We start from the raw sequence: 72,089 nt of genomic DNA, 5'->3' as shown, positions 1-72,089 counted from the left end.
GAGTGATATAATTCTGATCCTTACTCAACTTTGAAAACATTAGAGAACCGCATTGCAATATCAACAAGCTATTAATATTTTTTTATCAACAAATGTTAATAATTATTGTGTTATGTTAGTCAGGAGAATTCGAACTCACTCCCTCTTTATCACTCTAACCTTGTGTCTCTCCCCTGAATCACCGGACCACTTTATAATTAACCAATAAAAATTTGCAATCTCTTCTCTGAAAGACAATAAATATATGCGCACGAAGTGGAATTAGTTGATTTGAAAATCAGACAACACTTCTTAGTTTCCTTTATTAATTTTTATTCTAACATTCTAAATTAAGTGCCAGTTAACCAATTGGTATCAGTAAAAAAATATTTGGAAGTTCAAAACCTTGTAAGATCAATTTACTGTGTTACACTAGCAATCCCTTTTCCCTCCATTTGATAGCAATCATTACCAAAGTGACTACTGAATAAAACTAATCTCACAGAAAACTTGCAGACAATATACCGAAGTCAATTTGTTAAACGAAAATAAATGAAAATAGCAGCCACATGGGTAACAAAAAAAAAGAGCGAAAAGCATGCCTCATGAAGATTTCTGTTTCTGTATATTTTGTGTTTTTATGTACAGGAATATGTAGCTATTGCTTTAGTATTACTTGTGACATTCAATAGCTATTGCTTTAGACTTTAGGATTGCAATCAGAGACATCTAGAGCCACACTAAACAATTATTCACTTTCCTTTAATCTGTCAATGTTAAATGAAAATAACAAGTTTGATACTGCCTTCATATATGCAAATTTGAGATGTCCACAAGTATTACAACTGTATGAACAAAATCTTATCTGATATGATAATTGTTTAAGTATCACAAGAAAAGGATGAATCATCATCAAAATATTCTTTTTATTGCATACATACTAAATTAAAAAATACATAGAAAATACTGAAAAAGTTTACTAACCAAGAAACTGAAATGGGGACATTGACATCAGTGCTTCAACTGATTGCTATTTTTCATTATAGTGAAGAAAATAAATATTTACACATTTTTGAAATCAACCATACTTCTAAGATTGATGAGTATGATAATGTTGATTTTAATGTAAATCATCATACTTTAACAATAACCAATCAGAAAATTTCAAAATATGAGATCTTAGATTGTAAGTTGACTAACTGAGATGAGAAGTCCAATTGAAAACAGCATAAAATTACGTTCTTCTCTTTGAAGATGATCAGTAAAGTAAATCTTAAAAAAAATGAATAACGCTGCAGCGTTGCAAAAGTACATGAAGAATATCTTAATTCTATAGTCTTCCATTTATATTTTTCAGAAAAATTCAAGTCACATCAAAGTCAGATAACTGAAATCAAGGAAAAATAGCTTTTCTGCAGAGGATGAATCTGATTACTACAAAACAAAATGCAGAACAATTCAAACAACTAGCACATCAAGAAAACAAACTTACAAAAGGGATTCTGTGTCATCATCAACACCATTCTCACAACAACCCCATAAAGAAAAAAGAGCGTTTCTTCCCCCCAACGATCAAACCAAACCAAACCAATTCTCCATCACATAGCACATAAAAGACCACAGTCAAAACAACAATGCGTCAGATCGAAGAAAACTGTCACAGACCCAGATCTTCAACGGGCTTTCAAAAGGCCCGAAATTAAAGAACCCATTGAAGCAGTGAAGAAAACCCAGAACACAAAATCTTATCTTGATCAACAAAAATGACAAAACACGGAACGAGAAAGAGGGAAGTAACAACCAACATTGACGACAAGGACAGTACAAACTCAGCAATTAACGAACATGATAAACAAGCCTTAAAATAAAAATAAAATAAAAATTCATAATTATAAGAAGAAGAAAAAAAGGTTTAAAGAAACATACACAATATAAACTTTGACAGCCATTGATCAAGGTCTCTGAGTGTCTTTCTCTGTAATAAGTTTTGTCACCTAAACACAGCTATGAAGTTGACGATAGAAAATGGAGAAGGAGCACTACATATATATAAATTATATATATATATATATATATATATATATATATATATATATATAATGATGTGTACTTGCACATTGGATTGATTAGCTTGGCTAGCATAATAATAATTTTTAATTAGTGGCTAATTTCTCGATTTGCTTTTGGGCTTTGCCTTTTTGTACGTTTGGTAGGTAAAACGACACCGTTGCCTACAACATGATTAATGATGATAGGATGGTGTCACGCACATCATCATCATCATGGTTTTCGCGAACTAATGCAGTTCCCTCTAGAAGCTGTCAATTTTTAAACTTTTATTACGTCATTTGTCATTAATTTAAAAATAATAATATTCGTACAATTATTTTATTTATTTAATCCCATTTTTTTAGTTTTTTATTTTTTTTCTTTTTATCTTTGGTATGTATATCACACGTATTTTTTTGTAAAACTGAATCCGCTCAAAATGGTAATTTTTCATATTAAGTATTCACTAATTTTACCAACAAATTGTTTCTTTGTTGCATCCAAACTAATCTAGTTCGTATGATTAAAAGGAATAAACAAGAAAAATAAATTTTAGTGTGTTTATTTAAATTAATTAGTTTTAAATATTCAGAATAGTTTATAGTTAAAGTTTTAAAGAACTTTAAAGTTATTTTTTTTCTTCTTAAAAATTAAGTAAACTCAAACCTGCACATAAATGTTATCAAATATAAACGTAAAGAAGGATGAATTAATGCGTATTTGGTTTACTTTATAAAGATAAATAATCACTTTTGGTTAACTTTTGAGAAGAATTTATGGAGAGAAAAAAATGTTTTCTGAGAGATAATCATTCGAAACATGTCTTAAGCATAGAGTTAATGATGAGATTTTTCAATGGTATTTGAATTAAGAAAAGGAATGAGTGAGGTGGGGCAAAGGAGAAAGGTGGGGTTGGTGAGATCAAAGCCGTTGAATTGGTTTGGTTGGTCATTTAACATAAGAGTATATGTAACGAGGTGTGCTTATAAGTAATTCTTTGTGTCATATCAAGCTACATCAGTTCTTTTTTACTTTATGTGTTATTTAAATTTTAACAAAATTATTTATAGAAGTTCTAGTACTAAAATTTAAGCAATTAATAAAATAAAAAATAGCTAATATGCCGGAGATGCTCTAAGGTTGTGAGTTGTATGTGATTGGGGTCCATCAAGAGTATGATTTGTCATAAAAATGATGGAAATTTAAGTCTTTACACAATTTGCAGCAATTGCTGAATAAGGTTCATGGCCTTTGACTTTTCTATAATTTGGTGTTTAGCATGGGCAAAAAGGAATTACATGACGTGTCACACTTTTTTTTCTTTTTCTTTTTCTCATAAGTGCCCTTTTTACGATTTAATATCATGTGTAAATATCTCGTATTAAGAGAATATGCTTTAAAATAAAATAAAATGCATTCATTATTGTTGATTGAAAAATTAATAATTGAAATTATGATAAAGTTAAATTCGTACAAAATAAGATATAAAATTATAATATTAATGTTGATTTTTAATTAATAGTTATTAAATTTCATTCTATAATTTTAAGAGAATCAAATCCAAATATCTTTGTTAACGAAAGTTCAAATCTTTATTTACTAAGTTGTAAGAGATGAGTCTCTTCTAATAAATTTAATTAATTTTGTTATTAAAGTATCACACATTTGTTTATGCTAAATTTATAGATAAATATTGTTGAACCTATGTTGAGTACATGTATATAGCCGCATGACTTATATATAACTAAAGGTGAGATATAGATTTTTTAATGGTGTGTTTGGATGAGAAATTTTATAAATTTAAGGAATTTTAAATTTTTGGTATTTGAATTATTTTGATTTCAATTTCTATCATTTTTAAAATATTTTATTTTGATAAGTTAATTCAAATTTTAAATTGTTGGGTTGGATATGATAATTTGATTCTACCATGGTAAAATTGATTTTAAAAATATATTTATATGTTAATATTTTTAAATTAAATTTTATAAAAATAAATATTAGCTAATTCTTAAATATTTAATAATTTTAAAAAATAATATTAGATAATATTTAATAATTTTAAAAATCTTTTTAAATATTCAATAATTAAAAACATGAAGAGATAAGAGATAAAATAAAATATATAAGTGAAATAAAAAGAAAAAAATATGAGAAATTTCAAATTCTTATTTTTTTGGAAAAATTTAAAATTCTACTATTTCAAGAAATTTCACAAATACTTAAATTTCAAATTCTTTATAAATTATTTATCTAAACAAGGTATTTTACCTCAAAAAATTTAAAATTCTTCAAATAAATGAATTACTTCATTTAAATTCTTCATCCAAACATACTATAAACTCACTTAACGTGGTTTTTACTTGTGATTTTATATAGCTGGTTTCGATTTTAAACATTTTTTAACTTTTTTTATTAAAAATTAAGAAAATTAAAGCTAATCAAGATTTACATCGTTAAACTTAGTACAGTCGCGAAATTTTGATTTTATCACGATCTTTTATTTTGCCATATTTAGAAGAAAAAACTCTATCTTTTTTAACATTTTCTATTTTTATTTTCACCTTTTTAGTAATTTTTTTATTTTGAATTGAGTCAATCACCGACCATCTTTTTAAAATAAGGTGAGTGGTTGTTTTCTAAAAGGAGATGATTTGTTTTTATATAGTTTAATAAATTTTATAAAGAAGTATAATTTATTTTCACTAGTTCAGCTTTTATAAGAATAAAATAGTTATTCTAATTCAGACTCAGAGACGTATCACTTAATATAATGAACGACTTTTGATTAAAAAGACGATTTTGACTATTTTTTTTTTTTTTTGCAAATGACTTATTTTATCATCTCCGTTCATTAAACCATGATCACAAGAGAGATATAGGAAAAAAAATATAAATGAGAAATATAATGATATTAATATATAAAAGTGGGAGAGGGATAATAAAAGAAGGTGTTAAATTTTGGATGCGAAAAAAATGTCACAAATTTATATGGTTATAAAAAAATACAAAATGTGCCATCAACACTAAAAATCTTGAAATCTACTTAGGGTGATCACTCCACTTAGGGATCCTCTGACGTAGAGAACCATGAATTAGCAAATTGGTTAAAATATTTTAAAAATATAATAAGCTTAAAATATAATATTAAAAAAATCAATCTTAAATTTTAATGACAACATAATAGAATGTTGATCGCATCAAAACTAGCATTTGTATAAGCATTCATGTATAAAACTTGATTGACGACAAAAAAAAAAAAACTCTAAATCAATTTGAACTAATTTATAATTTATTTGATTCATGCTAAAAATTTGATTTATTTTTAAAAAAAGTATGAATTAACTCATTTTCTAAAATTGGTTTGGTTATTCAATTTATTTTAACAAAGTGGATTGATTCAATTTAATTAATATTTTTTAAAGAAAGTGATGTATATATAAGTGTAAAGTAGATAATTATAATGTATCGAATCAATCTAATTTTAAAAAATTCAATTCATATTTAAAAAAATTAAATTGATTTACTTTATAAAATAAATAATACTCATTAATCAATCTAATTTTATAAAATGGATTGATTCATATTGAATTTTTCAAAACTTTTATTAACATTCCTAACTTAATTGCCAACTTTGTCAAATTACTTGATTGCCTGTTTTGTCTACAATAAACATTCTCCTTATTATTCATTAATCGAAGTAAGCTTTAAGTTTCGTTCATCATTATTTCATTAGATGATTGACTATATGTAAAGCATGGATTTCAAGTAGATTACTGTCGAACAAAGACATTCACTACACCAAAATTAGTTTTTTTTGGTAATTAATTTATTATTTAACGGCTATATAATGGCCATTATTTTTTTTACCGACATTTATATAAAATGCTGGTAAAGATCTACTAAATTGTCGAAAAAACTTATTTTTTTTAGTGGCAATTCTAGTAGCCATTTTAAAGGCTATTAAAAGTTTTTTTTCAATTGTCTCCTTTACTTTAAATAATTTATTCCTATAATTTCATTTTCTAAATTCATAACTTATATACTTTTTTATCTCTACTCGATGTGGGATTTGTAAGATGAGAGTTGTCTTTTTTTTATATATATATATATATATATATATATATATATATATATATATATATATATTTTTTTTTTTAAGAGATGTAGATTTATAAGGTGAAAGTTGCTCTCTAATTATTTTATAGCACTATTGAACTTAGTAACAATGAGTGATTTGATACCAATTTAGAATAGTGAATTATGAGTCGACCCTATAAAATGAACTTGTAAGGTGATAGTTATTACTCACTTATATACTATTTAATTATCTTATCTCTAATTGATGTGAGACTTAAGTTTTTTCTAATAAATAATTGTCGCTAATAGTAAACTTTAGTGTAATATAAATACATTTTTAGTGGTTATTATATATTAGCCATTAATATTTTTACATATGGCGGCAATTAAATTATTGCCATTAAATAATTGTTATTAATAACAAATTTTGTTGTAGTGATTGATGTGTTTTGTTCATTAAAAATGTTATATATATAGTCTTCTTACTTAAAAAGTAAGACTTTAAGCTTTTAAAGAAAATATTTTGTAGATTTGATAAGTAAATTTATTTAAAAATTAAATTATATATTAATTTATAATTATATATTATTAATATATTTAATACTTAATACTATAGACTCGTTGACTTATTTATAGACGTTGTAAGTCTACAAAATAACCACGGAAAGAGATTTTTATATTAGATCAGACCAAGTCAAATTTTTGAATATGTTTTACCTTACGAAAAAAAATTATTTTGTTTTTCCTTTATATTATTATCTCTTAAAAATACCTTTAGAGGAACTTATCTAAATAGGTATGTAGTCTTGATTGGTGAAAAAAATTGATACAAAATATTATGTGTATCTCTTTTTTCACATTACTCATTTATTTATATATATATATATATATATATATATATATATATATATATATATATATATATCAGGTGGTTATAATAATACTGGTGTAATTTTTACTAAGTATTACACCGTTCAATAACTTTATATTAATTGTCTTAGATTATATATACAAAATTTTATATTAATCCAACATGATTTGATACTTTATTTTTATAAATAAAATTGATGTAATATATTTATTTCAAAATATACTAAAATATGAACACTTTGATTACCTTCAAGTTGTTATTCAATTTTAACAAAATTTGATATACACATATAAAGTGATATGAACTTTCAATCTAACGGTTGAATTTACAAAATTCACAATATAAAGTTATTGAGCGGTGTAATACTTAGTAAAAGTTAAACCGGTGTAATTATAACCCATATATATATATATATATATATATATATATATATAATGAGTTAATTACCTATACGCTGCCAGTGTAAAAAAATTTTACACTGACAACCAATCATATCTTTTAATAGTGACATGTCAGTTGCTTATTTAATGAAATAATAATAAAATAAGTAACTTTAAAAGATATGATTGGTTTGTCAGCATAAAAAACTTTACACTCGATGATTAACTCTCTATATATATCTATATAAAGATTTTATACAAATTGTCGGCATCCATTAAACTTTAATTATCTTTTTGCTTTGTTTTACGCATTGATGTTGCTTTTCTTTTCAATGTTTTTAAAGGATTTTGAAGGTAATTGTGGTTACATCCTAACCATCCTTTAAAATAATTATTGGATCAATTATCATTCATCATTTGGAACATTCAAGAATTGGCTTCAAAGAATGTCTTTCGTGCTTCTTCACAAACTTTATATATACGAAGATGATGTTGGTGCGAAACTTTTGACTAATTTGGAAGTTAATAATATAATAGATTCAAATTTATTCATTTTACTCCTGGAAGACTTGGCCAGTAATGTCTTGCTAATGCGTTGACATTTGAGATTTTAAATTTTTTTTCTTCATTCTCTTTTCAAATGTTATCAAAAGATTTAAAATAAAATAAAATAAAAGTCATTGAGGAGAGAAAATTGGTATATGGTATTTTTTATCAATAATTTCCTTTTTACAAAAATAATAATAAAGTTTTAACTCAACATATATCTTGTACATGTTATTCTAACTTTTTAATAGGCCTATCATAATTGAATTAGTATCCAGTTAATAAAGAATGGCTCTTATTGACAATTTGGACCAATTTATGGTGGAATAGTTTCCATATTGGTTATGTTTACAAGTAGAATTTAATTATCATATTAACTCCAACTTTTGGGTGTCGGAAATAGGGTATTAGGTGTATCTGTTCGTTCTGCGTCAGTCTTTAATTAAAAGTAAAAACCTTACCTTATTCATGGACATCTCTTGATGATTGACCAAATACTCTTTACCTAACCATGTGACATAATAATGCTATCTTCATATCCTCTTTTCACAACAACTTCTTAGATAAGCGAGGAAAGAGACAAGATAAAGAGAGAAATATCGATAAAATGGTGAAGAGGGATAATATTATAATTAAAAAATGTTATGAAAAACTGAAAAAGTATTACAGAAATTAATATCATTATTTGGAAAAATATGAACGATCTCTCCTAGTTTTCAAATCGTCCTTGGTCAATGGTCATCTCCTTCATTTGATGAAGGCTTCATTCGCCAGTAATTTCACACTCACATGTCAGACAAAATAGTTGCAATATGATTTTGGTCGTAATAATTATGTATGAACGCTAATGTATAATGGTTTGAATTAAATTTGTTAAGTTTGTTAATTGAATGAGAGCTATTTTTAAACGATGACAAGAGAGAAAGTGAGATAATATGTGCGATAACTTGTCGAGTATCTAGACTTATTCCAAAAAAAAAAGAAAGAAGAAGATGATTTTTATCGAAAATTTTAAAAGAAGTTGAGAATTAGACTCTAATTTTATATGAAGTTAATTATATTTTGACCTAATTTAAATATTTTGTAAAAAAATTAATTTTATATTTGAATTGGAATATGATATCATTGATAATAATTTTATGTCAGTTAATCCACATATTCAGTATATCAATAGTAAAAAAAAATACAGTTAAAAACATTGGCTTCCTTAGGATGCATTGACAAAGTGGATGGTGAATAAAATTATGAAACATTTAGATATAACTTTATTAATTTTGTCTTCCAGATTATGTGCAAGGTCTAAAAATGGGTCCAGCGTCATGATATTGTTACCCTTACCCCAGTGCTAGTTAAAACTCTGAACTCACCTAACAACGCGTTATATGGATTTATTTTACATGAATGAACCTGATAAATCAAAATGTACTTGTGTAGCATGCATGATGAGTAACCCTTTTTGCGTTATATTAAAATGTGGAAGAGAAACATCTGGTATATATGTTGAAGTGAAAAGTAGGAGGCAACTTTTCCATCACAGTTCACAATTCCACATTGGCAGGACCATAAAAGAAAAGATGGCTTCAGTTACACAATCAGAAAGCGACCACGGTGCCATTATTGTTATGGTGTTGCACCATGATTCTTGGGAAGAGTATGATCTATACGCAAAAGGGGTTCAATGTATGCACCAATTATGTTCAAACTCAAAGTCATAGCTAGCTAGGGTTGCTTCTTTCTGAAGCTTACTATATATATATTTTGACCTTGCCTCGATCATCTCTTCAACCGTGTCATCTCACACACTATAGCCATGTACTTGTAGGGAGTTGAAAACAACTGTCAAATTTGCACCTATAGTAATTAATATGGTTCATGTGTGTGTATACATGTTGCGAGTTAATGCGTGCTTGAAGATACGTTTTTGTCCGAAAAGTCAAATCAAATTGGTGAAAAAACACATAAGCTACAACTAATCGGAGTCACGTCAAATTTATCTGTGAAAGGGTCTGGATCTCCATATATAAAACATTTTTATTCGGTGAAATTTCAGTATTTTATCAAAAATAAGAGAGAAAATTTAAATAATAGAAGAAGAAAACGTGAAATTTTAATGGTGGAAATTTTTATTTGAGAAAATCAAGTGAAATTTTAATTAAAAGAATCTATTCCCATCTCAAAAAAAATCATATACATATTGTAATTTTACACTGTGTTTTGTTTAAGGAAGAGTGGTATATATAGATATGAAACTTAAAATCCGTTTGGATATAGATTTAGAAACTGTTTTTGAAAACTTATTTTCTATTAAAAAACTTATTCTTAGTAAAAACAAATTAATAGTGTTTCTAACTTGTATCTAAATAAATTCTTAATAGTATTCCTGAACCTTAAACCTAGATCCTTCAAATACTACATTCCTTTCAAAACTCTCGACCTTATACTTTATTTTAGATTTTGACTAAGTCAAAGAATTTTCCTCTAACTTATGTCAGGATTTACCAATCTCACGTTTGACATTAGTGAGACAAAGAGCCTCTAACTTGTATCACACTCAGTGTCAACACGATGATAATTTTGCACTTGGTAGATTCATTAATTAGCTCGAACCACTTGAAACTTAGAAGATTTCTAACATGCAATGTACAACATTTCCGGACATCTCAAACAACTCAGTTTTAACCACAAAATCAACATGCAACTTCAATTTTATCAATAATGTCAAATTCACTCCAACATGCTTCATGAACTACCCAAAACCCAACACAACATTATCACTCCTAAACCATCAACACAACAACCATGTCAATGAACTTCATCAATATTCAACTAAAAAATCCCACAATAATTCAACACTACCTTCCATTACCTACAAATCAAAGAGAAACAAAGAAAAAGGAAGAAAAAGATGAACTCTAAGCTATCATCGAAAAGCCCTGAAACAACCCAATCACACTTATGATTCTTAGCTAGGAAGCTAGAATAATTACTCAACCACCAACTCTACTCTAAGAGGAAGGGAAGAAGAAGAAGGAAGAATCTTGACTCTAAAGTTCCTCTTTCTGGTTTCTTTCTAAACTTTCTAAAGAAATAAATTTTTGAAGTTCACTTTTAAAAAAAGATTTTATATACTTCACCTTACAGGTCAATTAGACCTCTGCTTAAAGGTATCTCTAAACAATTAAAAATTCATAAGAAATTTTCTAATTCTAGAATTTTTCAACATATAAATAACAAATCAACACAACATTACATATTTTAATAAAATTAACAATTAATAAAATGTACCATATAATATAACATACACATCCTTTACAAAATCTTAAATTTGATTGTTATTTAAAAAAAAAAAAAACTTTTTTTGGTCGTAGGAAAAATAGCACGCGTTTTGTATATATATTGATACGTACTTGTATTCAAAGCTTCATGCATTTTATTTATTCATATATACTACATATTTTTTTGGTCACAAGAAAAGTAGCATTTTATTAATACCAAACTAGGATTGTGAGCCGTGGCTAAGGCAAGACTATTAAGTTTATTGGCTTAGCCCCAGCCAAAGTGTTAATTTTTTTATATATTTTAAAATAATTAATTTTAATTTAAATATTTAAATATTTTATTATATTATTTATAATTAATTTTTTAGCATATAATATTATAAAATTATATATATATATATATACACATTAATATTATTATAAGATTATTAATTTTAAAAATAAAAAAACTATTTTATTAATATGCTTTAAATTTTGATAAAAATAATATTAAAATAAATATAAAGATTGAATTTCATAAAAATATTATGATTTATATAAAAATATTAACGAAAATGATTATAATAAGATCATAAAAAGTATGAAATTCGATTAGAAATTAATTCTTTTGATTCTTCTATAAAAATATTTTCTAATTTGACTATTTTATATAAATATTAAATTATTTTATTTTATTTTATTCACAACTTATTTAAAAAAAATTAAAATATGAAATCACTTCGAAAAATATATATTTAAATTTCAATAAATAAAATTTTGAAAAAAATATTATATTAATGATTATGACTTTTTTCTCTAATTTAAAGTTATTAAAAAATAATAACAAAATAAATTAGTGTTCCATTAAAAGTGTTAAACATATTAATTTTTAAAATGTGTGCAATATATGTTATAAAGTATTATAAATAATACTTATAATTATTACCATTTTTCAAAAACAATTTTTTTTTATATTTAATTTGAAACTATGTTGTAAAATAGTGAATCAATGATCAAATGAGTTATCATTGTACGTGATGCTAAAACTTCTTTATTATTAAATTTAATTAAAACCTTATTTTAAAAAAATAAAATTTAATTAATTATATAAAAATAAAACTTAAAAAAATTAGCCTTAAATCTAAGATCTGTCAAACACAAACATGCTAGAATGCTTTTGACCATGCTGGGTACAAAGTATACATACTACATATTTACACCAAACTCCTTGCATGCAATATTTTAATTTAGTGTTTTGCCATATGCAAACAATAGAGGAGTTTTCTTGTCTCTTAGGTTCCATATTCCACTAGTGCAAAATAAAACTGTAAATATATAATATATTGCTTTGGATGTAATGTAAATGTATAAGGTGTGGATAAATTAAATTACCTAAGATTCTGGGGAACTTGTTATATGATTGGAGCCGTGAAAGATGGATAACACCTAATTCTACACGATAAGGACAGAATCGTAGTGGAGACTTTTTGCCCCTCTCTACTACACGTTGTGGTCCATTCCCAACAAGTCTTGATTCTCTTCATCTTTTTCTTTATTTGCTCTAGCCAGCTAACTTAATTGATTTTATTTTATTTTTTTGGGGAGTGTGTGGACGTGGCGTTTAAATTTGGGTTTCAGCTTACAAGAAATTCAAAACGGATTAACTGTAAAGTGCATGAGAGAGTCGAACAAGTAATGGCGTCGTTGCCAAGCATCAAGTTTGAAAGCTGACAAGTGACTAGTGTTCACCTTTTACATTGCTTTTTCATAATGAAGGCTCTTCCATTTTTCAACATCATTTTGTTGATCAAGGAGGGAAAAATGTTAGAAGTCCTTGTCCATTCGCTCTTTTTGTAGGCCCAGTTCAAGAATTTGGAAGTTCTATGCAGATTAAGCAAAAATGATAAGAGAGTAGAGGATAACAACTTGTTTTATCATAGCATTTAATTGGATTTAGTTTTAGACAAAGATGTGATGGGAATGTGAATTTCTGGGCAGACAAAATGGGATAACATAGTGTTAGAATAGTGGATTAAGCCTAACTCAATCGGCTTGTAAGGTGAGGGTTGCTTTCCACTTATATACTATTCAATTGCCTAATCTCTAGTCGATGTGGGACTTGAGTTTTTCCCAATACACCCCCTCACGTCGGTACGTGGATAAATGGTGGGTGACCCTTTTTTAATGATCTAGGATAGGCGGGACTTGGGTTTTTCCCAATACACCCGCTCATACCTATGAGGCATGCATCAATGGTGGGTGACCCATTTTTAAAGTGGATCTAAATGAATCTGATACAATGTTAGAATAGTAGATTAAGCCTAACTCAACCCTACAAAACCGGCTTGTAAGGTGAGGGTTGCTTTCCACTTATATACTATTCAATTGCCTAATCTCTAGTCGATGTGGGACTTGGGTTTTTCCCAATACATAGTAATCAAAATTCGAATGAGATTAGTTTTTATTTAATGGTCAAGAAATACTTGTTTTAGGAAAAAAAATGGAATAATAAAGTAGAGTCTCACTCAAGTCTCAATTAATTTGCATATAATCTTATTAGGGTGATTTTTGTTTTTATTATTATTATTATTATTTATTTATTTATTTTACTTACAAAGGTTGCAAATAGTATTCCAAGTAAGAAGTAAGAACGCACTTATTAGAACTTCTCCACTAAGTGTCATTGATTCTTTGGCTCTTTTTCCGACTAAGTTTTTGTCAAATGTAGAACTAGGCCAACAAAACCTGTGATGTAATAGTTGAGAGGTTCGCTATAAGCTATAATGCTGAATAAAAAAAAACTCTGCCTCACGCAAAACAATTTCATTAGAGAGCATTCACAAAACCTAATAATGATGAATTTTGCATATAGCTTCATCTAGAGACATGTTTGGATTCTTTTGGAAAAACACTTATTTCAGGTGAATTAAATTTTTTTTTTCAAAACTCTTTCAAAATGTTATATGAGAAAAATGAATTCTAAAACTTAATTAATCCAAATTCCAAACACGCACTAAAAGTATCAAAATATCTAACTTTCTACTTAAGGATTGGTAAACTTGGTTTCAGACTTTTTCTAGCTTGTGCAGTTGTGTTATCTCGACCTAGCCAGATTTTCAATAATTTGTTCTTTCGACGGATAGAAAAGAAAGAAACATAAAAATTAAAAACTGATAAATGGGTGAACACATGATTTTAGCAAGTTGCTACATCTTCTCAAACAAGACTAGTAGTTACAGAAAATTCATGGTATTATTGACTCAGATGTAAGAGTCTGACCCAGCTTTAAGGTATGGAAAGTAAGAAACCACAAATTTGATTTCATGGTTACTTGTGTCACCCATTTATTTTTTTTTTTGTGATATCATTATTGCAACCCTTCACACGCTACCATGCTTCTAGTGTTCTCTTTCAATATTAGTATGTTTAATCACTACTTCACACAAAAGGAAGAAAGGGAGGGAAAGAGTGTTGAGAATCTGAATCAGCATCTATTATTTGAGTTTATTTCATATTAATGGAGTATTATTAGAATTCCTACGGTTATGATTTTTTAATTATAGGAATTATAGGTGCTGTTACACTTTTATGAGTATTTATATTTGTCATTTAATTTTATGTTTATGAGCAGAATTTGTATCAACTTTCAATTATGTATTTAAAAGGTTACAAGTATGAATAAAATATATGAGTTTAAGTCTTCTAATTCTTTTTGAATTCCATCAAGTGGTATCAAGAGCTTGCTTCTTACGGGCTGTGAGGAAAAGTTTATTGAGCGCTAAACACATTGAGGTTGAGTGCAAACACAAAATTGAGTGATTTATTGTTTAAACAATTTTTGGTGCAAGGATGTCTACTTCCACCAATTCACCTGCAATTCCAATGTTTAATGGTGAAAATTATCATATTTGGGCCGTCAAGATGAAATTTGTTTTAAGATCTCAAGGCTTATGGAATGTTGTAATTTCTGAAGCTGATCCACCACCATTGAGAGAAAATCCAACCATTGCACAAATCAAAGCTTATGAGGAGGAGAAGCTGAAGAAAGATAAAGCCATCACTTGTCTACATGCAGGACTTGCAGATCATATTTTTACTAAAATCATGGATTTGGAAACACCTAAACAGGTGTGGGACAAGATTCAAGATGAATTTGAAGGCAGTAGCAGAGTCAAATCTGTTAGACTTCTCACATTGAAGAAAGAATTTGAATTGATGAAGATGAAGGATAATGAATCTGTCAAAGATTATTCTGGCAGATTAATGGATGTTGTGAACCAAATGCGACTTCTTGGTGAAACATCATTTACAGATCAAAAGGTTGTCGAGAAAATCATGGTTTCGGTGCCTGAAAGATTTGAAGTCAAGATTTCTGTAATTGAAGAGTCTTGTGATTTGCAAACTCTCACAATTACTGAATTGACTAGCAAGCTTCACGCACAAGAGCAAAGAGTCTCCATTAGAAGTGATGAAGCTGTTGAAGGTGCCTTTCGAGCAAAGCACAATGGAAGGAATTTTGGAAAGTCACGAACTTTCAATAAGAACAAAGGAAAAGATGAAGGTTCTTCGAGAAAAGGAAATTTTTTGCCTTGTTTTCATTGTCAAAGAACCAACCATTCTAAAGAAGATTGTTGGTTTAAAGATAAACCACTTTTTCACTGTAATTTTTGCAATAAAAATGGTCATAGTGAAAAGTATTGCAGATTAAAGAAGAATCAGCCTGAACAACAACTAAAAAAAATAGGCAAATGTGGTTGAAGAAAAAAATGATGATGAAGATGAGTATTTATTTATGGCATCTCAAGAATTCAATTCACATGAATTGAATACTTGGCTCATTGACAGTGGTTGCACTAGTCACATGACTAAATATTTATCATTTTTTACCTCCATTGACAAATCAATTAAGCCAAAAGTCAAGATGGGAAATGGTGAAATTGTACAAGCCAATGGAAAAGGTACAATTTCTATTGCAACCAAGAAAGGTATGATAATTGTTAAAGATGTTCTCTACATTCCAAAATTGGATCAAAATGTTCTTAGTGTTCCACAAATGCTAAGGAATGGTTATGGAGTCTCTTTTAAAGAGAATTATTGTTTTATCATGGATGAACATGGTTTAGAGATTGTAAAGATTGAGATGACAAAAAATGATTTTTATTTGAAATTTGATTTGGTTGAAGATCATGATTTTATTACTAAAATTGATGAGAGTAATGTTTGGCATGGAAGATTTGGTCACACTTTTATGCAAGATGTATTTGATATGACAAATTCCAACAAATGGTATTCAAAGACAGGAGAAGGAGTTAGATTGAATGATAAAAGATCAATTGGTAAACATCTTTACAAAGGCACTTCCAAAAGGAAAGTTTGAGAACTTGAGAGGGAAATTTCGAGTTAATAGCTACTGATTCAAGGAGGAGTGTTGAGAATCTGAATCAGCATCTATTATTTGAGTTTATTTCATATTAATGGAGCATTATTAGAATTTTTACGGTTATGATTTTTTAATTATAGGAATTATAGGTGCTGTTACACTTTTATGAGTATTTATATTTGTCATTTAATTTTATGTTTATGAGCAGAATTTGTATCAACTTTCAATTATGTATTTAAAAGGTTACAAGTATGAATAAAATATATGAGTTTAAGCCTTCTAATTCTTCTTGAATTCCATCAAAGAGTGAGAGAGAATATAGTCCTAGACCTTGAGTTAATTTAATACAATATTATGCATATCTATGCAAGGTGGATGATGGATGTGACTGGCAAAGAATATCAACGGGCTTCTAATAAGGTAATGGTTATTTCATTTGTCGAACCTTGTTTCTGCTTACTTGTGGAGGAATCTGCTTCACCTGAATATTTTCCAAAGAATCCTGGCTCTTTTGGCTCAGGCAATTCAAGCTCACTCACTAACATTAGAAGCACACAAGACATTCCAGGTCTATCCTCTGGATGCTGTTGAACACACAAGAGACTCACATGAATGCAATGCAACATTTGTGATAGAAAACTAGAGTGTTCTATGCTTTTATCAATCAGTTCTAGTGTTCTTCCTTCTTTCCATAGTTTCCATGCCTGAAAGACATTAAAATTGCTTGTCATAAAGGATACACACTTGTTTGATACATGTGAATTTACAATTTGTCTCTCTATACTTACATAGCCTATGAGATTATGGATGTGGTTCTGATTATAATATCCTCTACTTCTCTTCCCAGATATAATCTCCATCAATAAAACTCCAAAGCTGAAAACATCAGATTTCACCGAAAATAGTCCATCAGTTGCATATTCAGGTGCCATGTAACCACTGCAGAACATATTTGGAAATGAAGCTCTTAAGACCTTAACTAGGAGGAAATTGAATTCAGCTTGATTGGAAAAAATATTATTCACTTACTAAGTCCCTACTATTCTCTTTGTGTTTCCTTCTTTCTGATCTCCACCAAAAATTCTAGCCAAGCCAAAATCTGAAATTTTGGGATTCAACTCACTATCAAGTAAAACATTACTTGCTTTGAGATCTCTATGAATGATCCTTAGTCTAGAATCCTGATGAAGATAAAGAAGGCCCTTGGCGATTCCACATATAATATTGTAGCGCTTTGACCAGTCTAGTGATTCTCTTCTTTGTTCATCTGCCACATTTCCATCACATAAGTTAATCGATTTGATTTTAAGGTATTAAAAGAATGTTCTAGTGTGGGAAGCAATTAAGGTATACTCAAATCATGAAACTAATCATGACCACTTGATAAAAATAAATTTCCTTTGTTGGATCCATACCAAAAATAAATGAGTCCAGGCTACCATTAAGCATGTATTCATAGACCAACATTTGTTCCTCTCCTTCAAGGCAACATCCAAGAAGCTTTACAAGATTACGGTGTTGAAGTTTTGCAATCAATTTTACTTCATTCTTGAATTCAGTCAATCCTTGTCCTGAGCTTGTTGAAAGCCTCTTCACAGCAATTTCCAGCCCATCTGCTAGAATTCCCAGAAAATTTAAATTATAGAACTATTCAATTTACTTTTCCTCCTTAATTCTAAATGTCATAACAATCTATAAACAAATTACCCTATATACAGGTCCAAAACCACCTTCTCCAATTTTGTTCTTGGTTGTAAAGTTGCTAGTGGCTTTAGCTATTGTTGACAAGTCAAAGACTGGTAGATCCATATCGTCCACTTGCATTCCACTGTTTTTATCTGCTTTGATACTGAAGTCTAATCTCTCTGACATAGTATAAGTGGGTGGTTTCAGATTGTGATAAGCATTACAATTTTTTTTTTTTAATTTTTGAAAGGACTAAAATTTCATCTCCTCATAAAATGGAAAATTCATAACACCTACTTTATGTTATTCCACTTAACCCCTTCTCTCCAAATGCAAACAAATAATGAAAGAAATGTGAAGGCTAGTACCTCCAACTGGATGCAAGGAATTAGCAAACTGAAAACAAGAAAAAAAAATGGAAACTATACACAGAAAAAAGAGTTTCAATTCTAACCAAATTACTTTTGAGACATTCAATTAAAAGTTCATGTTGATTTACCTATTCCAACACAATAGCCAGAAAAAAAAATTGAAAAATAAAATCCACGAATAATAGATGTGTCAATTGGTTGCAATCATAAATAGCGACCTAATCCTCCATTCAAGGAGGGATTCATAATAAGTGTCTCTCATGACTTTTCAAGGTCCATAAAACTTTTTGTCCTGTTATTTCGGTCTGAATTCCACAAACTTATTGCAATCCAAATTGGTTGTCAAATAATACACATACATCTAATACAATACTATGAACATTAATGAAGCAAAATAGACGTCAGTTTCCTTTCGAGAAGAGGAACAAAAATTGTAATGTTACCTTTTACAATAGTGCGTGATTTCTTTCTATAACACCAGCCAAGTAATATTAGTATGCCAGAAACCACTGCCACAGCCAAAGAAACCATCACTGCCACTATGATTCCCCCCTTCTTGTGACCCTCAATGGCATGTTCTAGTTATATTTGATCAAAAAATTCCAAAGGTAACATTAATATTCACATATGAAATTTATTCTAGCTAAGAAACTTTTTGAAGGAGGACTAGTAAGTAGCAAAGCTATGTTCCTACCTAACTCTGAAGCATCCATTCGAACATATAGGTCCTGCCCTCCTGCTGCAAACTGTCTAATATCAATTAGATCACCAAACCACATGGCACAGCCAATTCCTTCTCCACTGATATCAGAATTCGCATAAGCCATACAAGAACAGTTATCCAAGCACTTAGCTCTGCATTCCTCTAACCCAATTGTCTGATCCAGCCAAGTATGTGTAGTGTCAGGTGTTTTCAGCTCAGTTAATTTGATAAATCCATCTTTGTGCTTATCCTCACAGCTTAATTCCTTATTTCGGACACATCCATGAGACCAATCCATTGAGTTCCATGACTGAGGTGACTTGGGATTGAACCCTTTCAAGCATTGGCAAATTGGTGAATCTGAAATAACACAATTTGCATTAGCTCCACAAAGGGCATAGCTGTCACACAAGTCCAATGGCACTGATGTGTAGACCTCCCATCTTTTCTTTGATTCAATCCACACATAACGCCTACGAACGTAGCTTGTTCCATTCAACACCAGCCTTGAGATCATAGACGAGTTCTTAAGATTGTATGTGTAGTAAACTTCATCCTTGTTGAAAACAAACTTGAAGTCATAAATGGGGTTGGCCCTTACTTGTGGTGAACCACTTGAATGCAAGCCATTCCATGGTCCACTTCGGTAGAACTTTTGGTCCCCCTTCATCATATAGGCCTCAGGATAGTTATGCAACACCATACCAAAAGAGAAGTCACTAGGAGATGGATCATCAGGACTCTTCCATGCAGTTATGTTCCTATTTAAACCAGTTCTCAAGTTCCAACCAAACTTCATGTCAGGTAAGAAGGTGTCAGTTGGGTAGTCAAAACTCTGCCACAAGTAGGCCTCAGGGTTTGAATCTCTCTCATCTCTTACCACAAGATTGCCAGAATCTAATAGAATGGCCACTGGATTCTCTGGCTTTCTCAAAGAGGTTGTAGACCAAACAACAGTATTATTCTGTGTTAAGACAAGGCTCCCAGTGGTGGTGTTCATTCTCAAGATGCCAGATGAATCATTGATTGGATTGAGCCTGTTTGCAACCCAAACCACAGTCTGAATAGGGATTTTCCTGTACCAAATCCCCAGGTAACGTTTCTGGGAGTTTCCTGGGGTGAAGAATCCAAGTTCAAAGGTTCCATCTTTGGAGACTAAGGTGGTGTCATTGCCATCATCACTTAGGGACAGGTCTTGAGAAATGGACTCAACTGCCAAGGAAATTTTAGAAAGACAGACAAGTGTATGATAACAAAGGAAAATGATTCTCATAAAAGACATAACGTTCTTTAAGTTGTACCCCTTCAAGAACTATGCACTTCAGCTACATACATAGATGGTGATTGATAGATCAAAGGAAAAATCAACCTGGATTGTGTGAACACAGGAATGCTTTACAGCATCTGGGGGAACATGCTACTTGTTTATATGATTGGCATATAAAGAAACAAGTGAGAAGGATACATTTAGTGTAAAAAATGCAACCTGAGAGGTTGGTTGTGGAAAAGGATACATGTCACTTGCTACAAATCACACAGTGGTGGTGTGTTGGGGGAGGTTGTGAGTCTTGTGACAATTATAAAAGAAGTAAACAGGACAATTGGACTGACCAGTTTAGTTTCTCTCTGAAACAACGTTCAAGTTTAACACGTTATTTGAGAGAAGAAAAGTAGCAAGATCAGAAATACTTTAAGGTAGGCGTAGTGAGAGTACGAAACAACAGTTTGCAAAGTTGAAACATTGTTTAAACAAAGTCTACTGATTGGAAACTCGAGACTCCCAAGTCAATGTACTCAGTTGGTCTATAAGAAACGGTTGTCTGTATCATGCAGAGACGACTTTTCCTAAGGTCCAAAACTTGGGAAATTTTTATTTTTAAAAATATGTACTTTTTATATATTATTAATATAAACTATTCATTAATTTTATCAATGTTTAATCTTCTTTGGATAAATTGGCTGACTACCATCATAGTTTTAATTTTCTCTGTGAGTGTATTGTTCTAATTATAATATTTCATAAATTTAAACTTTATAATAGAATTTAAAGATTGAAAAAGAATTTAATTAGAATAATTATAGTATTTTCACTCTAAACTTAATTTTTTTGAGATTAAAAAATAATTAGAATACACCGAATACACCAACAATATAAATTATTTTTACACTGAGTATCATATATGGTAAGTAGAGGTGAAAATAGGTTGATTAATTCATTCAACATGGAGTCTCTGACCTATTTTACATCAAGTTTAGGCCAAACTTTATTTAAAAAGTAAACCACACCAAGGTTTTTTATTTAGTTAAAAGGATTGAACTTTTAAATCATTTAAAAAAATTATTAGGCCTATTAGGTAAACTTATTTAAATAAAATAAAAAATATTTATTATTATTATTACATCAAATATATTATAATGTATTAAAATCATACATTTATTTGTTTTTATAAATATTAGACATGTTGACTTATATTAAAAAAAAAAAAAAAGAGTTAGGATCTATTGGCACTATCTGCAAGCCTAAAAATTTACACAAAAAAAAAATATGATTTTGAGTATAATACTACACAATTCATCAATTATATTATCTTCTACTCTAGTATCGATGGATCATGTAGTTTATTTTCACCCTTAATAATAAGTTGACATGTATGATAATTATCCAAAAATTATGTTTAAAATATTTTTTATTAATTGATACTATGAAATTGACTTAAATATATTTTTAATCTATTAAATTTAAGATAAATTTATTTATAACCCCTCAAATTTAAAAATATTATTTTTAATCTCTATAATTTTTAAAATTCTTATTTTAATCTCTTAAGTCATTAATAACATATCTAAAAGTAACAGATTGAAAAGTAATGTAATATCTATTAGATTTAGTGTGATGTTTTTACTAACAGAGATATTAATAAGTATATTTTATGTAATAATATTGGACAGATTCTTTAATAAAATTTAAACATAAATACTAAAATAATGTATTATAATTAAAATCTAAAAAATGGGCAAAACAATATGTAAATTTTTATTAGATTAATTGTGTGGACGGACCAGCAAATCAGGCTATGATGAGAAGCTTAGACACCAAAAATAGAAGTAATTAAGGGCATCCTTGGAGAGAAATTGAGAAAAATAGAGAGCTGTTAAACTAAACAACCATTCCTCTAACCTAAAGCGTGTGGTTCAGTGGTAGGGGTTGATCCACGCTTAAGCAATGTCAGGGGTTCAAATCCTGTCTTGTGTATGCAGCTCCGTTAAATTTTGGGGCTAGCTGTCCCATTCTTTGAAGTGCCTCAAACTAAGAGATTAGTGCGAAAAAAAAAAAAAAAACAACCGTTCCTCTTAAAATTTTGTATCTGTAAAGTGTTTCTTTGATCAATAAAAATATTTTGAGTTATTTAAAAAATATAAAATATTACCCCATCCGTTTCACAATAATTACAATTTATAACTTATACATACAAATTAAAGATAACAATAAATATACTATTTTTAATACAATTTTATTAAAGTAATCTATCTTCTCAATAAATACATTATTTTAAAGCATAATAATTAAATAATTTATAAAAAATTTAAAAATAATAATCAATATTAAATTTTGAAAAATTAAAACATCATTTGTTTTAGAACATTATCATAATGTTAGAAAAGCATTTGGGAGTATAAAATATTAAATACTCTAAATTATGTGAGCCACTACAGTAGGTGGCTAAATGCCCTAGCCCCTAAGCCACAGTTTTTGCAAAAGTTGACCTTCCGGTGTACTTATTGTCAGTAATAAAGACATTTCTTAAATCTAGCTATTGACGGACCACACTAGTAAACCTCACAAGTAAACGAAATACATTACATTTTTTTTTATTATAAAAAAATAATTTCACATATATTAAGAAAATTAATTATTTATATTAAATTTTATACTTGCTCTAAAATATATATTTTTTAAAAAATTATCCTTATTATAAATGAAAAAAATAATATAATTGAAAGGACATATATTTATCCTATGTTCGAAAGAAATAACAATGGAAAGAAAGAAAATAAAATAAAAATGAAAGAAAAATTAAAAAAAAATCATTTTCTTTTATTTGGTTGAAGAGAAAGTGAATAGAAAATAGGGGGAAAAAAGTTGACTTTCGTGGACAAAAATTTAACTTTCATTTTCCTTCTACTTTTCCTTTAATTTGAAATTCAATTTTTTTTTCTTTTCTTTTATTTTCCATCCAACCAACCAAATATAGAATAAAAAAGGGGATATTTTAGAGTGAATATCACCAAATGAAACAAAAAATAGTTAAAATCTACTTATAATTAAGAACAAAAAAAAATGTGTGTATTTTGTTGTTTATAATAGAGAACAAAGGGAGTATGTCAAGATTGAAAGAATGTTTATATACTTCTTTGGATTATTATAAGAAATTTTTAATAGAATCACACAAACTAATATATGTGGTTATGTATGTTGATCTTTTTTGAATTTATAAAACAAAATCATGATGTATCGATTTTCATTTTTTACCTATCATTTTCATGAGAAAAGTAAAAATATTATTTTATATCAAAAATTATGTATCGATACAATAAAATTGATACAATATATGATAATAAGAGAGTTTAGAATGTGATAGAAAAAACATTTGTTTCTCTAATTCTCTTCTCATTACCCAACAACAAGAAACACATATTTTCACAATTTTTAATAAGAGTAAAAAATGAAAAATACAATTAATGTTTTGTGAAATTTGTAAATTGCCTTATAAAAAGAATCACTATTTCTTTCTAAATAGTGTTATATAATAAGGACGAGAGAGAATATAAAAACAATAATAATTTTTGTATTTTCTTATAATTTTACAAATTCTCTTATTTGTTAGTGGAGAAAAATATTAAATATTTTATGTTTTCGGATATTAAATATATTTAATTTTTTTATTTATATTGTAACATTATTCTTTTTGATGGGGTATTTTATGGTATTTGTCTGAGGGGATATTTTATGAAGGTTGTTTTTTTATAAGGTTATTTCACAAACATACTCCACAATTATGAGATATTGTCCGCTTTGGGCCTTAGCCCTCACGGTTTTGCTTTTGGTCATTACTTAAAAGGCCTCTCTATCATTGAAGTATGTTTATGTTATATAAGTTGTTATTTGTTATCTTATTTTATCGATGTGAGACTTGTTTGTATCCCAACAATCCTCCCCCCAAACAAGAGACCTAACCTTGCATGCAGCAGAAACATACTCCACAATGATGAAATATTGTCCGCTTTGGGCCTAAGCCCTAACGATTTTATTTTTGGTCATCACCCAAAAGGCCTCTCAATCATTGAAGTATGTCTATGTTATATAAGTTGTTATTTATTTTCTTATTTTATCGATGTGAGACTTGTTTGTATCCCAACACTTTTTAAGGTGTTTTAATTAATTGTATGAATTATATGATTGTTTCTAAGTTGTTGCTAGTGTTGTTGTTTGAGAACTTTGAAGTCAAGAGACTTTGAGAGTTAAGTTGTCTCTAAGGTAATTGAGTCAAAGTTAAGTTAGTTTAACTTAAGGAAGGGTATTTAAGATTTTTCTTAAGACATGAATCTCATAAGTTTAAGTTTTAAGAAAAGTTAAAGTGAAGTTCTCTAAGAGCAAAATCTATCTTCTCCCTTTTCTATTGAAAATCTTCCTTCTACCTTTCCTATAGCTGATTTAAAGTGACTAAGCCAAAGATTCAAGATTTGATGCTAAGAATCTAAGCTGGTGGAAGTCGTATGGTGACCCAAAGTTCTTCCTTTTCTTTGTCCTTCTCTTGTGCTGGGAGTTGGGGTAAGGAAAACTTTGTGTTTGATTTTGTTGGATTACATGTTGATGATTTGTTGTTTGATTCCATTATTGATGGTTGTTTTCGATTGAAAATTTGGATGAGATGATGAATATGTGGTGTTGGAGATTTTGGTTGTGTTTGGAAAGAGATGTGATCATTTATGATTTTATAGTGGTTGCATGTTATAAATGATGTTGTTTTCGAGTTGTTTGTGGTGCTTAGATGTTGTATGATATGTTGCATGTTAGTGTATTTATGAGTTTCAAGTAGATTGGGCAAATCAAGTTTCTACATAAGTGCAAAAATTGGTATCACGACAAGCACGTACACCTTCATGGCGCTAGGTGTGACTTGAAATCAAGGGTTTTCAACCACATCACGCCAGACAGGATTGGTGGCGTTGGATGTGGGGAGGTAGAATCACCTTTATCTTGGCCACATTGGGCATTAGCTTGAATGGTGTTGGATGTGAGAAGAGAGAATCGTTTTAATTGACATCGAGCACTAATGGAGTGATGTCGAACATGAGTCAGGCAAAGGCCCTCTACCTGATTAAGGTTTGGGCATGGGATTTTGCCACACTAGGCACGATAGAGTAGGAGACCCTTTGCCTCCCCATGTCGAGCGTGAGTAGTTTGGTGCTGAGCACAAGCAAGACAAAAAGCCCTTTACCTCGACGACACCGGACTTCCAAGGGATGGCATTGAGCACAAGTCACATGATTTTAATGTGATGTTTAAGTTGTTTTATGATTGAAAAATGATGACTAAGTTGTATGATGAATATGGTATAATGATAATTACTTTAAGTTGTCTTCTCTAAGTTTTATGTGAAATCCGTATGTGATAAGGTCGAGACATGCATGTATAAAGTGACCAATTGAGTAAAGTACAAGGTTAGAGACTTAGTCCCTTACTGAGTATTAGAAGGAGATAGTATTTGGAGGGTAGTCGGTGGATTAATCTCATAAGAAGATGATTAATGTTGCAAACTAATATCGTGGTAGGTTCATACTCAAGTTGTTCTACTATGACAATAGTACTATGCTTCTTAGTTTATGTGACAAAACCTAAGAAATCAAATTTAAGTTGTAAATCTAGTACTCTTTGAGGCTTAAGGTTGTCCATACTTTACTTGGTTGCGATAGGTTAAATGTAATGGTTTGATAAGATCTAGTCACTTAAATTGTTCACCTTTACTATAGAAGATCTCCGTAGTTGATATGCGTGACAACATATTAGTTTCTTATTGTAGTCTATGTTGATGATGTTATTTAAATGCTAATTAAAGTTGTTAAAGATGTGCTGTGTTGCTTATTGTTCTTTCACAAGCTTACCCTTTCTTTTTCTTGTGATTGAAACTACAATGATCATACTTAATATAAGAGTAAGACATAATTAGCAGGTTTGCAATTGCTTGGATGGGTTGTGGCAAGTCATGTTGGTGATGACTCTTTTGTGTTGTTGCTACTCCTGTAACATATTATATTTGGACGTTTGATCAATGAATAGGGTTTATTTTGTATACAGTCGTCAAGTATTTGATGTAGATTATATATGGGTATTATATAACCCCATAAGAAGATTTATGACTTTTAGTATTATGTTTTCTACCCTATATATATATATATATATATATAGATTGCATAAATAATCGTTATATATATAATAATAAACAATTAATAATAAAAAATACCATTATTTATAGTAAGACTCGAGACATGTTAGATCTTTATATATACAATAATAAACAATTAATAAAAAAATATACCATTACTTATAGTAAGACTCGAGACATCATGTTGGTGCCGGGAGATTGTGGGAGTTGGTAGTAATTCATGACCACGTTATTTTATTTTCACCACTTTAGGTGTGTTAATGATTAGTTGTGTGTTTTAAATCGGTGATAAGATAAATTTAATATGATTTTTGAAAACCACAAATAATTGATATAGTGATGAAATCACCATGATTTTATCTTGTTATCTTCTTGTTTCTAAAAAGTTATGGTGAAAAAATAGTCGTATATTTAATATATGGGTAAAGCTTGAAATTATTTGTCTTTGAATGTCAGCATCTAGTATCATTTACTGTAGAATAATTCTCTTTGAAAGAAAAGACAATTCTCGCTGCCAACTTTGGCCACTTCAATTCAGCTTTCATCCTCGCCACAAGTTCAATAATTTAGTCCAGGACATATTCCTTCCAATATAGGGAATTGAAACTGCAATTTCTTTTTAATCATTATATTGATAAAATTATATATCAATTTTGTCAAAAATTAGTTTTTTCAAAATTAATATGAATAAAAAAAATATATTTGAATTTTTTATTATGTAAATTTTAAAAACCAATAATACATTTTTTAAATTAGTATTTTATCATGTGTAATACACACACTAATAAATATTTATTATATATAACTAAAATTTATAATAAATTATATATAAATAAATATTATATTTAAATATATAAATTATATTTAAATTTGTATAAATAGATATTGTAACGTAGTTAGTAACTTAGAACGGGACGTTCCAAACTACTAAAACAAGGATGATTTAGTAGCTCAGAATGGACCGTTCCCAAACTGGAACAGGCCGTTCCAAACATGGTTGTTGTGAGTTAAACTCAACTCCAGAACAGACTGTTCTAGTTTTAGAACGGGCCATTCTGCATGTGAGTTTTACACATGATGAAGGGGTGCAGAACGGGCTGTTCCGGACTCGAAACGGGCCTTTCTGGCTACTCCAGACTTCTATAAATAGGCCATAAGCGTGCAATTAAGGAGAAGAGAAGAAAAAGGAAACTTAGAAAGAAGTTTAGAGAGAGGGACTCTGGACTAGGAAGCTTACTTTTGGAAGATTAAAGTTCCCGGGTTGAGCTTCGGAAGAAAATTCCGCTTCTTCTCAACTCTTGGCTATTCTGAGCCAATCTTCAGGTTAGGAAAGCTTCGTGCATTGTTTTCCTTAAAATGGTTGAGTTGTTGGGTGCAGATTGAGTTAAAAAGTTGGGTTTTGTTGTTTGAAAGAAAAAGAGATGATTGATTTAAATTAGTGGTTGCATGTAGTTGTTCTTGTGTTTTAGAAGTTATTTATAACGTGGTTAAGTTGCTAAGTTGCCTGATGAAGATGAGTTGAGTAGTTGCTTACTTAAGTTGTTTATATGTTGTGTGTTGATAATATGTAATATGTTGTTAAAGTTTCTATATGTTGTGTATTTGGTGAAACTAAGTTGTTTTTATGTTGTTTATTGTTGAATTATTAATAAGTTGAGATGTATAAGTTGAAGTAGTTCATTATTGTAAAGTTGATATTGTGTTGACTATAGTTGCTCTAGTTGTTTAATTAAGTAGTGTATAAAGATGTCTATTGCTGTAAATTTGAAAGTTGCCTTAACGTTGTTGAAGTTGAGATTGATGACTATAGTTGCTTATTATTGTAAAGATGGCTATTGTTGTAAAGTTGTTATGACGCCTATAGTTGTAAAGTGGTAAAGTTGTCAAAGTTGTATAGTTGTATAATTGAATAGAAAGTTGTCAAGTTGGTATGTGATGTCTATTGTTGAAAACTGCTTTTAAATTGTAAGTTGCCTTAAAGTTGTTCAGTTGCTCTAAAGTTGTTGAAGTTGATATTTTGATGACTAAAGTTGCCTATTGTTGTAAAGTTGTAAAGCTGTCTATTGTTGTAAAGTTGAAAAGTTGGGAACATATGGTGAAGATATATGTCCTATGTTAAGATACATAGTACTAAGGTGATAAGTTGAAAGTTGTTTTAAAGTTGAATCCCTTAGTATTGTGTGGGCAACATGGAAGTAGTCGATCCATGTCATGGTTGAATGACCAATTTGAGTAAGGTATCTAGTTAGAGATGTAGTCTTTGACTAGGTACCGGAGGGTGTGTGGTACTTGGAGGACAGTGGGTGGGCTAACTCCATATGTGGATTGGTGATGTTAGCCAAGGTCGTGGTAGGCTCATACCCAAACCCTTCTGTCCTGACAGTAGTACTGGACCTCCAAGTCTAAGTGGCACACCCGAGTAATCGCCTATTGTTGTCTATACCTGGTTCTCTTTGGAGTTCCTAATGATGCCCTATACTTGACCTGGTTGAGATAGGTCAAACGTTAGATTCCGTAGGATTTATGCCACCTAGACTGCTCAACCTCAATTGTTGGAGATCTCTGAGTTGTATATGCGTGACGACACATTAGTTGATGTTGCATGGGTTGTTGCATTCAAGTTGTATATAATGTTATATGAATGAGTTGATAGTGGAGCTATTGTGATAAATACTATGTGATTGTGTTGTGATGATGAGTTATTGATCACTAGGACTAGAGGAGAAATTTTCAAAGTTGTTCATCCCATTGTGCGGATTGAGATAGTCGTGGTGCTCTGAGAGCTCAATTTGTTTAAAAACCCTCCTTGGAAAGTTGTCCATAGGAGTGGATGATGTGTTGTTCTCCTCTAGGACTTAGTTGGTCCCGTGTGTGAGCAAGGGCGAGGCACACGTGTATGAAGCGACCACGGTATAGGGGCCAGACCGAGCTATACCGATTACAAGCGGCCAATTTGAGTAAAGTACGATGTGTTGAAAGTGTTGTTGATGTTGTATATCTATTGTTGTATGTGTTGTGTTGTTTTAAGTTGCAAGTTGAAAGTAGAATTCTATTGATGTTTATTATATGTTGATGCTATTTTTTTTATGATTATTGTTGTGAGCTTATCCTAGCATGTTTTCCCTTGTGGTTGGGACTGCGATGACCATACCTTGGTATGCGAGCAGATTAGGATTAGTTGTTCTACTGGACTGAGTGAGTTTTTTTTTTGTTGGGACTCAGGAAGAGGGCTGACGTTGTATTTAGTTGATTGGTAGCATTTGAATACCTAGTTGTTGTATAGGGTATTATTCCCTACTTTCAGTTATATATATTATGAGACTTTTTAGTTGTGTATTCTCATTATATATATAATTGTTTAGTAGTAAGATTTTATTTTATACTTGTATCTAGACGCTATATACAGTGTGAAACCTGACGGGTCGTTACAAATATTTTGAAATATATAAAATTATATTTTAAAATTTTGATAAATAGTTTATATTATAGTATAATATTATTTTTATTTATTGTTAATTTATTTTAAAATAATAAAATTTAAATCATATATGATAAGTAAAAATTGAATTTGATAAGAAATTAAAAATAAGTTTTAAAAAAAATTTCATTGAAGAAAAGTCCCTAAAAATATTTTCGCACTCGTGTAAAATAGAGGTTCATATTTAATATATATGGATTGATTATAAATATAAATAAATATTATATTTGAATATATAAATCATATTAAAAATTTTCATAAATAGATATTATTTTAAAAAATATTAAAATTTAATTTATAAATAATTATAAAATAAAAAATAAATTAAATAAAAGTTAAAAAAATTCCTTAAAGTCCTATTATCAAAGAATGGGCTTATCAAGAGCTTATTGTCAAGCTGATTCTTTAGTTGCAGTGAAGTGGATTCAAGGAGGGGTGCCTCATATGCATCATTATTCAAATTTGGTGCAAGAAATTTCCAAGCTATTGGATAGGGATTGGACAGTTTCTATATCTCATATCCTTAGAGAATGCAACAAGTGTGCGGATTATGTCGCAAATTGGACCTTTGGTGTCTTGACAAATTAACTAATTTCATGGAGCTTCCTTGTTAACAATTACTTCCAATATGGCAAGCGAACCAATCGCCCAAGTAATAAGTAGAAGTAATAGTCGTTCTTTCCAAAGGACTTGAGTAATACAATGGAAATATGTGAAAATAATGTAAACAAAGAATAAATGTAAAAAAATATTTTTCCTTTTAATTATAATAAACTAATAAACAAAACTTTTCATTGGATTTGATCCAAATGACATCATCATATTTCAAATTATGTATGACAGAAGCTATGAGTCTTAATACTTGATCCAAATCTTACAATGAGCACAGAAAATCAAAACAATGTGAGTGTGACCAATGTTGTACTAAACTTTGCTGGTTAGTGTGTGGTGAAGATGATGTGAGATTTTCAGTTATCAACATTCTTCTATTTATATTAAGAGCTAACTTTTCTCTCTTTATTTTCTTGAAAATTCTCATCCTTATTTATGTTAACATAATATAAAATTAATATAATTATAACTAAATTTAAAAATTAATAAATATAAGTTTAAAAATTTACACTAAATCTTACTTTCAATAGTTTTTGTATAATATAAATTTAATCAATTCAATTAATAAATTATGTGATATTATTATACTTAAAATTATATATATTTTGTATGTTTTTTGGAGAAATTTTTCAGAATTTTTTTTAACTTTTTATCTAATATTTACTTGTCATAATTACTTATAAATTAATTTTTAATGTTTTAAATAAATTATCACCAAATAAAAATAATTTTATGCTATAATATAAATTATTTATTATAAATTTAAAATATATTTTATTATCTATTTATACAAAATTTAAATATAATTTATATATTTAAATATGATATTGTTTCTATATATAATTTATTATATATTTTAGTTATATATTATATATAATAAACATTTAGGTTAAATATTACACAAACTAGCGTCCTACTTTTTAAATATAATGTAACATAATATAGAGTATACAAAAAGTAAGTTATGAACATTATGTAAAAAAATACTTTGTGACATGATTACATGGATTCTAAATGAATTTATAACTATAAGGATTAAATAACAAAAATATTAAAAACATTAAGGGTTTAATTATAATTTTTTTTAGTTTAAAAACTTAATTGAAAATTTTTAAAAAATTTGGAGACCAAATGATGTATTAAATCTTTAATTTATGTTTTTATTTTTCAAATTACTCTATTTTCTAATATAAGCAAAATCACACACTTTTTTTCTTCTTAAATATAAATAAATTTTAACTATTTTTATCTTATTTAATAATACTTTTCCAAAAATATTTATCTTTTAATGTATGATTTTTCAATTGTACTACTTTTGACATTTATAACAAGGACAATTTAAGAAAAATATTGTAAAACTAGTATTTTAACTTATACAACGCATGTTTATTATATATATAATATAATTAAAATTTATAATAATTTATATGTATAAATAAATATAATGTTTGAATATAGATATATATATTATACTTAAAATTAATATAAATAAATATTTTTATATATAAATTATATTTTAAATTTATTATAAATAATTTATATTATAACAAAAAAATTATTTATATTTATTGATAATTTATTTTAAAATATTAATATTTAATTTATAAATAATTATGATAAATAAAAATTGAATTTTTTAAGAATTTAAAAAAAAAATTTACAAACTCTTTTATTAAAGAAAAATCTCTAAAAACATTTTACAAGATAAAAGTTCATGTTTAATATATAAGAATTGATTTATTAAAAATTATAAGTGAAATGTGAGACTCACAACATTTTTATTTCTAATAAATTTTGGTTAATAAAAAAGTAAAACTAGCATTTCTTAATTTCATTTATGCTTTTAGTATACTAGTATAGTAATGTAAGAAATTAAAAAATTAGCATCAGAGACAGCATATTATAAAAGATTTTATAACGGCAAAAATGAATAATTTTTGTTATAGGAATTAAAAACATAAAACACGTATTTTTATAATTTAAGCCTACTTTTTTAATTAACCATTCCTTTCAAAATGGATAAGTAAGAGTTTTTTATTTATTGAAACAGTTGGTTTAGCAGAAAGAGTTTGAAGTAGTAAACATGGTTCTAAGCTGAAATACTATTGCCTTCAATGTAATCTTTACTGATAAAGTAAAACGCACTTATCATTATTGATAATACTCTACTGAAAAATCAGTCACAAATCATTACACACTCTTTTTTATTTCATGATCCCTAAAGTTTCTTGAGAAAAGCAAAAAATTTATACATATATAATAAAACTCTTTGAGTCAGAGTCTAATTAAGAATTCATAATCTCTATTTTGATTATTATTTTCAATTAGCCGGCAAAAGCAGGCTTGGCCGGCCATGTTATTGGAGTGAAACTGTACATCATGTGAAAGCTTCAAAGGAAACATCATGTTTCTCCCAAAAAACTATGGTATATATAACACTGAAACATGACACTGATGCCACAAGAAGTTAACTGAATAGAAGTAAAGTAGAGGAAATATGAGACAAGCTGGTGCATATTCAGGGTTACTGTGTGGTGGGATATCAGGAAGGACAGGGCCTCACTCTCTGCCCTTGGCAAGGATCAAGAAGATCATGAAGAAGTCTGGTGAAGATGTTAAAATGATATCAGGGGAGGCTCCCATTATTTTCTCCAAGGCTTGTGAGCTCTTCATTCAGGAGCTTACTACAAGGTCCTGGATCATGGCTATCCAAGGCAAAAGGAGAACTTTGCACAAAGAGGACTTGGCCTCCGCAGTTATAGCCACTGACATCTTTGACTTTTTGATCACTTTGGTTTCCAATTCTGAGAACAGCCATGCAATTGGTGCCACCACCAGTACTGTCATGGAAGTGGAAAGTATAGATTACTCCCAAGTCTTGAGCAACCATGATGAGTCTATTTTAATGCAAACTAAGAACTTTTGAGAATTTCAAAAATAAAGAGTTTTTTTTTCAACAGAGAAGCTTTCAGAACCACTTTTAGCTTGTATTAAAAAGACTCTAAGGTAACTACAAAATTTGAGTTCTATATATGTAATTATTGTAATATAAATATATGTAATATAGCTAAAGTAAGAACTTTATCTGTTGGTTATGCATCGTCATACTTGAATGAAATGTTGTGTTATGATCCTTACTTAATACACACATGAACTTTATGTTTATGGTTAATTAGACGGTTTTTGATACATCATAATACCAATAAAATAAAAAATAAAAAAAAGCCCCAACTGCTGTTTAAAGATAAAAGATTTAGCAATGGTGCCTGTGTGAGATTTCATGCTTGGCCTGTCATGTGGATGCTGCATTGCTGCTGCAGACACAGAAGACTGATATGGATGCAACTTGGTGCTTCAGAGAGATTCCATGAATCTGTGCAGCATTCACTAATCAAATATAAAGGCCTCCCTTCTGACCACAAATCCCATGACTAGAACACATCAAATAATATGTCATTTACGGTGATGTAAATCTGACTAACAATAAAGTAATAGTCGATTTACACTTACATGTCCAATAAGGATTATGCTTTTCTCTTACTGATTGCTTCCTACATTTTTCTTTCCGGATATTATCTCCAACAACAAAATGCCAAAGCTAAACATATCAGATTTCACTGAGAATGTTCACATCTATTGCATATTTTGGTGCCATATGTCCACTAATGAACAAATATAATAAGGAGCATTATTAACAACAAAGTTAAGATACCATGTAACAAAAAATTAAGGAATGTCAAGGATCCATACTAAGTTCCACCCACCCTATGTGTAGTTGCTGCATTCTGGCCTCCGCACAAAGTTCTAATCAAGTCAAAGTCTGATATCTTTGAAGTCATCTCACTATCAAGTAAGATATTACTAACTTTCAGATCTCTATGAATGATTTTGAGTCTAGAGTCTTGATGAAGATTGAGAAGGCCCCTCGCAATACCACAAATTATATTGAAGCACTAAGGCCAATCCAAAAACATTCTGTGTTTGATCTAGTGAACTTTTCGTATTAATACAAGTTAATATTTGTGACATTCAATTCAACAAGATAATTGTATAGACATAGACGGACTACAACTACTTTCAACAATTTTAACATGGACCCCGATTCCATACCAAATATAAAGAAATCCAAGCTTTCAACTTGTCTTCATTCAGAATGTACCATCCATGAAGCCTTACAAGATTTCGGTGTTGAAGTTTGACTATTAATTTAATTTTTAAATTCCTTGATCCCTTGTCCAGAACCACAAGAAAGTTTTTTAACAGCAATTTCTTGCCCATTCTCCAATGTTCCCTGCCATTTAGCAATTTCAGTGCTAAGTCACACAAAAGATTCCTTCGTTATGTGATGATTCTTAAATTTTAGCTCAACATGTGTATTACCTTGTAATCTTGTATACAGGTCCAAAACCACTTTCTCCAAACTTAGTTTTGCTTAAAAAGTTATCAGTGGCACTAGCTATGCTAGATAGGTCAAACAATGAAAGTTCAGGAGCTTCTTCTTGTTCTTCATTGTAAATTTGTAATGTTCCACTATTAACATTCTCTGGTATCACGCAAAACTCATTGTGCAATAGAAGAATAAGTGAACTACTTGTTTGGACCTTCACTAAGAAAAATATAAAACAAAAAATCTGATGAAAAAATAAGTTCAATTCCAAATGACTCGGCTAACAAGTTGGGGAGTCAGAGGACTAATTTTGTAAACTACAATGGTAATTGGGAAGGTAAAAAAGTATTACACGAACTTGTATGCCATTCAGCTTTTAACTTAGAAAGTCATTAATACTTATGTACCACAATGGACAACGTTGGTGAAACTATAGATTATACAGTGACTTTTTCTGATTTCTAACACTACTGAAGTACATGTTGCACTCGGCTAGTGGCCCAACAAAGGATTTGAAAGAGTAAGCAATCATTAATTGTGGTAATGTGGTCTACTGCAAGAATGCAATGACGGTTTTCTCGATGATGAATATTGTGTAATTTAGGATTTCTAGTCAAATAACATATCATTAAGAACAGTGTTGCTCTTTTTTTCTTTTCTTTTTCTTTTTAAAAGGAAAAGATAAAATTCATTTCATACACTAGTTAAATAAACACAGATCTCTCCACATTATCACATTTCGCACTGTTAATCTATCATATCTTCCTTATTTTTCATCAATTCCTCCTGTGATGTCAGTTTATCAACCAGTAGTCATAAAACATTGTTCTGTTAATTGACCATCCCCTATTGAAGAAAGGTCATTTATCTATCCAACAAATGATAAAAAATGGTTTCAGTCAATCAAAGTAAGAAGTCAATCTAATTTTCACTTTAAGTAACTAAACAGTTCTATCTTTATCTAACAAAATGTAAATGTTATCATACTGAGGATGGAGCAATCTACCTTCTAAATTTGTCCTCCATTTTTTGTGCATATAACAGAAAACAATGATCATCCCAGAAATTATAGCAACAATACTCCCAAATCCCAATTATTACTCCTACTATCTTTGGCACACCATGCCTGTGTTAAGTCTCAATTATACCTCTTTTTGGTTGAGACTTAGTGAACTAATCCACTCATCCTTTGCACCATTGCAAGACAATTGTCCCCTTTTTGATTCACTTTTTGTGCAGATATAGCTAACCCATATTTAGCTAACAATAACTTAATACACCTCATTTTTTGTGCAGGTATTGAGCTAATGAATTGAGGATGGAAGACCTTAGGATTGGAAATCTAAGGAGTAGGGAGCAGAGCAAAGTGGCTGCGCCGGGCGCAAGATGACCCGCGCCGGGCTTGATAAGAACAGAGTGTTCCACCTCTGAAAGTCACGCCTGCCCCGGGCCCGAGACTACCTCCGCCGGGCGCGATCGAGACAGAGAGTACCTTGAACTCTCTGGAAGACATTGCGCCGGGCGTAAAATGAAATTGCGCCGGGCTTACACTGAGGCAGAGAGTGCTCAAAAGATCCTGCGCCGGGCGCGAAGACTTATGCGCCGGGCGCGGAACCCTAATCTGATCTTCCCAAGCTCGTATTTGAAGCCATTTTCGAGGGTTTTCTCCCTCATTCACGCAGGGGCGCCTCCTTGGAGCTGTAGAAGGAATTCTCAGAGCTTGAGAACGTTCGTGTGTGAATCTTTCCTTCGGTTCTTCACTTCTCCTTTCATCTCTATTTTGTATTTACCCTCATTGTTGAGTGGTTCCACCCATTTTTGTGGGGTTAGATGTAATGTAACCAACGTACTCTATTGTAATCCTTACGTTTTTAATGATATATATATGTATTGTTTCATTCTTTGTTGTGTACGTTTCTACGCTTAATGCTTGCTTTGGATTGATCACCCTTTGCATGATTTAAGGTTCCATTGAGTATTGGGAAATACCATTGAAACTAGTTCTGGAACATATGCCTAGTGGAGATTGTATCTAGGGATAGAGCTTGACCCATTAGTAGTCTTAAACCCTAATCGGTAATGCGGGTGTAGGTATTGGGTACTCAAGGGATTGATATTCAATATCCGCACCTGGGCTCTTTCTCTAAGGGATTAGGTTTGAGTAAACTTATGGGTTGACTAAGCAATGTATGTAAGAGATTAAGGATTCATAGTGTAAATTTGGTGAAATCTCACAAAACCATTATACCGTTTCTATCCTTTTCCACTCACAAACCAATATTTATTTATAGCTTTCATTCCAATAGTCACAACTTTGAATTCACATGACAAACTATGAAATTGGAATTATTCTTTAGTCACGAATAGTCAATAAATGCTTATTTACCTTTTAATCCCTGTGGATACGATATTTTTACTACTTGAACGGCCGGTATACTTGCCGTGTTTGAGACTGTTAACAAAATAAAAGTAATTTAAAGTGATAACAAAAGTGGTTTTAACGGAAATCTCAACAAGTTTTTGGCGCCGTTGCCGGGGATTAGCAAGGCAATTTAGTATTTATAGCTATTTGTGACTTATGCTTTTGTTGTTGTTTTTATTTTTATGTTAGCAATGAATTGTTGGAGCTAACCTGTGTACTCTAGTCCTCTGTTTTCTCTTGTATGCAAGGTACTGTGAATTAGATTGACCAATCTTGAGCAGTTGTTGAGCAATCCTGAGATTGAGCACAGGGCAAGGAAGAACAATAGCAACAGGAGGAGAAGGAGAATCAGAGCAATTCAAGTTGGTCACTGTCAGGCTCGGGACAGTAAACAAGCGCTTCCTGGGAGGCAACCCAGAGATCTGAACTCTAGTGCATATGTTTTTCAGTTGCTTTAGTGTTTTAACTTTTATTGTGATTGTGTATAATTGTATGCTATACTTGTTTTTGGGACTTGTTTTGTGATTGTTTATGTTCTGTGATATGTATGTTATATTGTATTATATGTGTTTTGTGTTAGGTATTAATTGTGTGACTCTTGCTTGAGTGAGTTAATATAGATTAGAATATGTTAAGAGTGTGAGGAGTGGAAAATCTAGGTGAAAGCTTCACAGAGTTAACCATGCCGGGCGCGAAATAGCCACGCCCAGCACACCTAGAGTAAATTGGCCTCTGCCAAGACCCACGCCGGGCACAATTCCTATTGCGCCCGGCCCAGCCTTCATTAAAGCCCCTGGAACGACCAAGCCCGCCGCATTCATTGGGGCGCCGGGCGCATTAACTACTGGAAGGTCTGAGCCTTAAATACGCCAGGCACGTGTTTTCCCAAGCCTGGCGCATTGAATGTTTGAACGTTGAAACCCTAGTTAAGCCCGACACGAAACGGCAGCGCCCGGCGCCACACCAGATGAGGGCAACTCTTGGGCTCCTACTGATATGGCGCCCGGCGTGGAAAATGGCACGCCCGGCGCGCCCCTTCAGAGGCCTTAACCTCTCAACTTCTTCTCCCACGTTCCCACTCTCATCTCTCAAACTACCAACCTTCTCAACTCCTCTCCCACTCTCCACTCTACACTCTTAACTCTCTTCTCCCTCACGCGAAATCCCTTCCCCTTCTCCCTCACACTCTACTCACGTCTTCCATCTCAAGGGCGCACATTCGTTCTTCTTTTCCTCCTAGCACTCCGAACTCAAGTAGGTGTCCACACTCACTGTTTCTCTTTTCCGTTATACCTTGTTCTTGTTTTTCTTGATTTTGGGTCTCCTTGAGGGTTTCGTTAACCCACATTGGGGTTTAGGGCTCAAATGTTTTCACAAAAAGTGACCCCTGGGTGCAATCACGCCAGGTGCGAGAAATCATGCCTGGCACAACAAACATGATTTAAAATTTCTGGTTGAATCTAAGCCGGGCGCGATGAACTACGCCCGGCGTGCCTTCTGCTGAAGCTTCAAAACGGCCCGTTCAAATTCCAGAACGGCCCGTTTTGGACTTTGAAACGGCCTGTTCCATGACCAGAACGGCCCGTTGCGGAATTTGAAACGGACTGTTCCAATTCTAGAACGGCCCGTTTCGAACTTAAGAACGGCCCGTTCTGATCTTGGAACAGCCCGTTCTGTGGCAATTTTTAAAATCAGTTTACTTGTGCCCGGCGCAATTCTATTTTGCGCCCGGCGCGATAAGCTCCAGAGAGCTTTTTATGTGTCATACGCCCGGCGCAATTCTATTTTGTGCCCGACGCGAGTTACTCCAGAGAGTTCTCCATACTCTCTACGCTAGGCGCATGATTCATAAGCCCGGCGCGAATCACCTCTGAACCCTTTCTTTTTGTTGTGTTTATTTTTTTTTTTAGGCTTAAGGCTAGTTTTCATTTTGGGTTACCTGAATTGGTCATCCTGGTCTATCTTGTTATGCTCATTTTGCTGCCTGGTACTTCTTGTATTAAATTTTTGCAGATGGCCCAGTCAGCCCTATTCCAACCTCTTCCTCACCGAGCGGAATGAGACTCATTTTGAGTCTATCAGTAGCAGGAAGTTCATTTTGGAGCAGAGGGTTGAATTAGAAGACAATGAGGCCCCGGAGTTCCAGGCGGAGTTACGCAGGCGCAGGTGGGACAAGTTTGGTTCCTACCCACTCCCGGCCAACATAGCTGTGGTCAAGGAGTTCTACGCCAATTCTCTGAGACAGGAGGGCATTGAGCCATTTACCAGCTATGTTCGGGGGGTGCGAGTCCCCTATGATGCCCGGATGATTAATCAGTTTCTGGGGACTGCGTTGAGGGCTGACGAGGTGAATGAGTATGGCAACTACTCCATTAACACGATGGACCCTGCAGACGTAGAGGCTGCCATCTACATGCCGGGACTGGGGTTCCACAGGAACCGATCTCAGCAACCTCTACATGTGAAACGCCGAGATCTTCTGCCAGTGGTCAGGATTTGGTCAGCATTGGTGCATGCCAACATCCTCCCGTGCTCACACGTCTCCGACCTGCACTGGACCCGATTCATACTCATGTACTGCATTATGACACAGAGGACCATGGACCTGGGCGGCATCATTTGTATGGAGATCTCTAGCTGTGCCAACTCGGCTCCTTCCTCCACCCTTGGACATCCGTCACTCATCACTCAGCTATGTGTTGAGTGTCTTTTATGCATGATTTACACTCAACTTTTGGTACTCTTTTTGGTACTTGTAGATAGTTATATATGTTATTTTACCCCCTAAATTGGAAAAATCAAAGTATATTAAAAGGATAGAAGAGTAGTAGCAAAATCTTAATGTTTTCCCTCCATTTTTGTAGAAAAATTGAGAAGACAAAGTTCCACAGCCATAGCTGTGGTTCTGGAGCTATAGCTGTGGAAATCTGGGGAGAAATTTTGAAGGCCAGAAACTTGCAGCTATAGTTGTGGTTCTGCAGCTATAGTTGTGGAAATCTGGAATTCTCATTTTTGGTTCCAGAGACTTGAAGCTATAGCTGTGGATCTGGAGCTCGAGCTGTGGAAATCTGAAATATAATTTGAAGCTCCAGAGAGTTGAAGCTAAAGCTGTGAACTCAAAGCTAAAGCCATGGAGCACCCAGGACCCAACAAAAACTCCAGAGATCCACAGCCATAGTTGTGGTTTCACAGCTGCAGCGCTGGAGGTTCCTTAAGCTTGAAGGAGTTGTCACAGCTATAGCTGTAAAACCACAGCTGCAGCTTTGGAGGTTTCTTCACCCTGAAGGACTCTCCACAGCCATAGCTGTGGATCTACAGCTGCAGCCGTGGGAGGAAAAATCACTCTTTGCCCCTGTTTTAAAGCTCATATAAAAGGGAAAAAATCTGAAAAAAGGGGGCATCACGAACAGAGGAGAAAGAACAGAGTAAGGAGGACGTGAAGGGAGAAACGAAGCAAGAACGAAGACTTGGGCAGCTGGGTCATTTGGGAACGAAGCCCAACCCCTTGTTCTCATCTTCTACTTTGTAATCTCTTCTTTTACTTCTTAGATCTTGTAATGGCCATGTGTGGCTAAACTTATTGAGGATTGGTTGGATGTAACTACTAACTCTTCTTCTTCTTAAATATATGCATTTTGATCTCATTATTTGTGCATTGATTCTTCTCTTAATGCTTATATCGGCTTGATCACCCGTTGTATGATTTTTGGTTTTTGAATCCAGTTGGAAAACGTTTTCGAAAACCCGAACTGAATCTTGCACCTAATCACTTCTTGTTCTAGGAATAAACTTGATTTGGTTAGTCACATTGTTTAAGTCATTGTTCTTAATGCGAAGTGTTAAACTCAAAACATAGAGGAATCATGTTTTGAGCTTAATGACTTTAGGATTCAACCTTGAGGAATCTTGTTGGATTACTTAATGAACGTGGAAATAATGGAAATAAAATCCCATTTATTTTAAGAAGATCTACGAGTTAGCAAGTGCTTCTAAACCAATCCTTGTTTCTTAACTATTGTCTTTACTACTTTTAGTTTATTGTGTGGTTCTACCCTATCTTCACTCAGTTGCAATCATAACAACATTCTCATTTAAATCATTAGAGCAAGAATTACTAAACACTCAAATCCCTGAGGACGATATTTGAATACTACTTCGAAACTTGGTTCACTTGCCAAGTGGTGGGTTTGCAAAAGCCTTCATCAAGTTTCTGGTGCCGTTGCCGGGGATTTGGTGCTATTTAGTAATTCTTAATCTTGTGATTTTGTAATTGTGTAAATAATTCATTTTGTGAATAGTTATAATATATAGAGATATTTGTCTTGTTGTGTTTTGTGGACTCACCTTGCTGTGCAGACTTCTTAAAAGTGTATGCGAGGGAAAACTCCAACCGAAGAATTGCATTTTGATCCTGAAATTGAAAGAACGGCAAGGAGGAACAATAGTAGCACAAGAAGGCTTAGACAGTTAAAGAGAATCCAAAAACAACAGCAAGATCTTCTGAGTTCTTCTACTTCATCAAATCAACCACACCTTGAAACAGAAATGGCTGAAGAAGGAACAGGCACTCATAATGGTGGACATGGACCAACTAGGCCTCCTAGAAGGACCCTAGGTGATTATGCACAACAACATGGTCCTAGGCATTTCTCTAGCATTGCAGCTCCAAATACTTCTAGAGCCATGGAGATGAAACCTGCCTTCCTTACTTTGGTTAGCTCACAACAATTTGCTGGCCTTGATCATGAGGACCCATACTCACACCTTTCAAATTTCTATGAGTTATGTGGAACAATGGGAATCCCTGAAGGTGATGAAGAAGCTGTATATTTGAGGTTGTTTCCATTCTCTTTAACAGGAAAAGCTAAAGTTTGGTTACAATCTCACCCAAATCAAAGTTTGACAAGCTGGGGTGATGTGGAAAACAAGTTTGTGAATAGATTTTATCCGTCATCCAAGTATATTAAGGCCAAATCAGAAATCACTACTTTCAGGCAAGGTGCAGATGAACCATTTTGTGAAGCCTGGGAGAGATTTAAGTCATTGCTCAGAAAATGTCCTAACCATGGGTTTGAGGATATAGCTCAACTCAATTTCTTTGTTAATGGAATCAAGCCTGAGGTGAAAATGTTATTAGATGCAGCAGCTGGTGGCACCATGATGACTGTGAGTCTAGAGGAAGCTACTCAAATCATAGAATCTTTGGCATCTTCTGATCACCAAGCAGAGCATGGAAGACATCAATCTCATAAAAGAGGAGTTCTTGATTTAAGTACAAATGATGCAATCCTTGCTCAGAACAAGCTGCTGTCTCAACAGATTGAAGCATTGACTAAACAGATGGCCAAAATTTCACAACAGCTTCATGCTATTGCTTCCTCCCCAGCTCAATCAAATTCTTATTTAAAGTGTGATTTTTGTGGGGGAGATCATCCCAATGGTCACTGTTCTGAAACTTCAAATGAAGAAGAAGTCAACTATCTGGGCAACCAACAGAAAGGAGGTAATTTTAATTCCCATAATTATAATACTAACAATTATATGCAGGGGAATCAAGGTTGGAGAAACAACAACAACCAAGGATATGGATGGATGAATGAAGCTGGACCATCCAATAGGCCACCACAACAATCACAGCAACAACAACCTGTGTATCCCTCTATGCATGAAAGAACTAGTAAATTGGAGGAGACTCTGAACCAGTTCATGCAGGTATCTATGAACAACCAGAAAAACACTAAAGCTTCGATCAAGAATTTGGAGGTGCAGGTGGGTCAGCTAGCTAAACAATTAGCTGACATGTCTAAAGGCCCATTTTCAGCCAACACCAAGACCAACCCCAAGGAGTATTGCCAAGCCATAACAACAAGAAGTGGGAAGGTAGTTGGTAGTGATATTGGGGTGAGTGGTGACAATGAGGGTGCTGATAATAAGGAAGAAAATAGTGAATTTAAGGAGGTTGAGGAAGAAAGTGAGAAGAATGAGGGAGAAAACAATAAAAATGAGGGTGTAAATAGTGAGAAAATAAAAGAGAAGAATGGAGTAAAGAAGGAGAAAAATAAAAAGAAGGGCAAGGAAGTCATTTTCACTGTTCCTATTAAAGACTTACCTTACCCTCATGCCCCATCTAAGAAAGAGAAGGAAAGACAATTTGCAAGGTTTCTAGACATCATCAAGAAGCTCCAGATAAATATTCCCTTCACTGAAGCCATGGAACAAATGCCTACTTATGCTCGGTTCATGAAGGATCTCTTGACTAAGAAGAGAAGAATTCTTGAAGAAGAAACTGTGGATCTTGAGGCTGGGTGTAGTGCCATCATACAAAAATCTTTGCCTCAAAAATCCAGAGATCCGGGTAGTTTTACTCTCCCCGTGTCTATTGGAAATCTATCAGTGGGTAAGGCACTCTTGGACCTTGGGGCCAGTATTAACTTGATGCCTTTATCCATGCTGAAGAAGATAGGAGAAGTAGAGGTACGACCCACAAGGATGACTGATGAAGATTTTCGCAATCTCTCCACTTGGCAAGCGGACCAAGTTTCGATGTAGTATTTAAGTATCGTCCTCAGGGATTTGAGAATTTAGTAATTCTTACTCTAATGATTAATATAGAGATGTTGATATGATTGGAAGTGAGCTAATGTGAGGCAAAATTAAAACGGTAATGTAAAAGTTATAAGAACAATTATATGAAACAAGGATTGGACCCTAGAGCACTTGCTAACTCCTAAATTTCCTTAAAATAAATATGATTTCATCTTCATGACTTCCACGTTCATTTAGTAATTCAACAAGATCCCTCAAAATTGAATCCTAAAGTAATTAATCTAAAACATGATTCCTCTATGTTTTATGATTAACACTTTGCATTAAGAGCAATGACTTGAACAAGGTGACTAAACAAATCAAGTCTATTCCTAGAGCAAGAGATGTTTAGGTGCAAGATTCAGTTCGGGTTTTCAAAAACGTTTTCCAACCGGATTCAAAAACCAAAAATCATACAACGGGTGATCAAGCCGATATAAGCATTAAGAGAAGAATCAAACACAAGTAATGAAAATGAAATGCATATATATATTTAAGAAGAAGAAGAGTTAGTAGTTACATCTAGACCAATCCTCAAAGATTTAGCCCCTCATGGCCATTTACAAGATCAAAGGAGTGGAAGAAGAAATTACAAAGGAAGAGATGAAGAAAAAGGAGTTGATCCTCGTTCCCAAGTGATCCAGCCTCCAAATCTTCGTTCCCACTCTGTTCTTTCTTCCTCCTGTGCTCCCCGCTCTTGTTTTTCTCTTTGTTTTCGTCTCTGTTCCCCCTTTTCTCTCTCCCCTGCCCTTTTATAATTGCTAGAATTAAAACAGAGTAGGCAGGAAAGAGAAGAATCCGCTCAGCGCCTTGAAACGGCTGAGCGGTTTGAAGAATTCTTCACCATGAAGTAATCTGAATGGCTGAGCCATTCAAATCCGCTGAGCGCCTGAGAGATTCTTCATTGTTAAGCAAGCACAAGGGGCTGGGCGCTTCATATCCGCTCAGCGCCTAGGAGGCAGAGAGCACTCCTTCTTCCAGGGCCAAATCCGCTCAGCGCCTTATAGTGGCTGAGCGCCTCTCTTTTGCTGCATTTGTTGAGCTCTCTGGCTTGAAGGCGCTCAGCCGTTTCAAGGCGCTCAGCCGTTTGCCTCCAGATTTCAAAACCTACAAAATAACACAAAATTTGATCAAAAGATTCATCGCTTCATGTACTAACATAAATCAAAAGTCCCTATTTGATTCTAAGTATTTATAAACCAAAATTATATCAATATGTACAAAATTTGTGCTAGATAAGTGTCTCAAATTCATATTTAATCAGATTAGTTAGACACTTATCAAGCTACCCCCAACTTAGAAATTTGTTTGTCCTCAAACAAAAGGTCTTAATTGAGAGTATAATATAACTAACTTATCTATCCAGTGAATACTAAAAGTTTCACCCAAAAAATATGTTAATGCATTTACATGATTTCAAAGATTCCAATAAGGACTTGTTTGCAAAATCCAGTGAGTACATGCTACAACAAATGGTGCCCACATGATAACAAAAATTATAAACCTCAAGCACACTCAAGGGCAATATTCACTCATCTTCCATTGTTTTCAGTCAAGAGCACTAAAATTCCTCATCAAAGTGTATCTCTCAATGATATATTGTGAAGGGTGAGTGTTTCTCTCATTTCATGCACTAAAACATGCTAAGTCTGTTTTGTTATTCGTCTCCCACAAATCTATTGTTAAGACTACACATGGATCACTAAGGACTTAAGAGGGTTGTAGTGTGGCCTGGCTATCAGAGATTTGGTTTTTCTTTGGGAATCTGAAGGCCTGTTTGACAAGAGACATTCTCACTCATATGGGTTAATTCCAAATTCCTGCACTAGTTTAAACTCTCTTGACTCTTTTTTTTTTTTGTTTCATCCCTCTTTTGATTAAGTTTGTTAGTTCCTTCCCTTTTAGACTATTTACAATTTGATGAACTGGTAACAAGGAACTTTGAGCATAAAATTAACTCTTGAAATTTTTATCTTTTTTTTTTTTTTTAACATCAAGTAATTGATTCACCCAAGAAACAAACTTTGCCTGTACAACTCAGCTCCAACCAATGATTTCTTCATGCAAGCTACCCCCAACTTGGTTCAAATCCCACTTGTTTCATGAGAATGTCTCTTACCAAAAAGGCTAGGGACAATCATGGTTTTTCTTCTTAAGCTTAGGGGTTCTGTTTAGGCTCACATTGGCTGATTAAAGATCAAATATAATTCAAGGGTTGGCTATTTGGTTCCTGGCTAAGTAAAACAATTGCCTTAATGCATTCCAGGCTAGCTTAACTACAACTCATGGGAGACTCAAACAAAACTGACCGCATGAACCAGTGATGACTCTCAGAGATTGAATTTTAACTGTTTGGCTCACTCCCTCACACGACTTGGTTAAGTGCCCTAGACATCAACAACTTCAGACTCATTTCAACTTCACTTGAACATGCTTGAAGCACATACTTAAAGTCAAAAATGTACAATCACTTATGCAACAATGTAGATTTCCAGATTAGCAAACAATGCTCATTGAAAACTTGAACCATGAAAATGCTCATTCCAGAAAGATTATCAATTTGATTCCCAAAAAGAATTTTGTCATCACCACAAGTGGACACAAAACACATTAGATACTAATACAATATTTGCATGAAAGCACAACAGAAATCAAAAGAGAGAACTTAAAACTTACCTTGAATCAAAGAGAATGATGGTGTGTATGAAAGAGAAGAAAGCGAGAGAAAATGAGAAGACCAGGTTTCAAAGTGTTGGGAATGAAAGACAAATAAAGGGATAACTTCTTTTCTGTTCTTGGATTGGTCTTTCTCAAATTTTTTTTTTGAGGCGCTCAGCCATTTGGGTACAGAGAGCATTATAAAGAAAAGCGCTGAGCGCTTTGAAAACGCTCAGCCATTTGATGCAGAAATCTCAACTAAAATGTTTTGCTGATATGAACGGCTGAGCGCCTTGAAACGGCTGAGCCGTTTACCCCCCTGTGAGGAAAATTTATCTACAAAGTAGACACTGCAGCCAAACGGCTGAGCCGTTTTTAATGGCTGAGCCGTTTTGTCAGTTTTGTAAACTTACCTGGAAGAAGCACATTTTGTTCTCCTTTCACACTCCCACTTCCAGTTACCTTCAATAAACTATAAAAAACATAACACAAGAGAAGAGAATGTTGAAGGAACAAAACATTTGATAGAATGCATCATCAAAACATCAAATCACAAACTCAACTCTTCAAAAGCATAACTACATATGTAAAGTATTAAACTAAAATGAAAATGAGAATTCAAACCAAAATAGCTGGGTTGCCTCCCAGTAAGCGCTTCTTTATTGTCATTAGCTTGACACTTCCTGTATGACCATGGCTCCTTCAGATAAGTAATGGTGGTGAGTCTTTCACCTCGCCACCCAAATATTGTTTGAGCCTTTGACCATTTACTACCCAAATCCTTCCAGTGGCAGGATTTTCAAGTTCAATAGCCCCATATGATTTGACTTGTAAATATATAGGTGAGTCCACAAAACACAACAAAACAAATATATCTATATATTATAAATATTCACAAACTAAATTATTTACAAAATTACAAAATCACAAGAACAAGAATTACTAAATAACACCAAATCCCCGGCAACGGCGCCAGAAACTTGATGAAGATTTTCGCAATCTCTCCACTTGGCAAGCGGACCAAGTTTCGATGTAGTATTTAAGTATCGTCCTCAGGGATTTGAGAATTTAGTAATTCTTACTCTAATGATTAATATAGAGATGTTGATATGATTGGAAGTGAGCTAATGTGAGGCAAAATTAAAACGGTAATGTAAAAGTTATAAGAACAATTATATGAAACAAGGATTGGACCCTAGAGCACTTGCTAACTCCTAAATTTCCTTAAAATAAATATGATTTCATCTTCATGACTTCCACGTTCATTTAGTAATTCAACAAGATCCCTCAAAATTGAATCCTAAAGTAATTAATCTAAAACATGATTCCTCTATGTTTTATGATTAACACTTTGCATTAAGAGCAATGACTTGAACAAGGTGACTAAACAAATCAAGTCTATTCCTAGAGCAAGAGATGTTTAGGTGCAAGATTCAGTTCGGGTTTTCAAAAACGTTTTCCAACCGGATTCAAAAACCAAAAATCATACAACGGGTGATCAAGCCGATATAAGCATTAAGAGAAGAATCAAACACAAGTAATGAAAATGAAATGCATATATATATTTAAGAAGAAGAAGAGTTAGTAGTTATATCTAGACCAATCCTCAAAGATTTAGCCCCTCATGGCCATTTACAAGATCAAAGGAGTGGAAGAAGAAATTACAAAGGAAGAGATGAAGAAAAAGGAGTTGATCCTCGTTCCCAAGTGATCCAGCCTCCAAATCTTCGTTCCCACTCTGTTCTTTCTTCCTCCTGTGCTCCCCGCTCTTGTTTTTCTCTTTGTTTTCGTCTCTGTTCCCCCTTTTCTCTCTCCCCTGCCCTTTTATAATTGCTAGAATTAAAACAGAGTAGGCAGGAAAGAGAAGAATCCGCTCAGCGCCTTGAAACGGCTGAGCGGTTTGAAGAATTCTTCACCATGAAGTAATCTGAATGGCTGAGCCATTCAAATCCGCTGAGCGCCTGAGAGATTCTTCATTGTTAAGCAAGCACAAGGGGCTGGGCGCTTCATATCCGCTCAGCGCCTAGGAGGCAGAGAGCACTCCTTCTTCCAGGGCCAAATCCGCTCAGCGCCTTATAGTGGTTGAGCGCCTCTCTTTTGCTGCATTTGTTGAGCTCTCTGGCTTGAAGGCGCTCAGCCGTTTCAAGGCGCTCAGCCGTTTGCCTCCAGATTTCAAAACCTACAAAATAACACAAAATTTGATCAAAAGATTCATCGCTTCATGTACTAACATAAATCAAAAGTCCCTATTTGATTCTAAGTATTTATAAACCAAAATTATATCAATATGTACAAAATTTATGCTAGATAAGTGTCTCAAATTCATATTTAATCAGATTAGTTAGACACTTATCAATGACCTTGCAGTTGGCAGATAGATCCATCAAGCTTCCACATGGTATAGTGGAAGATATGATCGTGAAGGTTGATAAGTTCATGTTTCCGGTTGATTTCGTAGTCATGGATATGGAAGAGGATGTAGAAGTTCCTTTGATATTGGACAGACCCTTCATGAAGACAGCTAGAGTTATCATAGACATGGATGATGGAAAGCTGAAGGTGAGAGTTCAAGATGAAGAAGTGAGTTTCAATGTATTTGAAACAACGAAGTTTCCAAAAGGCAACAAAGATTGCTTTAGAATTGATGTATTAGATGATGTGTACTTGGAAACTCAAAATGATTTCAAGAGCTCATCGCCACTAGAGAAGGCTTTGCCTATCTCTAACGAAGAATTGGAAAAGGTCATTGGTAAAGCTTGTCATCTGCCAGTGGGATTGGAACATAAAGCATTTTGGGCTTTGAAGGCCTTAAATTATGATTTGAAGGCAGCAGGGGAGAAAAGAAAGCTTCAATTGCATGAATGGGAAGAAAGGAGATTGAAAGCTTATGAGTGCTCTAAGTCTTACAAGCGCAAAGCCAAGATATATCATGACAGGAAAATTCTGAACAGGAACTTCCAACCTGGCCAGCAAGTATTATTGTTCAATTCCAGGTTGAAACTCTTCCCTGGGAAACTCAAATCTAAATGGTCAGGTCCTTTCTCAATTAAATCTGTCAAATCCTATGGAGCAATTGAACTTGAAGATCCTGCCTCTGGAAGGACGTGGCTAGTTAATGGTCGTCAGAGGCTCAAGCATTATTTGGGTGGTGAAGTTGAGAGATTCACTACCAGCACACATTTGAAGAAGCCATGAACAATCTGAATTGTCAAGCTAAAGACACTAAATTAGCATGTTCTTGTTTTAATTTCTGTTTTAGATTCTAAGTTTTAGTTTGAATGGTGAGTAGTTAAGAGTTTTTGTGCATAGGGTTGTTTGATTTCAGAATGAATGTGCTTGATGATTGGCATGTTTTGGAATGTGTTAACATTGCTGATCTTGTTGAGGTTTTGTTTGTGAAGATTTAGGGATGTTATTTTGTTGCTTTTTAGTGGTGCTGCATTATTTTGGGTGTTGGGTTTGTGATTATTTTGATAATGTGGAGTGTGGAGTGAAATATCTTTGTGCATAGAGAGGTTTGGTCCCATGTTGTTTGTGGGGTTATAATGAGTTTTGGCTGAGTTACACTATTGATGCTTGATGGTTAAGTACATGTTGAACTGGATGTCTAGTATGGAATTTTTTTGTGATGTTTTTGGATTTTATGAACAAATCAACTTTACACTTGGTTATGTGGTTTTAAGGTGTTGATAGAGGTACCAATGTGAGATAATGGTGTGGTATAGTTTAAAAGCTCAGGGAGAGTTAAGAATGAGTCTGATCTCAACTGAATGCTTGAAGGAGTTATTTCCATGTAGAAATGAAATCCCATGTTCCAACACTAGAGCGCCAGGCTTCACAGCCATAGCGCCAAGTCCCTGGAGCTCTCCCTTGATCTAAAAAATTCCATAGCTGCAGCGCCAGTTTTCACAGCCATAGTGCTAGGTTTCTGTTGTAGCACAATTACATATGAAAAATTTCACAGCTACAACGCCAGCTTCTGCAGCTATGGCGCCAACTTGCTGCCAAGGGCTCTCATGTGAAAAAAATTCCACAGCTCAAGCGTCAATCCTCACAGACATGGCGCCAAGTTTCTGTGTGAACCCAGTTTTCATGTTGAAATTCCACAGCTTAAGCTCCACCTTCACGGCCTTAGCGCCAACTTTCTGGAGTTCCCTTTGGTTGTTCAAAATCCCAGTGCTCAAGTGCCAAGATCCACAGCCTTAGCGCCAATTTTCTGGCGCCAATTCTAAGATAGTGAGACTCCAAACAGGTGAAATAAATGAAGAGTTTTGGATCAGTCTTAAAAATTAAACCCTTTTCTCCACCTCTTCGTTTCTCTCTTCTTTGAATTTCGAAATCATTAACCTGCCCACATTCCATCTTCCCCTCACATTCTCTCTATAAAGTTTTCACTCTTAGGCATCAAGGTTCCCTTTTTCCTTAATCATTCCACACTGAAAATCAAAGCATTCATTTTTTGTTAGGACTATAAGGTAAAGCTCTCATCTTTCTCTTCTCTTTCTTCGTTGCATGGAAGGTCGTTGTGAGTTCTTCATCTCTTGGAACCTTTCTCATAATCTCTCATCATTTCTGAATTATTTGATTAATTTGGAAGTATACCAATGTGGAATTGCATGAGTTTGGGTGTTTGAGTTCTCAACGTGAACATGCATAAGCATTCACATTTTCTGCCTATTTTGTGTTCGAAGAAATGCCTGAATGAGAAAAGTATTTGATTTGAACACAATGAAAGCTTTGAAAAAGGTGGTCACTGAAATGTTCCATTTTGTGAAGAATTTTGAGCCTTGCATGGCAATAATTCACATGCATGTTATTTCTCCTTATCATGTCCATCAATTGCTTGATCAAATGCCTAAGTGAATGTGTTCTTTATCCAAAGTGTGAAATCATTGATCATTGGAGCTAGTAGGAAATATTTGCTTGTTTATTGGTGGCTTTGAAATAACTTTAGTGTTTCACATGTTAGAATGTTTATTGATCATTCCTTATGCCCCATGAAGAATTGTGTTTTGTTTGTATGATCAACTTGTAGACTAACTTGGTTACAAGAATTGGTTGTAAAATTTTCAGATAGTTTGTTCAAGAGGTGGCGGCTCAAGCAGAGGCTCTAAAGCCACTCATAAAATCTCAGCTGCACCAACCCCACCACCACCATCTGAAGTGGCCTGGGGACAGTCCTATATTTTCTGGAGGGGGTGGAGATCAAGGAGATCAAGGTGAACAACTTCATGGTGGGGAGCAGGAGCATGAGCAAGCAATGATGAAAAGGAGAGGATGGAGGGTCGCTGTCACCCTTGTTTTGAGAAAGAGAAGTTCCACTTTAATTTTATGTCATTTTAAATTACAGTTGTTTTAGTTTCTGTTTTGTTAATTGTTTGAACTATCTGGTGGTTTATATACTTTTTGTGAAGTAACAATAAAAAAAAATGGTTTTTTGAAAGGTAGTAAATGAGATGGCTTTTAGATCAACAAAAAACAAAAACACATCTTTTGATTCACTTAAAAATTGATGGAATATCAATAAGGCCACGAAGCCCAAGGGGTGACATTTTGAAGGAGGCAAGAGGAATGGGTTAGACTTGAAAACCCATGAAGAGGAATAAGCCTACTTTTTGGGCCTTAACTATGTTTACTTCCAAATTTTACCTTAGGGGTATTTTAGGTATAGAATTTATTTTCTTTGTATTTCCAATTTTACCCTTGTATTTTGGGGTATTTTAGTCATAGGATTTATTTCTTTGTATTTCCCATTTTGCCCTTGTATTATGGGGTAATTTAGATGCTTAGGACTTTAATTGGACTAGGGTGCATCCATTAGGAGGTGACGTATTTTTGGTGACCATTGGACCTATTTTTGGTGATAGAAAGGCTTAGGCCCAAGTGGAGGTCAAAGGTTGCATGATCTTATCATGCACCTTGATGTAGCCAATCTAGACCCATAGATTCCATCCTTGGGCACCAAGTTGCATCTAGGGTTCATTTGCATTTCATTTGGAATGCATTTGCCTACTCCAAATGCAACCCTAGATGCCTCCCCTCCTATAAATACCCAACACCCCACCACTTGTAAATACTTTGGATTATAGTGATATTGAGTGTGCATTCTTGCCTCATTGTCATTCTCCTTAGTCTTAGGAACTCCACGGCCCCTCCCTTCTCCTCCTCCCTAAACCACCGTGAGTGAGTGAGCTTGGCCTTCCTTGGTTGGCCTTCACCACCCTAGTGAAGTGAGCTAACCAAAAGGAGCATCACCTCCACCAAACACCTTCCCTTCACCTTGTGCGCCACCTTCAACCACCCTAAACACCAACCTTTCCATAGTTCTAGGTTGCCTTTGGCTAACCTCCTTCCATCTCCACCATAAAAGCAAAACCCTACTTAGGTCTCATCCTACACTTGGATGATACTACCTTGAGCAAACCATCTTCACCATCATCTATTTGTGCTTCCGCCAACATCACCTCCATTTTGGAGTCTCCCTTGTTGAACCAAGATCAAGGGCGTGCATGGAACTAAGCCACCTTCCATCAAGTGGTATCAGAGCCTGGTTCTTCAAGGGTAAATGTTTCCTTTCCTTGTCTTTCCTTTGAGTCTTCCTTGTGCTCTATTTTTGTATTCGGTCATTTCACTTCTTCTCCTCTCTTGACCGAATATATTTTTGTGTGGTTCATGCTTGTTTTCCTTGAACCTTCCATGTTTTAGGTTCCATTGTTAGGTTGTCATATTTCTATGCTAGGTTGAGTATTACATGATCATGCATTTTTCTTTTTGAATCTACCTATTGTTTTGTCAATTTACTTCCTATATTTTGTTTTACACATTTTCCATGTATGTGCCAAACACCTTGCATGAAAACATGAAAAATACCATGATGCATACATCTTAAAGTGGGCGTGTCATATAGAATTCCTATCTAGGTCATTCATGCATGCTAATAGATTCTAGCATGTTCTATGTTGCCATGATTTTCCATGTGTGAACCTCCTTGCACATGCTAGAAAAACCGCCCATCTTTACCCTTGCATTTTCACTTGTTTAAGTTTATCTTTTGTTTGCCAAGAACCCTAAAAGAATCTAAGAGGTGCTGGACTTTTTGTGCTAAACAACTTGACCTAAATAGTACAAAACAAAATCCACTCAAAATATTCCCTAAGGACCTCTAAATTCACGCCACTTGTCTTGCTCCTATGCTACATATTTTTGACCTAATTTTGTGCCACCACAAGTGCAAAACCTAAGCAACTATTTGGGCTGAAAACTTAAAAAAAAAAAAAAAAAAAAAAATTGGACCCAAGGACATTTTAAAAGCCAATTGCCGTGACCAAAAGAACAAGAACAAAAAAAATCTTGGACAAAAAAAATACCTTGGACAAAAAGGACTTGTTGCTTGACTTGTGGACTTGGACCAAATTACCTTAGCATTGGAGTTGGAACTTGACCATTTTGGACTTATTTTGGGACTTATACCTTGGCTGGACCGAAATTACTAAAGGACTTAATCAAGTGAAACTTAAACACAAACCATTCTAGTGCCATTCTAGGTTTAATTCTTTTGAGTGCTAGCTTCTATTGATTGAGTCTTAATTTTTTTTTGCTTGTCTTTCCTTTGATCTCTTTTGTTTTGTCTCATCTTAATCAATCTGAGTTTAGCCTTTCATAATTAGCCTTTTCAGTTTTTATTTCTTTGGAACTCTTGCTCTTGGTTGTTCTCATTGACTTGTAGGTGAAGCACCTAACTAGCAAAGTAGCAATCCTTTGGTGGATTGAGTGGAGGAGTGAACCAAAACCCAACCTAGCCTTTGGAAGGGTTTTCACTAAACCAAAAGGAGAGTAAACACTTTGGAGAGGTGCTAACACGTTTGCTATTTGTGAAGGAGCCAAAGAGAAGGAGTTTTGAAGACTTAAATTTCTTGCTTTCATTTTTTTTACTTTGTTTTTCTTGCTTTCGGCCTCTTTGTTTTAGGCCATTCCTCTTTCCCATTTGGTTTGTAATTTTTGGCCATTTTAAACCTCTACAACTTGGTTTTTAGTTCGTGTAGAGAAGGTGATTTGAAAACCTTCACTAGGACCTCGACTAGTGTCTGTTTTAAATTGAATAAAACAGACCCGCACAGGATCCCTGGATCGAAACCAGGCTCTGATACCACTTGATGGAAGGTGGCTTAGTTCCATGCACGCCCTTGATCTTGGTTCAACAAGGGAGACTCCAAAATGGAGGTGATGTTGGCGGAAGCACAAATAGATGATGGTGAAGATGGTTTGCTCAAGGTAGTATCATCCAAGTGTAGGATGAGACCTAAGTAGGGTTTTGCTTTTATGGTGGAGATGGAAGGAGGTTAGCCAAAGGCAACCTAGAACTATGGAAAGGTTGGTGTTTAGGGTGGTTGAAGGTGGCGCACAAGGTGAAGGGAAGGTGTTTGGTGGAGGTGATGCTCCTTTTGGTTAGCTCACTTCACTAGGGTGGTGAAGGCCAACCAAGGAAGGCCAAGCTCACTCACTCACGGTGGTTTAGGGAGGAGGAGAAGGGAGGGGCCGTGGAGTTCCTAAGACTAAGGAGAATGACAATGAGGCAAGAATGCACACTCAATATCACTATAATCCAAAGTATTTACAAGTGGTGGGGTGTTGGGTATTTATAGGAGGGGAGGCATCTAGGGTTGCATTTGGAGTAGGCAAATGCATTCCAAATGAAATGCAAATGAACCCTAGATGCAACTTGGTGCCCAAGGATGGAATCTATGGGTCTAGATTGGCTACATCAAGGTGCATGATAAGATCATGCAACCTTTGACCTCCACTTGGGCCTAAGCCTTTCTATCACCAAAAATAGGTCCAATGGTCACCAAAAATACGTCACCTCCTAATGGATGCACCCTAGTCCAATTAAAGTCCTAAGCATCTAAATTACCCCATAATACAAGGGCAAAATGGGAAATACAAAGAAATAAATCCTATGACTAAAATACCCCAAAATACAAGGGTAAAATTGGAAATACAAAGAAAATAAATTCTATACCTAAAATACCCCTAAGGTAAAATTTGGAAGTAAACATAGTTAAGGCCCAAAAAGTAGGCTTATTCCTCTTCATGGGTTTTCAAGTCTAACCCATTCCTCTTGCCTCCTTCAAAATGTCACCCCTTGGGCTTCGTGGCCTTATTGATATTCCATCAAAAATGGTTTGTTGTAAGGCTTGCTTTGAGGTTGTACTCATCCAATTTGCTTGATCATGAAGTTGTGAGATATCTGATTAGCATGGCATGAAAGATCAGTAATTGAGCATTTACCCAAGCTGGTGAGTGAGAGAGACTAAACAGTGCATTTATCATATACACTTATACTTTGAGAGCCATCATCATAGCATATGTGTTTGCATTGTTTGAGTCTTGAATGATTGTTCTTGTGAGAAAGTTTTGGACAGGATCAAGGCATTCCCTTGTAAATAACTGAAATCTTTTTAAGCCTAGAGCCAAATAGCCAGCCATAATTGAATCCATCCTTTAAAACCTGTTTGAGCCTTAACCTTCAAATCACCTTAAACCTTTCCCAAATACCAACTCATCACCCTGACCAAACTCTTGAGAGTAAATGAAAATGAATTGGGGATTAAGTTGGGGTAGTTGGTAAGAATTGCCAAGTGGAAAAAAAATGGAGAAAGTAAGCCAATGCAAGTTGAAGGGAAGAGTCACCCCTCCATCATTTTTCTCTGTTCATATTCAAGTGTGCTTGTTATTTTCATTCTGTCATTATTTTGATCTAAAAAAAACAAAAAAAAAACAAAAAAAAATATCAAATCAAATCAAGAGAAAAATAAGCAAGCACCTGTACAAAGAGTCTTAAAAGAGAGAGGGACCTCTTGAAATCTAGGCAAAGAATCTTAAGGAAAGAGGGTGTGTAATTAGAGGAAGAATTCAGGCTGAGAGATCTGGTTGGAGTTGAATATTTAGAGTGAGCAAGATGGAGTGTTTGGTTCATGTTCATTTTACTCTCTTGAGTTTAAACCCTGTTAATCTGAAAAACCACATTCCTTTGTTAACCAAGCCTCAGTCAACCCTCAACTTTCCAAAAAAGTCCTTATGATCCTTAATTTTCTCTCAAAGAGTAGTGCTGAAGAGATGATATCAATGCTTATGTTCATAGAAATGATGAATGGACTTGAGAGAAACACTCACCCTGGAGAGCTATTGTTGAGAGAGTATGTTCAGATATTGATTTGTAATGTTCATGCTATGATTTGCCTTGCAATTTTTTTGTTTGGGCATGGTTGTTATTGTGGGCACCTCAGTGAGTAGAAATTGGTTTTTGATGGTGAATTGATTGAGTGTTTACCTATTGTTGATATAGAAGAAATTTCATGGTAGGAACCTTTTTGGTTTTGATTGGTATCTTGTTGGGGACCAACAAGAGATTAAGTTAGGGTAGTTGTTGAGTGTCTTTTATGCATGATTTACACTCAACTTTTGGTACTCTTTTTGGTACTTGTAGATAGTTATATATGTTATTTTACCCCCTAAATTGGAAAAATCAAAGTATATTAAAAGGATAGAAGAGTAGTAGCAAAATCTTAATGTTTTCCCTCCATTTTTGTAGAAAAATTGAGAAGACAAAGTTCCACAGCCATAGCTGTGGTTCTGGAGCTATAGCTGTGGAAATCTGGGGAGAAATTTTGAAGGCCAGAAACTTGCAGCTATAGTTGTGGTTCTGCAGCTATAGTTGTGGAAATCTGGAATTCTCATTTTTGGTTCCAGAGACTTGAAGCTATAGCTGTGGATCTGGAGCTCGAGCTGTGGAAATCTGAAATATAATTTGAAGCTCCAGAGAGTTGAAGCTGTAACGACCCACCCTAGGCCGTCACATCAAAACCAACTAAAATAAAATGATGTATAATATAGAAAATAGAGCAAAAGCCAGCTACGCTAGAGTGTAAAAATTTGTCTTCATAATATCAAACATAATTATATCAGAGTCAGTCTTAGTAAAATTATACAGTAATCCCATAATAACATCATATAAGACACCCTAGGTGCTGGTCAAGCTCTAAACCTAGCTACTTCTCAAAGCAGCTACCAAAGACTTCTTGCTATCCCAAAGCCTCACACCTGATCTGCTCCCCCACAAAGTGAGATCATCACAGTCCAAACCACATGGAAACATAAGGGTTAGCACGTATAAAAACCAACCATAGTACAATAAAATGAAATATCATTAAACTAGATATTCATCAACAATACATATCCATACCAAGGAAATGAACATTAAAATAGTTATTTCCATGCCAAATATAAACCAATCCAGAATCTAAGGTATACACATCCATACCAATGTATACAATCCATACCATATGTATACATATTCCACATCCAAAAACAAAGTCACACCACTGTATAATCCATGATGTAACCAACACATCCAAACCAAATGTTGGCCTCAACACCATCCAAACCAAGTGTTGATACGGTGAAACATGTCAGCAACCCATGTCCCACGCCTAACCTCTCATGGAAAATATACAGTTGGATTTACGTCGTCACGTAACCCTGGTGATCATGGCCACTTCATCCATCGGTATGACTCGGCCTTGCCCCCATACCGGTAGCAAATAGAATACTTAGAGGAGTACTTCAGAATTCACCTAACATCTGAAGTGGTTTATTATATAATCCTTGGAAAAGTTCCTTATTGGAATCCTCACCATGGGATTCACAAATTTTATAGTTTTCCAAAGATTATATCCTGATCTCACCAAGAGATCTTCCATACCATAACCTTACTCCTCTGAGTTCTATTAGCTTTTCCAAACCACATGCACATAGCATATTTCATAATTACATACAACTTTTCCATAACCATGCCAAATCATTCACTAGAACAATCATATCTAGAGTTCTAGACCTCCTTTTTGGGTGATTCCAATGCCATTAGAAAGCTAACATCTAAGGCTACAACTTTCATGACAAAATCAAAATACTCATGAAAAGTACTATTCATGTGAATAGTAATAGTACTATGCACATGAACAGTAATTTCTGAAATCAATTCGTGACTGAATAGTAAACTCAAATTGAATGAATAGTAAATTGAATGAATAGTAAATTATGCAATCAGACGGAATTCATATGAATAGTACTATTCATGTGAATAGTACTATTCATGTGAATAGTAACTTTCACGACAGAAAACTTGAAAATCATCAAAATTCCTTCCAATTCATGAATCCAATCCAAATTACACGAAATTGAACCATTATAAAGCATAAACAATATCCAGAAACAACATTTTAAGCAATAAAATCAAGTTTTAACCATTAATTCATGCAAATCATGAAGAAATCATGAAAACCCTATCAAACCCCTTTTTCCTCAATCCATCCTTAATCAAGCTTAAATCATGAAAATAATATGATATTTCAAACCCATACATACTAGATTAAGTCTTATAAGTACTACCCTTACCTCAGAAACTTCAGAAATGCAAGATTTGGACAAACCCCCAAATTCCCAATTCAAACTTCAATCTCAATTTTCAAGGCTTTAGAGGCCAAATCTCCTGAAACTCCAGTTGTGAAGATTGATCCTGGCTTGATAAGCTTCCCAAATATGTCCTCAGCTTCCCTCCGGACCAGAGCCTTTCTCTCTCTACTTTCTCTCTCTAAAAACTGTCTCTGTCTGACAAATGAAATCCTCCGGTCCTAAGTCCCTATATATAGCCATTTTTCAAAATTTCCAAATTTCACCCTTAGCACCTATTCACCTCAAATATCCTATTCCTTGAAGTATTTCAACTCCCTAAGCTCTGAAACAACCTCAAATTCACTCAGAAAGACCAGATTTATCTTATGTTCCTATCCTTCGATCTCCTACCCATCTTATTCCTTTCCATGCAATACTCACAACTCACCACCATATGAAATGCAACATGTGTCAACACACAAACAAATATCACTTTCAGATATAGATGCTTGGAATAATGAGTTGCATGCCATAATACTTCACTTAACCAAGATGAGGAGGAAGGTGATCAGTCTTCTTCCCTCTTAATACTGGTTCAGTATAATGGTGTACAATGCATCATTCACCAAATTCATGCACACACATGCCTATACAAACTATCAAAACATCAACCTCTCATCTCATACTATAAAATCACTATCATGCTTAAATAACTAATCAAAATCACATTAACATACAACATGCATAGAAGTAAGTACATTCCAAATCCACATAATAACATATACATACATACATATATACTAAATAACTTAGTATTTTCCATGGTGTTACAACTCTCCCCAACAACAAAAATTTTCGTCCCCGAAAATTCACTTACTCATAAAGAGATATGGGTATTGATCCTTCATTCTATCTTCCAACTCCCAAGTGGCTTCATTAGTAACCTCATCCCAAATAACCTTTACCAAATTGATAGATTTACCCCGCAATTGCTTAACTTTCCTATCTGCCACTGAAACTGGCTGTTTCTCAAAAGTTAAATTCTCCTTAACTTGCACTGCCTCTGATTCCAAGACATGACTCGGATCGTGAATATACTTTCTCAACTGTGAAACATGGAACACATCATGCAGATTAGACAGAAATGGAGGTAATGAAATCTGATATGCCACTGGTCCAATCCTCTTGAGAATTTGATACGGCCCAATAAACTTAGGATTCAACTTCTTAGCTTTGATAGCTCTTCCCACACCTGTGGTAGGAGTTACTTTCAAAAACACATGTTCTCCTTCTGAAAACTCCAAAGGTTTCCTCCTTTTGTCTGCATAAGACTTTTGCCTACTCTGAGTAGCTCTCATTCTTTCCTGAATTTGCTTCACCTTTTCAGTAGTCTGTAAGATGATCTCTGGCCCTACCATCATTGATTCTCCCTCTTTGAACCAACATAAAGGTGTTCGACACTTCCTCCCATACAGAGCCTCAAATGGTGCCATTCCTATACTTGCATGAAAACTGTTATTATAAGTGAACTCGACCAAAGGTAACATTTCTTCCCAATTCCCTAGATGATCTAAAATACAAGCCCTCAACAAGTCCTCCAAAGATTGGATAGTCCTCTCAGACTGCCCATCAGTCTGTGGGTGATAAGCAGAACTGAGTTTCAACTTAGTCCCTAATGCTTGATGCAAACTTTGCCAAAATCGGGATGTAAAACGAGGATCCCTATCAGAGATGATACTGGAGGGCACACCATGTAATCTAACAATCTCCTTAATATACAACTGAGTTAACTTTTCCAAGGACCACTTTATATTCACTGGTAGAAAATGAGCACACTTAGTTAATCTATCCACAATCACCCAAATAGAATCATAATTCTTAGCAGACCTTGGTAATCCAACAACAAAATCCATGGTTATACTATCCCATTTCCATTCTGGCACTTCCATCATCTGTAACAAACCTCCTGGTTTTTGATGTTCTACCTTAGCTTTCTGACATACAATGCAAGATGCGACATACTCGGTTACCTCCCTCTTCATACCATTCCACCAAAACATTTTCTTCAAATCTTGATACATTTTTGTCATACCTGGATGTACACTCAACTTGCTCTTATGACCTTCCTCAAGTATTAATTTCTTCAACTCCTCATCTTGTGGAATACAAATTCTGCCCTTGTATCTCAAAACTCCATCCATATCTTGTTCAAATCCTTCAGCTTTCTCAGAACCCAACAATTCTCTAACCTTGTTCAATCCCGTATCCTGAACTTGTTTTTGTTTCACCATCTCCAAGAAATCACTAGTAATGGTAGTCATACCACAACTAATAAAATCTGAGGCAATCACAACATTAAGATTCATATCCCTGAATTTCTCTACCAATTCCATCTCTTTAACCATCATGTAAGACATATGAAGGGATTTTCTGCTCAAAGCATCTGCCACCACATTCGCTTTACCTGGATGATACATTAACTGAAAATCATAATCTTTCAAAAATTCAATCCACCTCCTCTGCCTCATATTTAACTCTTTCTGATCAAACAAATATTTCAGACTCTTGTGATCACTGAACACATCAAACTTTGCTCCATAAAGATAATGTCTCCAAATCTTCAAAGCAAAAACCACCGCAGCCAACTCTAGATCATGCGTAGGATAATTCCGTTCATGAGTCTTTAACTGCCTAGATGCATAGGCCACAACCTGCCTATCTTGCATAAGAACACATCCTAAACCTTGATGAGATGCATCACAATAAACTTCAAAAGATTTATTGGGATCTGGCAGTATCAACACTGGAGACGAAGTCAACTTTTCCTTTAACTCTTGAAAACTCCTCTCACACTCCTCTATCCATACAAAAGGATGATCCTTCCTAGTCAGCTGTGTCAAAGGCATAACTATTTTAGAAAATCCTTTTATGAATCTTCTATAATAGCCAGCCAATCCCACAAAACCTCTAACTTCAGTAACTGATTTCGGACGCTCCCACCTCAAAACCGCTTCCACCTTAGTAGGATCAACTGCAATTCCTTGTGCAGAAATCACATGACCCAAGAACTTAACTTTAGATAGCCAAAACTCACATTTTGACAACTTTGCAAATAATTGTTTCTCTTTCAATACCTGCAAAACTACCCTCAAATGTTCTCTATGTTCTTCCATAGATCTAGAATAAATCAAAATGTCATCAATGAACACCACAACAAACTTATCCAGAAAGGGTCTGAAAATCCTGTTCATATAATCCATGAAAATAGCTGGAGCATTCGACACTCCAAAAGGCATAACAACATACTCATAATGACCATACCGAGTCCTGAAAGCAGTCTTTGGTATGTCCTCCTCCTTTACCCGAATCTGGTGATACCCAGACCTCAAATCAATCTTGGAGAAAACAGAAGCTCCCCTCAATTGGTCCATCAAATCATCTATCCTTGGCAAAGGATACTTATTCTTGATTGTCAATTTATTTAACTGCCTGTAATCCACACATAACCTCACACCACCATCCTTCTTCTTTACCAATAACACTGGTGCTCCCCACGGAGATACACTAGGTCTGATCATCTGCTTCTCCAAAAGCTCCTCAACCTGCTTTTTCAATTCAAACAACTCCGCTGGTGCCATTCTATAAGGAGAAATAGATACTGGTCCTGCCCCTGGTACAAGATCAATACTAAACTCCAACTCTCGCTTTGGTGGTAACCCCGGAACATCATCCGGAAAAACCTCTGGAAAATCTCTAACAACATACTATTCAACAACTTCTCATTCTCTACACTGATAAAAGAGAGGATCATAAACCCAAGAGCTCCATCCTTCAACAACCCATCCACCTGTCCACTAGAAATAAACCTCTCCTGTTCAACAGTAGGAAAGATTAATCTCTTTTCTGAACAATCTATCAAAATCTTATTGGTAGAAAGCCAATCCATCCCTAAAATCACATCCAAATCAGATAGAGGTAAACAAAACAAATTCACTTTATAATTACGCCCTTCTACCTCCACTGGACATCTCAAACAAACTTCAGAAGTCAAAACAGACCCTGAAGCTGGGGTAGAAACAACTAGATCCACACACAAGGAACTCACAACCAAATTTAACCTTCTCACACATTCATAAGAAATAAAAGAATGTGAAGCACCAGAATCAAATAGAATAAAAATATCATTACCATTAGCTTTGCCCTTTCCTTTTACCAGTTCAGATGACGTTTCAGCTTCAGCACCTGTTAAAGCAAAGACACGACCTGCTACAGTAGGCCGATCCACTTTCTGGTTCTCTCTAGCTGGAATATTTTTGACATTGCAATCTTTAGCCATGTGACCCACCTTGCCACATTTAAAACACGTATAGTTCTTTGTAGGACAGTCTTTCATCATATGTGGGCCTCCACAGACATAACATCTAATACTCTGAACATCTCTTGTAGTAGTAGTCCCCATCGGTTTCTTATTAGCATTTCCAATTTGAAACTGAGATGGTCTCTTTTGAGGATGTTTCCCCCTACCAAATCCAGATGATCCCTCTGGACCCTTTGCCATTTTATTTCCTCCTTCAAATCTTTCCACTGTTTTTGCCTTTTCAACTAAAACTGGAAACTCCATAATTCCCATAGGAACAATAGTCTTTCTCAGCTCAAATCTTAGACCCTCACTAAACTTCCTACACCTCCAGGCTTCAGTGATAGCTTGAGAATAATATCTAGCCAAGTGTTCAAACTTGACCACATACTCTTGTACTGACATATTTCCTTGCTGCAGTCTCAAAAATTCAGCTTCCTTAGCATATCTGGCGCTATCTGGAAAATATTTCTCTAGGAATACCTTTTTGAAATTTTCCCAATTTATCACCTCCCCTCTAGCTTCCATCATAGCCTGAGCACCTTTCCACCAGAAACTAGCCTCACCCACCAACATATAAATAGCATAAACTAGCTTTCTCTCCTCGGGACATTGCATCACCATGAAGATTTTCTCCATCTCCTCAATCCATTGATCAGCAATTTCAGGTCCATTAACACCTGTAAATTGAGGAGGATTCCCTTTTTTGAACTCTGACAAGCCCCTATACTCATTAGGTACCTCAGCCCTAGCTGCTTCAGTTGCAGCCTGGTTGGTCTCCATCTGAGCCAACAAAGTATTCTGTTGTCCAATAGCAGTAGCAATTTGCTCCATAGCTTGAGCAATCTGTTGCGCATCCACGCCTGAAGAAGGATTAGAATTGTTTCCCCTACCAACCATCCTAATCAAGATGAAAGATCAAGGAACCCATGAGTTTACACCAAAACACATAAGAAATTCCTTTCAAAATCCATTTCCTCACAACAGAAACATAACAAGACCATTTCCCACAAATCCTAAAGAGACTCGACCAGCTCTGATACCAAAACTGTAACGACCCACCCTAGGCCGTCACATCAAAACCAACTAAAATAAAATGATATATAATATAGAAAATAGAGCAAAAGCCAGCTACGCTATAGTGTAAAAATTTGTCTTCATAATATCAAACATAATTATATCAGAGTCAGTCTTAGTAAAATTATACAGTAATCCCATAATAACATCAAATAAGACACCCTAGGTGCTGGTCAAGCTCTAAACCTAGCTACTTCTCAAAGCAGCTACCAAAGACTTCTTGCTATCCCAAAGCCTCACACCTGATCTGCTCCCCCACAAAGTGAGATCATCACAGTCCAAACCACATGGAAACATAAGGGTTAGCACGTATAAAAACCAACCATAGTACAATAAAATGAAATATCATTAAACTAGATATTCATCAACAATACATATCCATACCAAGGAAATGAACATTAAAATAGTTATTTCCATGCCAAATATAAACCAATCCAGAATCTAAGGTATACACATCCATACCAATGTATACAATCCATACCATATGTATACATATTCCACATCCAAAAACAAAGTCACACCACTGTATAATCCATGATGTAACCAACACATCCAAACCAAATGTTGGCCTCAACACCATCCAAACCAAGTGTTGATACGGTGAAACATGTCAGCAACCCATGTCCCACACCTAACCTCTCATGGAAAATATACAGTTGGATTTACGTCGTCACGTAACCCTGGTGATCATGGCCACTTCATCCATCGGTATGACTCGGCCTTGCCCCCATACCGGTAGCAAATAGAATACTTAGAGGAGTACTTCAGAATTCACCTAACATCTGAAGTGGTTTATTATATAATCCTTGGAAAAGTTCCTTATTGGAATCCTCACCATGGGATTCACAAATTTTATAGTTTTCCAAAGATTATATCCTGATCTCACCAAGAGATCTTCCATACCATAACCTTACTCCTCTGAGTTCTATTAGCTTTTCCAAACCACATGCACATAGCATATTTCATAATTACATACAACTTTTCCATAACCATGCCAAATCATTCACTAGAACAATCATATCTAGAGTTCTAGACCTCCTTTTTGGGTGATTCCAATGCCATTAGAAAGCTAACATCTAAGGCTACAACTTTCATGACAAAATCAAAATACTCATGAAAAGTACTATTCATGTGAATAGTAATAGTACTATGCACATGAACAGTAATTTCTGAAATCAATTCGTGACTGAATAGTAAACTCAAATTGAATGAATAGTAAATTGAATGAATAGTAAATTATGCAATCAGACGGAATTCATATGAATAGTACTATTCATGTGAATAGTACTATTCATGTGAATAGTAACTTTCACGACAGAAAACTTGAAAATCATCAAAATTCCTTCCAATTCATGAATCCAATCCAAATTACACGAAATTGAACCATTATAAAGCATAAACAATATCCAGAAACAACATTTTAAGCAATAAAATCAAGTTTTAACCATTAATTCATGCAAATCATGAAGAAATCATGAAAACCCTATCAAACCCCTTTTTCCTCAATCCATCCTTAATCAAGCTTAAATCATGAAAATAATATGATATTTCAAACCCATACATACTAGATTAAGTCTTATAAGTACTACCCTTACCTCAGAAACTTCAGAAATGCAAGATTTGGACAAACCCCCAAATTCCCAATTCAAACTTCAATCTCAATTTTCAAGGCTTTAGAGGCCAAATCTCCTGAAACTCCAGTTGTGAAGATTGATCCTGGCTTGATAAGCTTCCCAAATATGTCCTCAGCTTCCCTCCGGACCAGAGCCTTTCTCTCTCTACTTTCTCTCTCTAAAAACTGTCTCTGTCTGACAAATGAAATCCTCCGGTCCTAAGTCCCTATATATAGCCATTTTTCAAAATTTCCAAATTTCACCCTTAGCACCTATTCACCTCAAATATCCTATTCCTTGAAGTATTTCAACTCCCTAAGCTCTGAAACAACCTCAAATTCACTCAGAAAGACCAGATTTATCTTATGTTCCTATCCTTCGATCTCCTACCCATCTTATTCCTTTCCATGCAATACTCACAACTCACCACCATATGAAATGCAACATGTGTCAACACACAAACAAATATCACTTTCAGATATAGATGCTTGGAATAATGAGTTGCATGCCATAATACTTCACTTAACCAAGATGAGGAGGAAGGTGATCAGTCTTCTTCCCTCTTAATACTGGTTCAGTATAATGGTGTACAATGCATCATTCACCAAATTCATGCACACACATGCCTATACAAACTATCAAAACATCAACCTCTCATCTCATACTATAAAATCACTATCATGCTTAAATAACTAATCAAAATCACATTAACATACAACATGCATAGAAGTAAGTACATTCCAAATCCACATAATAACATATACATACATACATATATACTAAATAACTTAGTATTTTCCATGGTGTTACAGAAGCTAAAGCTGTGAACTCAAAGCTAAAGCCATGGAGCACCCAGGACCCAACAAAAACTCCAGAGATCCACAGCCATAGCTGTGGTTTCACAGCTGCAGCGCTGGAGGTTCCTTAAGCTTGAAAGAGTTGCCACAGCTATAGCTGTAAAACCACAGCTGCAGCTTTGGAGGTTTCTTCACCCTGAAGGACTCTCCACAGCCATAGCTGTGGATCTACAGCTGCAGCCGTGGGAGGAAAAATCACTCTTTGCCCCTGTTTTAAAGCTCATATAAAAGGGGAAAAATCTGAAAAAAGGGGGCATCACGAATAGAGGAGAAAGAACAAAGTAAGGAGGACGTGAAGGGAGGAACGAAGCAAGAACGAAGACTTGGGCAGCTGGGTCATTTGGGAACGAAGCCCAACCCCTTGTTCTCATCTTCTACTTTGTAATCTCTTCTTTTACTTCTTAGATCTTGTAATGGCCATGTGTGGCTAAACTTATTGAGGATTGGTTGGATGTAACTACTAACTCTTCTTCTTCTTAAATATATGCATTTTGATCTCATTATTTGTGCATTGATTCTTCTCTTAATGCTTATATCGGCTTGATCACCCGTTGTATGATTTTTGATTTTTGAATCCAGTTGGAAAACGTTTTCGAAAACCCGAACTGAATCTTGCACCTAATCACTTCTTGTTCTAGGAATAGACTTGATTTGGTTAGTCACATTGTTTAAGTCATTGTTCTTAATGCGAAGTGTTAAACTCAAAACATAGAGGAATCATGTTTTGAGCTTAATGACTTTAGGATTCAACCTTGAGGAATCTTGTTGGATTACTTAATGAACGTGGAAATAATGGAAATAGAATCGCATTTATTTTAAGAAGATCTACGAGTTAGCAAGTGCTTCTAAACCAATCCTTGTTTCTTAACTATTGTCTTTACTACTTTTAGTTTATTGTGTGGTTCTACCCTATCTTCACTCAGTTGCAATCATAACAACATTCTCATTTAAATCATTAGAGCAAGAATTACTAAACACTCAAATCCCTGAGGACGATATTTGAATACTACTTCGAAACTTGGTTCACTTGCCAAGTGGTGGGTTTGCAAAAGCCTTCATCACTATGCCAGCTCGCAGGCGTGGATGTCCACTCCCCACCTTTTGAGGGTCCTGGCAGGGCCATTGACAGCAGATACATTTCTGCCTATTGTCAGGACCGCACACCACCGGCAGCACCAAAGCCTATTCATGCCGCTGCACCTCAGGAGGACATACCCATGGAGGATGTTGCTGCTCCAGGCCCTCCACTCACTCTCCATCAGCGTTTTGACGCACTGGAGGGCCGCATGGAGACCTATATGCAGAGGCAGGAGGACCGGATGGAGTCCCTCCACCGCGGCCAAATGTTCATATTGGATACCTTCAGGAGTTTCTCCCTGCACGCCGCTCCTGCCTACCAGTTCCCCACCACTGCTGACTATCATGCTTACACTAGGTGGCCTGGGGACCAGGCTCCTCACTTTGGGGGGGTGGAGCTGTTACTGATGCTGATGATGCCGAGGAGGATGGAGCACCAGTTGCGGATGATGACCAAATGCCTTAGCCTACTTTTATTATTTTGTTGCAGTTTAATTTTCTATCTTTCATTTGTAGTGTTTAACTGTTTTTTTGTCCCAAAACTTTATTATTATTATATTCAGTATCTTTTTGGTGATTACTCTGGTTGGTTCAATTTTTTTGTGAATATTCTGCTTTAGCACGGTTTTGAATCTTGTTGATACTTGTGTTGCTTGTGGTCGATTCTAGATTGTGGTTTGCTTGATGTTTGTGGTGCATGTACCTTAGACATTTTCAAGTCACGTTAGATCTTTAGTTCATGACTAGTTGCATACGGGTTTCAATGTTGATCATAGAACTGAGCTGAGTTTGATAGTTTGTGGATGTATAGTCGGGTGAGGTTTGAGCCTAAATACTAATGAGTGAACTACGCTTAAGTTGCATGATAGACTTTGCTTGAGTTTCCCTGGTGGTTTGCTTATGTTGTGTACTTATATGATCAAGGAATTCATATTTTTCCTTATTTTGTTAACCTTCTAAGCCAAAAATCTATTTCCACTTTTTACTTGACTCATACCTTCCTAAGCCTAAACACCACACCTTCCACTTGTCCCAAACCATGAAAAATTAACCATAACCTGTGTTGTGGTTAAGAGAGCAAATTGATGACATCAAACAAGTTTGGGGGAGTTGAAGAATGGGAAATTTTGGGAAAAAGAAAGTATGTGGTCAGCCATTACAAAATAAAAACAAAACAAAACAATTCAAAAAAAAAAAATTAGATGCAAAAGTGTAAATATGCATCACATAAAGGCTAATAATGGCTTGGATCCAATAAAGGGCATGTGCCAAAATGTTGTATTAGGGTATGGAGAGGAACATCATTGTAAAATCTTAATTGCTCTCTTAAGCTATAGCACCTTCAATCCTTGAAAAACCATAAAATAGCTATTGCTTGACCCAGATTTGCCCTAATAAAGACCTTGTGATAAGTGCCGACATTTGTTGTACCATTGGTTTCATTTGGAAACGAAGAACAAAGTTGAATCATGTGGCGTGAGTAGTAGACTAGAGAGAAACACTCACCCTGATACACTAGTGTGCATAGAGAGAAACACTTTCCTAGTGAGGATGCATACACAGATAGTCATTACTCTTCTCAGCTCTTTGATCTCTTTTGAAACCTTTGTTTGCCCTTTGTCATGTTCTATTGCAATAATTGTGACTGAAGATCCATCTTAGGTTCATGCTTGCGAAAAGAAAATACAAGTGAACTGGGATGTAGAATTTGACACACATGCAATGCCTGTTATCTGCTAGATTGATTACCTGTTGCTTGAGGACAAGCAAGGTTCTAAGTTTGGGGGAGTTGTTAAGTCTCAATTATACCTCTTTTTGGTTGAGACTTAGTGAACTAATCCACTCATCCTTTGCACCATTGCAAGACAATTGTCCCCTTTTTGATTCACTTTTTGTGCAGATATAGCTAACCATATTTAGCTAACAATACCTTAATACACCTCATTTTTTGTGCAGGTATTGAGCTAGTGAATTGAGGATGGAAGACCTTAGGATTGGAAATCTAAGGAGTAGGGAGCAAAGCAAAGTGGCTGCGCCGGGCGCAAGATGACCCGCGCTGGGCTTGATAAGAACAGAGTGTTCCACCTCTGAAAGTCACGCCTGCGCCGGGCGCGAGACTACCTCCGCCGGGCGCGATCGAGACAGAGAGTACCTTGAACTCTCTGGAAGACATTGCGCCGGGCTTACACTGAGGCAGAGAGTGCTCAAAAGACCCTGCGCCGGGCGCGAAGACTTATGCGCCGGGCGTGGAACCCTAATCTGATCTCCCCAAGCTCGTATTTGAAGTCATTTTCGAGGGTTTTCTCCCTCATTCACGCAGGGGCGCCTCCTTGGAGCTGTAGAAGGAATTCTCAGAGCTTGGGAACGTTCGTGTGTGGATCTTTCCTTCAGTTCTTAACTTCTCCTTTCATCTCTATTTTGTATTTACCCTCATTGTTGAGTGGTTCCACCCATTTTTGTGGGGTTAGATGTAACCAACGTACTCTATTATAATCCTTACGTTTTTAATGATATATATATGTATTGTTTCATTCTTTGTTGTGTACGTTTCTACGCTTAATGCTTGCTTTGGATTAATCACCCTTTGCATGATTTAAGGTTCCATTGAGTATTGGGAAATACCATTGAAACTAGTTCTGAAACATATGCCTAGTGGAGATTGTATCTAGGGATAGAGCTTGACCTATTAGTAGTCTTAAACCCTAATTGGTAATGCGGGTGTAGGTATTGGGTACTCAAGGGATTGATATATTCAATATCCGCACCTAGGCTCTTTCTCTAAGGGATTAGGTTTGAGTAAACTTATGGGTTGACTAAGCAATGTATGTAACAAAAGATTAAGGATTCATTAGTGTAACGTTTGGTGAAATCTGACCCCCACAACCTCACAAAACCATTATACCGTTTCTATCCTTTTCCACTCACAAACTAATATTTATTTATAGCTTTCATTATAATAGTCACAACTTTGAATTCGCATGACAAACTATGAAATTGGAATTATTCTTTAGTCACGAATAGTTAATAAATGTTTATTTTACCTTCTAATCCCTGTGGATACGATATTTTTACTACTTGAACGGCCGGTATACTTGCCGTGTTTGAGACCGTTAACAAAACAAAAGTAATTTAAAGTGATAACAAAAATGGTTTTAACGGAAATCTCAACAGCCTGCTATTTTCCTCTTCAGGGCTGCTTTTCACACAACACGAAAAAGAAATATTAAATTACTTATAACAAGCTTTGAAAAAAGCAAAAATAACCAGGGCATATATCTGTTTCAAGTAATTTTCAACTAAAGCGAGACTAAAAATCCAATGTAGTTTTATTCATCAAAGGTATATTAGTATTACAGGTGGAAAATATAGATTTGAGTGCATCCATGTGTGGCTGTCTAGTCCCAGGTGCCAAACAGTAAGTAGGGTAAGGGAGAGGGATTTATACATGTGCAGATATATAGCAAACTATACCTGAAGGTACAAGCTAAAAACTGTTGGAACATGATATATTTACACCAGAGGAGTCAGGAGTGAGTTAAACTTGTTGCAAGTCCATCTCAACAAGAAATCTTTTCAAAGAACACTGAAAGAGTGTTCTGAGATTTTATAACAGAAAAAATAGGGTGAAACTCAGAAAACAGTAATCTTCGGAAAACAGAACTTCGAAAATCATAATTTTGTGGCTGCATTGCTTCCGGCAATTTGAAACATGGTAAAGATTTACATAAAGTAAACTAATTATTTATATTTCACATCAACTTGACGTACA

General features: G+C 34.1%; 7 protein-coding genes and 1 non-coding gene across 10 annotated transcripts in view; 4 read left to right on the top strand and 4 right to left on the bottom strand.

Annotated features, from left to right (window-relative positions):
* Window positions 1–2,054, bottom strand: part of LOC109817177 (putative NAD(P)H dehydrogenase (quinone) FQR1-like 1) — a 4,626-nt gene extending 2,572 nt beyond the window's left edge. Inside the window, exon 1 of one of the 2 annotated variants that reach the window (XM_020382387.3) lies at window positions 1,906–2,054. In XM_020382387.3, the coding sequence (XP_020237976.1) occupies window positions 1,906–1,928 (23 nt within the window). In that variant the 5' untranslated portion in view covers window positions 1,929–2,054. Of the gene's footprint in view, window positions 1–1,471; window positions 1,811–1,905 lie in introns of those variants that run through there. The other variant, XM_029275182.2, reaches the window with a different exon arrangement.
* Window positions 2,055–15,011: 12,957 nt separating this feature from the next.
* LOC145952488 (uncharacterized) lies at window positions 15,012–16,027 on the top strand. Its single transcript, XM_083064855.1, has 2 exons — window positions 15,012–15,723; window positions 16,008–16,027. Exons 1-2 carry the CDS (start codon window positions 15,012–15,014, stop codon window positions 16,025–16,027), a joined length of 732 nt encoding a protein of 243 aa, XP_082920981.1.
* On the bottom strand, window positions 15,911–22,024 carry LOC109817174 (G-type lectin S-receptor-like serine/threonine-protein kinase At4g27290). Of its 2 annotated transcripts, none has more exons than XM_083065672.1 (6): window positions 19,294–22,024; window positions 19,043–19,177; window positions 17,958–18,155; window positions 17,572–17,809; window positions 17,331–17,418; window positions 15,911–17,246 (listed from the first exon to the last, which is right to left on the bottom strand). In XM_083065672.1, exons 1-6 carry the CDS (start codon window positions 20,582–20,584, stop codon window positions 16,944–16,946), a joined length of 2,253 nt encoding a protein of 750 aa, XP_082921798.1. In that variant the 5' UTR covers window positions 20,585–22,024; the 3' UTR covers window positions 15,911–16,943. The 2 variants fall into 2 exon arrangements, with proteins under 2 accessions (XP_082921798.1, XP_082921797.1); XM_083065671.1 differs by having other exon boundaries at window positions 17,331–17,481; window positions 19,294–22,019.
* On the top strand, window positions 16,084–16,539 carry LOC145952487 (uncharacterized). The gene has a single exon (XM_083064854.1). The coding sequence runs from the start codon at window positions 16,084–16,086 to the stop codon at window positions 16,537–16,539; it is 456 nt and encodes a 151-aa protein (XP_082920980.1).
* Window positions 22,025–33,334: 11,310 nt separating the features above from the next.
* LOC109817175 (nuclear transcription factor Y subunit C-2) lies at window positions 33,335–33,763 on the top strand. Its single transcript, XM_020382386.3, has one exon. The coding sequence runs from the start codon at window positions 33,335–33,337 to the stop codon at window positions 33,761–33,763; it is 429 nt and encodes a 142-aa protein (XP_020237975.1).
* An 8,254-nt stretch (window positions 33,764–42,017) lies between these two features.
* On the top strand, window positions 42,018–44,195 carry LOC145952486 (uncharacterized). The gene is made up of 2 exons (XM_083064853.1): window positions 42,018–43,662; window positions 43,750–44,195. Exons 1-2 carry the CDS (start codon window positions 42,018–42,020, stop codon window positions 44,193–44,195), a joined length of 2,091 nt encoding a protein of 696 aa, XP_082920979.1.
* Window positions 42,613–42,718, bottom strand: LOC114916913 (small nucleolar RNA R71). Its single transcript, XR_003805574.2, has one exon. It is a non-coding gene; the product is annotated as a small nucleolar RNA R71 (small nucleolar RNA).
* A 27,844-nt stretch (window positions 44,196–72,039) lies between the features above and the next one.
* Window positions 72,040–72,089, bottom strand: part of LOC109793736 (G-type lectin S-receptor-like serine/threonine-protein kinase At4g27290) — a 3,968-nt gene continuing 3,918 nt past the window's right edge. The window contains exon 8 of the mRNA XM_020353206.3: window positions 72,040–72,089. This exon is cut by the window's right edge and continues 363 nt beyond it. The gene's annotated coding sequence lies outside the window, so the exon portion shown is untranslated.

Source organism: Cajanus cajan, chromosome 10 (genome assembly GCF_000230855.2).
Source record: "Cajanus cajan strain Asha chromosome 10, NIPB_CcT2T_4, whole genome shotgun sequence".
NCBI classification, from domain to species: domain Eukaryota; kingdom Viridiplantae; phylum Streptophyta; class Magnoliopsida; order Fabales; family Fabaceae; genus Cajanus; species Cajanus cajan.
Note: the sequence above shows the minus strand (reverse complement) of the source record. Positions and strands in the feature narration are given on the sequence as shown.

Bases quoted from the DNA above. Each gene is read 5' to 3' on its own strand.
- LOC109817174 (XM_083065671.1), bottom strand. From the start codon at position 20,584: ATGTCTTTTATGAGAATCATTTTCCTTTGTTATCATACACTTGTCTGT. The intron at 19,178-19,293 runs GTAGGAACATAG...AAATATAACTAG, and splicing joins AATGGATGCTTCAGAGTTAG to AACATGCCATTGAGGGTCAC. The intron at 17,247-17,330 runs GTAAGTATAGAG...AATGTCTTTCAG, and splicing joins TCCATAATCTCATAGGCTAT to GCATGGAAACTATGGAAAGA.
- LOC145952487 (XM_083064854.1), top strand. From the start codon at position 16,084: ATGGGAAATGGTGAAATTGTACAAGCCAATGGAAAAGGTACAATTTCT.
- LOC145952486 (XM_083064853.1), top strand. From the start codon at position 42,018: ATGCGAGGGAAAACTCCAACCGAAGAATTGCATTTTGATCCTGAAATT. The intron at 43,663-43,749 runs GTGAGAAAATAA...TTCCTATTAAAG, and splicing joins TAAAAATGAGGGTGTAAATA to ACTTACCTTACCCTCATGCC.
- LOC109817175 (XM_020382386.3), top strand. From the start codon at position 33,335: ATGAGACAAGCTGGTGCATATTCAGGGTTACTGTGTGGTGGGATATCA.
- LOC145952488 (XM_083064855.1), top strand. From the start codon at position 15,012: ATGTCTACTTCCACCAATTCACCTGCAATTCCAATGTTTAATGGTGAA. The intron at 15,724-16,007 runs GTTCTTCGAGAA...GCTCATTGACAG, and splicing joins GAACAAAGGAAAAGATGAAG to TGGTTGCACTAGTCACATGA.